The sequence below is a fragment of the Nicotiana tabacum genome, chromosome 7 (genome assembly GCF_000715075.1).
Source record: "Nicotiana tabacum cultivar K326 chromosome 7, ASM71507v2, whole genome shotgun sequence".
NCBI lineage: Eukaryota > Viridiplantae > Streptophyta > Magnoliopsida > Solanales > Solanaceae > Nicotiana > Nicotiana tabacum.
In genome coordinates, this window is record NC_134086.1 from 147658191 (window position 1) to 147730279 (window position 72089).

The 72089-nt window shown below is 38.5% G+C and overlaps 2 protein-coding genes across 3 annotated transcripts; one reads left to right on the top strand and one right to left on the bottom strand.

Moving 5' to 3' along the window:
- The first annotated feature begins 14174 nt into the window (after positions 1–14174).
- LOC107760326 (uncharacterized) lies at positions 14175–24396 on the top strand. Of its 2 annotated transcripts, none has more exons than XM_016578360.2 (9): positions 14175–15138; positions 15973–16161; positions 18289–18381; positions 18545–18727; positions 18826–18928; positions 19021–19206; positions 19800–22252; positions 22837–23432; positions 23811–24396. In XM_016578360.2, exons 1-9 carry the CDS (start codon positions 14911–14913, stop codon positions 23818–23820), a joined length of 4041 nt encoding a protein of 1346 aa, XP_016433846.1. In that variant the 5' UTR covers positions 14175–14910; the 3' UTR covers positions 23821–24396. The 2 variants fall into 2 exon arrangements, with proteins under 2 accessions (XP_016433846.1, XP_016433847.1); XM_016578361.2 differs by having other exon boundaries at positions 14216–15138; positions 22840–23432.
- Positions 24397–26825: 2429 nt separating this feature from the next.
- On the bottom strand, positions 26826–34796 carry LOC107760327 (DEAD-box ATP-dependent RNA helicase 31). Its single transcript, XM_016578362.2, has 10 exons — positions 33461–34796; positions 32674–32780; positions 32369–32424; positions 29957–30181; positions 28958–29164; positions 28798–28884; positions 28615–28710; positions 28010–28225; positions 27460–27642; positions 26826–27278 (listed from the first exon to the last, which is right to left on the bottom strand). Exons 1-10 carry the CDS (start codon positions 34675–34677, stop codon positions 27051–27053), a joined length of 2622 nt encoding a protein of 873 aa, XP_016433848.1. The 5' UTR covers positions 34678–34796; the 3' UTR covers positions 26826–27050.
- Positions 34797–72089: the final 37293 nt, after the last annotated feature.

Consider the following 72089-nt stretch of genomic DNA (forward strand, 5'->3'; position numbering starts at 1 on the left):
TGCAGAGTGTAGTATCAGCACAACCGACCCCATGTGCTGGTAAGTGTCGAGCCTAACCTCGGCGAAGTAATGATGAGGCTAAGACACAACAAACCAATAACCTGCAACTAAACAGTATCTAACAGAATAATAGTAATAAAAGTAATTCAAAGTAACATGGGAAGGGTAATATGCTGTGGGGAAATACCAAAATAAAGAATCACAGTAATAGAGGAATAAAACAATTAAGATATTTGAATCGAAAACAGCAAGAAGTCATAACAGACATGCAATAAGTGCATGTTATCACCCTTCGAGCTTTTACTCTCGATCCTCACCAATGCAATCAAGTAATGAAAATGTGCACAGCATCACCCTTCGTGTTTTATCTCTCTTCCTCACCATGTAATTATTAGAAATGTGCACGACATCACCCTTCGTGCTTTATCTCTTTTCCTCACCATATGCCTCAATATCAATAAAAATGTATACGGTATCACCCTTAGTGCTTTATCACTCTTTCCTCACCAAATGCATAAATATGAATGTGCATGGCATCACCCTTCGTGCTTTATCTCTCTTTCCTCACCCAAACAATAGCAACACCAATATCCCGGCAAGGGAATCATCAACAAGAATAAACACATCCCAGCAAGGGAACCAACAGTAAGAAATAAATACGTTCCGGTAAGGGAATCAACTATAACCAAACTTGTACCAACAATTAACTTCACAAATGAAATCTCAACTGGAGCCAATGCTTAATAATAAACAAATACCATGAAAAATAATCATAAGGCTTGCCTAACATAGAGAATCAACAATTTAGGCATTTGTAGTACTTAGTAAGAAACACCACAATTACAATTTAAGACTCGCGAGCATGCTTGACAATGACGTATAGATACTCGTCACCACATATATACGTCGTACACTATACTAGCAAATAGCAAATAAAGCACAATACATATTCCCCCAAGCTAAGGTTAGGCCAAACACTTACCTCGAACTTCCACGGCCAACTCAAGCTTCAAACACCGCTTTTCCTTTAGAATTCGCCTCCAATTTACTTGTCTCTAGCCCAAATTAATTTAACAACATCAATAAATGCCAAAGAATTCATACGTTATGCTTAATTATATGTTTTCTATCATTTTTTCCAAAAAGTTAAAAATTGACCCCGGGCCCGCTTGGTCAAAACTTGAGATTCAGACCAAAACCCGATCACACATTCATCCACGAGCCAGAATAAGCAATTAGTTTCGAAATCCGACCCCAAAACGAGGTCTAAATTCCAATTATTGAAAAAACCCTAACTCTATCCAAATCCTTAATTTCTACCATGGAAGAACAATATTTAAGCCTATAAATCTAATGGGTGTTGATGGAAAGGGAATGAGATGAGTTTAGGAATACATACCTATGATTTGGGATTGAATTTGCCCTTCAAAAATCGCCTAAGGTCGGATTTTATTGAAGGAGATATGAAAATATGGCTTATTCCCATTTTTGGTTCTCTTTTTAATTCACCGGACAGGTCTTCTTCGCGTCCGCGAAGGGTTAACCCCTTTGACCTTCGCGTTCGCGAGACCTACGTCGTGTTCGCGTAGGGTAAAATCCCTTCCCCCAGTTCCTGGCCAAATGGCCTTCGCGTTCGCGATAGCCAGGTCGCGTTCGCGAAGGGTAACACCCCCAATGCTTCGCGTTCACGTAGAGAAAAAATTCCCGCAGACTGACTTACTCCTTCGCGAACGCGAAGAACAATACACCAGCACACCAGAAGCAGCAAAACAACAGAAAATCCTAAGTCCAAAACACCCCAAAACCTATCCGAAAATCCCCCGAGCCCTCGGGGCTCCAGACAAAACATGCATACTAACTAAAAAACATCATATGGACTTACTCATGCTATCAAATTGCCAAATTAACATCTCGAACTACGAGTTTAGCATCAAAATCAAAAAAAATCTCCATAACTCTTAAGTTAAAATTTTAACAACCGAGGGTCCGATTCACGTATCAAGTCCGTTTCTTACCTAATTTTACAGGCTCAACCTAAATACCGTATAAGACCTGTACCGGGCTCCGGAACCAAAATATGAGCCCGATACCATCAATTTCAAACACATTTAAATTTCTAAAAACTATTAAAATTTAAGTTAAACAATTTTCTTCAATAATTCATTTCTCGATCTTGGGACCACGGAATTCGATTCCGGGCATACGCCCAAGTCCCATATTTTCCCACGGACCTTCCGGGATCATCAAATCACGGGTCCAAGTCCGTTTACCCAAAATATTGACCAAAGTCAACTTAAATTCAATTTTTAAGGCAAAATTAGCATTTTTATCGAATTTCCACATAAAAGCGTTGTGGATATACGTTTGGACCGCGCACGCAAATTGAGGTGAGATAAAAAGAGGTTTTTAAGGCCTCGAAATGCAGAATTGACCCGAAAATCAAGTGATGACCCTAAGGCCATCACATTCTTAAACATAGAGGACTGAAATGTAAAAACAGAGTGGACTAAAGTTCTGAAATTAGAAGTGCTAATGGCTAGTCCTAACTTATGAAAATCTCCATTAATCTTCAGTGCTTCCATTGCTATAAAACACCCGAACATGGTTATTTCTTCACTCTATTATACTAGGAGTTCATTACTCATATAGTTATTCAATTATTTAAAATTGTCTAATAAAGTTATGTTTCTTTAGTTGAAAAAGAGAAGTTATTTAAATTATGCTTATAGTACTCAAAAGGTCACTCAATCATATTTTAAAAATTTTCGGCGGTTAATTACCCCTTTTACTCTTTAAAATACTAAATTTTTGTCTCTTTTTTTGAATACTTTTTAATAATATGATATTTTTTACTTTTTTAAATCTATATTATGGATTTACATTTAGAACAAATAAATCTTATTTTTAAAGTAACTAATTAAAAAATATTTTTTTAGTTATGTATAATATTAAAATAATAAAATAATTGAGGGCGAAAACAATATGACAACTATTTTACCCTCTCAGATTTGAACCTTCTTCTCCATTCTTCACCCGTTTTTATTTGTTTTAATGCTTGGAATGCGGAAAAGCAAAATTTATCAATCCCAAAATGTCAAAAAATATTAAATTTAATATAGTCGAATTCTGTTACTTAATCAAAATTAAATGGGAAAAGGCCAAAATTGTCCATATACTATCAAAAATTAGTCACGTTCATACCCGTTTCTACTCTCGGTCCAAATATACGCCTACCGTTAAGAAAGCAGACGAAATCGTCCCTAACCCTAACAGTTGTCCATGACTCAGCAACTAAAATGACACGGTGGACTCCGTGTCACTATTTATTTTTCATCTGTAATAATAAATAACTAAACTCACTAAAATTAGTCTTCTCCTTCTCTAACTTTCCAGATTTAAGGTACAAATATTTACCAATTCTAATTTAAATAACAAGTTGCAGCTTTGAATGATTTCAGCATTCCAATGTTAGATTTTTTGTTCTATTCAGTCCAAAACAGATCAAAAATTCTGAAATGATTTTCACCCGATTGATTCTTCTTTGTTTGCGAAAAAGATTGTTCCGTCAATATTTTACTGGTTCTGATATGTTCAAATAGTAAAGAATTGTTTTAGCAAAGAAAGATTTTTCCGTTGGGTGGAATCTTAAAGAGAAGCAGGAGGTTACTGGTAAATGGGCTTTTATAGAGGATTTCTTTCTTATGGATCTAGCTCTACTTCTTTTTTGTGGAAAAGGAGTGTTATTGGCCAGTTATGACCAGTAAAGAGGAGCGAGAGATGGAAGAAAAGAGAGGTGATTTTCTAATGAGTGATTGGTAGTGTTTAAAGATATGGTTTCTAGCGAAACTTTTTGGTGGGTATTTTCGATGAGTGATTGCTGATGATTTCTAGATGGAGAAAGGGTAGGGAATTTTCTTGGTGGAAGACGACTGAAGTGGTGGTTCGAACACTAATTGGTAATGATGGAAATTTATGAAATAAATTTGTGGAACAGGACAAGAACCTTGAATTTGCAGCAATGGTGGTATGTTGTTAGAGAAGGAGAAGATTAATTTTAGTGGGTTTAGTTATTTATTACTATTACAGATGGAGATAAATAGTGACATGGAGTCCACCGTGTCATTTTAATTGCTGAGTCATGGACAACCGTTAGAGTTAGGGATGATTTTGTCTACTTTCTTAATGATAGACATATATTTGGACCGAAAGTAAAAACGGGTATAAACATGACTAGTTTTTGATAGTATAGAGACAACTATGATCTTTTTCCGAAATTAAATGGATCATTCTTTTCATGGAGGCAACTCATTGCCTTCTAGGTAGAAGAATAGTAATTTTTTTTGGTCACACAAGCACACACATGTCATAAGCAACACAACTGCGAGTATCTTGATTTGCCCACTAACACTAATTTTTAACTAAAAACAATTACTTTAATCGTGTTATCCACAACAGATCAAAAATTTAAATTTAATGGGTTCAAATTTTAACATTTTCAGTATTAAGCTCACTATACTATTAAAATTCTAGGTTAGTTATAAGATTTATTGAGATTTTAGTAGATTTTTACATATATATCTAGACTCTGTATCGAAGTTGTTGATACCCAATTTTTTTCTATATATTTTTAATATATAAAATAACTTCAAAATAGAATATATATGCATATATAAGCATGTCCAAGTGTTTTATTATTTTTCCATAATTTTTAAAAGTTTAAATTGATTTATTTTCTCTCTTTTTATACATAAAATTCCAATAATATTTTTAAAATTATTATTTTTGATAATTCATCTATTGAATTTTTATATTTATGCCAAAATATGATTAAATTAATTTTTACATATTTTAATATTTTTATTTATTATTTTTAAAGCTAAATTGCACATAATTGCAATATTAGCCCTTTTAAGGTTTAATTAGGTTTTATATTCATAAAATAGGGTATGATATTTTTAAATTGTTAATTATGTGTTATAAATCATTTTAGCCCTTTCAATTTAGTTTTCAGAAACTATTTACTATTTTTATAAATTAAAAGGGAAAAACTTGCTATTTAAATAACAGCCCCTTTTGTATTTCAATTCTAGCCCAAATTGGACCCCAATTCCCCCAGCCCAATTTTAATTTAACTCGACCCTAACCCTTTTTAACCCTACCCAAACCCAAATCCCTACCTACCCCATTTAATCTAAGCCGTTAATTATTTAGATCAACCGCCACCGTTCACCCATACCTTTTTTAACCCAAACGACCACCCTAACCTAAATTTTTCTCACCAAACCGCTGATCTTGAATCCCCTTACTCTCCAAGTCTCTCTGCAACTTCACTCAAACCCTAGCCGCCGCCACCCAAATCCACCCTAATTCCCTTCAACCCCACTAAATTCATGGACTCTCATGGTTGTTTGAGACGTGTACTTGTCTCCTACATCCCCTGGTGGCCCACTTATGTGATTTCATGGACAGATCTCAAAGATATCTGATCCAATCCTTGCTCAACTCCTATCCATGGCCTTTTTCTGGCCATCCATGGCTGTTCGAGTCAGATCCTTGACTTTTCCGGCTAGATCGGCAACTTTTCGAAGATTTTCTCATCTTTCTGGGTTCTCCGAAACCCTAACTTCAAAGGCTTTCCAATTTTCTTTCAGATCTATCTTAGGTCTGTGTAAGTTATGAACCTCTCAAGTGTTTTCCTTAAAGGTTTTCCGATATTTTCAAAAAACGACACTTCGTCTTTAACGATTAGGGTTTCTCAACCTCTTTTAAAAGATCTCTTCTTCAATTTTCAGTGTTGTTTTATGATTTTACTATGTTCAAACGATTTGTTTATGCTTTTCTTCTACCTGACTCAGCATGTTGAAATCCTAAATATCTTTGGTTTTATCTAAGGTTCTGAAACCGTCTTTTATTTTGTATATGTGTTTCGACTGAGTTCTTTATGTTTAAACCTTTTTCTTTTGTTTAAATTGACTGATTCTGAGTTCTTACCCTTTTAACTCAGCTCTGTTAAAACCCTAATTTTTTAAAAAGATTTTCCTCACTCATTACTGTGAGGTTGAAGGGTTCTTTACTTGTTTCTGACCTTCTTACATGTTGGTTTGGTTTTTCACTCTGGTTTTATGAGACTACTTGACTTTGTTAACTACCATGCTTCGAGTAGGTTCTTTTACTACTGAGTCCTAGCCTACTCCTACTGCTACTGTATGTTTGTGTTGCTTCTTTTGTCAATATGGTTGGCCTTGCATGTCTGATACTCTTGTGCATTCTTCTCTATTTATATGGTAAAGTGTAGAATCATGATTCTTTCTTGATTGATCTTGATTTCCTCAAATTACGACTGATTGCAAAGGTTTTCTTATAAACCCCTAATTCTACCCGTTTGTTTGAGTTGATTGATTCCTTTCCTTTATTTGCTGTGATGTTGTACTCCTGCTGAATCCTTTCCCCAATTAAGTATATTTTGTACTTAGACTCAATTATTTACTCTATACTTTTAACATCCCCAATATGGTCAGAAATCAATCTTTCTCAAATTGGTTTTCTTTCCTTAATTATTCCTGTCAGTATCCGTTTGAACAATAATTCCTTGATTAAAGGAAAGTACTTGTATTAATTAATTCTGATTGTGATTATTTCCATGTTTGTGTTAAAACTTTACTTGTTACCTTATTTTCTACTCATTTTCAAAACTATAAATACACTACCCTCTCTTCTCTAAAGACGAACAATTTAGTTTAAAACACACACTTAAATACTCAAACTCTCTCTTCTTTCTCTGCTACTGCTTGTCTAGTCGGCTGAAAGCCAAGGCTAGACTGTGGGATTCTACTCGCTTCTGCATTTTGCTTCTTTGACTGGTATGTCCTACTTTAATTTTAAAGCTCCAACAACAACATGCTTCCTTATTTATTTCAGCTTCTTTCAATTTTGGTCTACTTCTGCTTGTGGTTATGCTAAGTTACATTACCTGCATGCTGTAATATTTCCCCTTCCCCTTTAAATTAATGCACCCCCCTGTGTGTATTTAAGGCATACTTTGTCAATCACTTATTGTGTACTTGCTATCTTATGAATCCCAAACCCCTATCCTTCCATGTGTTTATGTTCTTTTGGTTGGTTTGTGATTATGCCAGTATCAGCTATTGTTGTGCATGTCCAAACCAGACCCCTGTTGGCGTCATGTGCTTAAAGACAAGTGTTTATGTTTCCCCTTCCCCTTTAGATTAATGCACCCCCTGTGGGGCTACTGATTCTGTATGTGATTCCACCTTAAGGGGGTTTGAGTTTTGTTTACTACTACTATTGCTTTCAATCATCTTTTGCTTTACAAAAAATGGATTTGACAGTCCAATTTTTTACACAAACTCTTTTGCAAACTATGTCAAACACTCTCACATTTACTCTTAGAATACTAGGTTCTGCCCCTCTTGTGTGAGCCTTGCCTTGGGACCCTTGAGCTCCCTCTGAACTTGGAAACATAAGAGGTGGCCCTTCCATACTGCACTTACTCTTGGTTATGCAATCTGGGTGTGAGCACTGCCCGGGATCCCTTGAGGTCTTTCGGGAACTCTGACACACCCAGACATGAGAAAGGTTTTTTTGGAACAACATTGGAATTGAAGTGGTTTATTACATAACTCAGAGAGGAAGTCAGAATCAGGCTCCCTATAGTTGTAACTTCTTATTTTTGCATTTCTTATGTGTCACACCTCCTTTTTCCGCACCCGCGGGGGCGCGAGGGAGTTTTTTCCAATTAAAGGACAATCGAAACGGGATTTGTTTCTTTATTTCAGAGTCGCCACTTGGGAGATTTAGGGTGTCCCAAGTCACCAATTTTAATCCCGAATCGAGGAAAATAATGACTCTATATTATAGTCTGCGTACCAGAAATCCGGATAAGGAATTCTGTTAACCCGGGAGAAGGTGTTAGGCATTCCCGAGTTCCGTGGTTCTAGCACGGTCGCTCAATTGTTATATTCGGCTTGATTATCTGATTTTATACAAGTATGAACTTATGTGCAAATTGTAACTTTTGACCGCTTTATTATTATTATTGTTTTTACAAGAATGTGAACATCGCTTAAAACACATCTTTGGACTGCGTCACATGAAATGCACCCACAATCCGGAACGCATTTTATTTGATGTTTTGAGATTTGGATTTGGGTCGCATGAAATGCACACCCGAGCTTAAGAAAGTAAATTATTAAACACGCGCCTAAAGAGACTATCGCGTTATTATTTTGCGGAGGCCGTGAAATTCGCTGAGCGGCCCTCCTGTAGTCTAAGTAAATTTAAAACAAGTATTTACTGAGGGCCCCGCAATTTGCATTTTTGTTTGTCGAGGCTCGTCTCATTCTATTTATTTAAAGGAATTTGCAACGTCATGGAAATGCATCTCAAACCACGTCACAATCAATGCACCCGTGATTAGAGACATATTTCGATTTCGTTGAGATTTGGATTTGGGTCACATAAATGTGCACCCGAGTTTAGGGGGATAACATTATTAAAGGCGCGCCTAAAGCAACTAGCGCATTATTATTTTTGGGGAGGGCCGTGAAATTTGTTAAACGGCCCATCCCGGAATCTAAGTATTTAATACATATATTTTGTGAGGGCCCCGCAATTTGTCCCTTTTTATTTTTTTGCGAAGCTAGTCTCGTTTTTTTTGTTTATTTATTTATTTGTTTTTGTTTACCCTTTTTATTTTTTTATCTTTTATTTTTTTAAAAAGGATGTCATTTTTACGCCTTTAACATTACTAAACCTTACGACTTTTTACAACTAAAATCTCATAACTTGTCAAAAATTAACAAAATGAGTTTAGTGAACGAGTGTTTCGGGCGTAGTAACAACAGGTACTAATACTGATCTTGTCCAAACAAACTAAGACAATGAAGGGACGAGCGAATCAACGTCAAACTGTGTCCTAGGACTACTAATACAACTAAATCAAATGACGTCAAGTAAACAATAATAACATAACACAAAAATGAACTAAAATGCATACGGCGAAACATAAGCATAAAATTATCATATCAATTGATATATTGCAACTTCAAACATTGAACGTAAAATTTCTTTAATCCAATACATCGAGGCTTACTAACCTGAATAAACAGAAATGCATAGAGCCATGGACCAAACCTCAACATCGACTTCAATGAACAAACTCGACGCGCCGGACCTCGACGAACAAAGACGACCTCGACGGAAACAGGCAACTCGGACCAAGTCTGACCTGAGATTGTTGGTTGCTGCTGTATATTTTGACGCAACAACTGGTTCGACAAATGCAACAAAAGGGGTCGTTTGGATGTGAGGAAGGAGGAGGCTATGGAGGGTCGTTTGGCTGGTGGTTTGGGCAGTGGTGCAGCAGCAATGGTGGACTACGGGTTGCGACGAAGCAACAACAGTTGCTGCTTGGATGGAAGCTGGGTCGTGCTGGTTGTGTTGTGACGGAGAGGAAGTGGGTGTTCGGACGAGATGGTGGTGCGAGGAGGACGACGAGCGAAGCAGCGACGGGGCTGGATGGGTCGTTCGGTGAGTTGAAGAAGAAGACGATGGCTAGGGGTCCGGTGATGGTGTCGATGGAGGAGTTGGTCCGTGAGGGTGTCGGAAGGGATGGAGGGAACTCGTTTGGTCCCGTTTTTTGTTGGTTTTACAGTAGGGTTTGTTAGGCGTTGAGGAGGATGACGGGGTGGTGTTTGGTGATGGTTTTGTGGTGGTCGTGAGGTCGTTAATGGTGTTTGGGCGATGGTCCTTGGACGGTGGTGAGACAGAGGGTTTGGACTGGTTTTTCCGTAGGGTTTTTTCGCTGGGTATTTGCTTCTTCTTCTTCTTTTTGAAGAAGAAAGAGGAACAGTGGTCCCCGTCCAAATTTTTCCCAAATCCTTTAAAAATGTGTTTTCCGTGTTTTTGTAATACAATGCCCATCAAAATGAGCCCCACGCGTGGTGGGGTTCGAGGCATATGTCCCCCACGCGTGATGGGGTTCCCCACGTGTCCTGGACACGGTTTATTATGGGCTAGGTCCGAAAATTAGGCCTAAAACCGGGTAGTTTGAACCCGAATATTATTCTTTTGCCCGGACCCGAGAAATAGGAAAACGTTGCTTAACTAGTCATATGTAAACAAAATAACTACCAAAAATAAGACTAGTATTTAAACAAAACTATATCTTTTTTAAATATTTTTTCAAGATTTAAAGTAGCTACAAAATATTAATAAAACTATTTTTTGTAATTTTCGTTTTTAAATATTAAGATAAAATATGAAGTAATATTTTTTTTGTATTTTTCAAAGTTAAAATGACTATAGAATATTAATAAAACTATCTTTTTTGTAATTTTCGTTTTTTAATAAAGACAAAAATGTAAAGTAATATTTTTTTTTATTTTTCCAAAATTAAATACGACTACAAAACATTAATAGAATTATATTTTTTTGTAATTTTCGAATTTATATAAAGTACCAAAATAAAGTACAATTTTTGTATTTTTCAAGTTTATGAGAAATACATAAACTAAAATTTATATATATATTTTGAAATTTTCTTTTTGCACCGAAATAAAGTAAAAATAGTTAAAATGGCTATATTAGACCCAATTTCACATATTCACGCTAAAAATGTGAAAATTCTCGGGGAGGGTCAAAAATCACGTGCTTACATTATGTAGTTCAATCATTCGGTCTTTAATAATTTGTAAATAATTATGAGGATGGATAGTGGAAAGGGAAGGGGTGACTATCCATGCTCTAGCTATCAAAAAGGGTAGAAAATATGTTATTAGGTTTATATTCCTACTTGCGCAACCATGCTTAGGACTCATTTCATGCATTAGAGATCATGTTCCCTAGGACTTACGCTTAGTGTTTTCAGCATGTCCATTTTACTATCATATCACTTATAAAATCCTGCGTTAATTGTGTTAATAACCGGTGTTTCTGTGATCATGTTCTTACTGCTATGCACACTTAGAAATCCTGTTTTAGGCTTAAACAACACTAACAAACATATCATTTCTGCATATCCTGGAAATCATGTTTAAATGCTGTAGTATTTGTGCATATAGAAATCCTGCTTAGGATTCTGTATCATTCTGCATCTCTGTACATTAGATATCATGTCTTTAGGATTTCATTTTATATTCGCTTAAGCATGCTTAGGCTAAATATGAATGCACAAAAAGGAATAAAATAATTTTACTCAATTTTTACAATCAACTGGCAATAATGCTATGTGCTGAACACCTAGAATATCATGTTTTTTAGGTAATAAAAAACCGTCTTAATGATTCGGAACAACTACTGCATTGTTTTACGCCTAGGCAAGCCCTAGGTAATAACCTGAATAAAACTGGAACTGCCTTTGTTTAATTATTAACTGCTACAACCAGCAGGCAGGCCTGATTCAGACTTCTTTTCTGAGTTATATAATGAATCTGGTTCTGACTTAAACACCATGCTTAGGATTTTAAATTCAGACCTTAACTCTGTATAAGTCGTGCTGTCTATGTGCATTCTTTGTGGAGGTATAACTGAGCCTTCTACTTGCTTATATGCCCCCCCCCCTTAATTGCAGTCTTATATGTTTTTGTATGTCACCTTAGTATTTTGCCTTTAAACCTGAGGGTCTGTCTAGAACCCCCTCCTTATAGGAATAGTAGTCCTAAATTCCTCCGGGACTGATAAGAAGGGACGGGTAACGACATGCAATAAGAGTCGAGACCAACCCTTGCTTTAACTACCTTAACGGGGCAGGAAAGGGTAGATATGAATATGATGACCGATGCGCTAATACCACGTGTATCCCCTCTTTTGAGGAGTGTCATGTCGAGTATTGTATTGATGTGATCCATATTACAAACAAACCTAGGACACCCCTTTTATTTTTATAAGTATGCTTAGACTATAACTCTTTCAAAATCCAGCCTTTCAATAATTGTTTCCAAACACTTGTGCATTTAAACTTAAATCCTTTCTTATTTGAGCCTTACTTGTTTATTTGCTAATTGCACAAATTCACAAAAAACTGTCTGGTCGGGAACCACACTAGTGGATCCTGAGGGGTGCCTAATACCTTCCCCTTAGGATAATTTCAAGCCCTTACCCTATCTCTAGTTATCAAACATAGCTGTAGTTGAACCTTACAGGTGTCGTAACTCACCTTAAAAATCGTTAGGTGGCGACTCTTCAAACACCCAATTCCCAAAAGGAAATGAGTCATCACACCCCATGAGTATCGAAACCCGAACTCCTCTCCGCTGGAAGGGGAAAAAGGGGGGCGCGGCAGAAGTTATGGGTTCAAACAATCCCTAACCGATGGACTACGTCCGTCCCCTATGATAACTTGTTGTTTACCACCTACCTCTATATATGGTCCTTTCTTCTAATGTTGATAACCCTGAAATGTAAATTAATTTTTTTAAACAATTACAAGAAAACCATTTGGCGTTCAACATGCTAGCATTTATCATATTAACCATCATCCATCGATAATAACTAGTTTTTCTTCTTTTCGCGTCATATGTCAACTCTGTGTTACCAAGCATACTTAGCCTACACATAGATTAAAACAGGTGGAACGCGTAATGATTCAATGGTAGGAAAAATGCACAACAATGCATAGCACTACCAAGGACAATTTTAATAGATATCCACCGCTAGAATCGATTCTGAACTTTTAATAATATTGACTTAATATACAAGGCTACTTATTTTCAAATACATGTGTGAATAAAGTCTCACATGAAAAGAAGAAAACAAAAAAAAAGCTACTTATAAGAAGTTGGATACTTTTAATAGTGGGAGGCCTTTTAGGAAAAACCGAGTGGGTTTGGCCCAAACGGACAATATCACACCATGTTATAAGAGTATCTTTGGGCCGTTTTACTCCAATAACTGGTACTGAGCCAATGGTTTGACGTGACTATGGAGATGACGGAGTGTGGCGTGGGTCCGGCTTAGTGCCTTTGCCCGTCTACGACATTTACCCGTACTTCGGTGACCGTAAATACTCAAGAGATGTGTGAACAAAGTTCCACATGGAAAGTAGAAAACAAAAAGATTCTACTTATAAGGAGTTGGATACTCTTAATGGTGTGAGGTCTTTTGGGAAAAATCAAGTAGGCTTGGCCCAAGACGGACAATATTACACCATGTTAAAAGTATCTTTGCACCGTTTTAGTCCAATAATACACGCACATAAAATTTTAAATAGACAGAACACATGATATCAATTGATGTAAACACATTAATAGATTTAAAAGTCAATATTTTAATATAAAATTAACATATTAATTAAATAAGAAAAAACACTTGACAATTTAGATGTCCATAATTTTAAACATAATAAAGAGAAAAGGGGATAACACAATAAGAGATGAAGGCAAAAGATGTCATGAAAATGTACATCAGAAAGTAGTGATAAGGAGTTAAAAATTAACAACACATCAATGAACACACATTATATTTTATGAAGAGAAAGGAAATACACAAAGATATTAAGGCAAAAGACATATCATAAAGCGTATGCTAATACAAGGGAGCGATAAAATCAAGAAAATGGAAGAAACTGCACCTTCATAAAATAAAGTAATATTATTAAATTTAAATAAATAGTTAAAAGAACAGAAAACAATATTAAAAGAAATTGATCAGGGTTTGGTTAGGCCTAAGGCCCAACGCCAAGACCTACAGCTAGGGCACACTGCTTAGATGGTTGGCCCAAAATGCATAGCGTGTACATGCACTTTTGATATTTTCCTTCCCACAATAATAAGTACTAGTATAATTTTTTTGTATTATTATTAATAAGATACCAAAAGAGAGAAGATTCACAAGATTCAAATTGTGATATATCATTGAAATTGAAAAGGTAATAAATTAATAAAACTCATGTCTGCCCCCATACCTCATTCTCTTAAATTTTTTTTTACGAAAAGTGCGAATATTATTTATCTAAAATTTTATGTGTTAAGTTCTTTGGAGCGAAACTTATAAGAGGGCTAATTATACCAACAAATGTTTTTTGTGATTTTTAAAATAATCAAAGTTTAAAGACCCATCCCTTTCATTTGATTATAAGATAGTATTAGATTAGAATTAGAACATCCCCAAATAACAGAGAAGAAGGATAAAAAGGGGCCAAAAAAGGACCAACAAAAAAGAAAAGAAAAACAAATCTCTCTTCCTCCTATTTTTCTACGAGGCCAACATCCTCAAAACTCAAAGCGTCAAAACCAATTCCTCTCTCTTTCCTGAATTCCAATTTTCTCTCTCACACATAGACACACACTTTAATCTGTGCTTCCCATTCCCACACACACACACACCTCTCTACGCTTCCCTTTCTCCTTTCCAGAAAAACACATTTTCCTTTTTTCCCTATTTTCTTTTCTTTTCTATTTTTCTATTTTGGGATTGAAAAATTCCATCTTTATCTGTTAGAAAATCAAGAAAAGTTGTGGATTCGTCATTTTTGTTGTATCTCAGGGCTTATTTGATTTTCTATTTTAGGGTTTCCTTTTCCAGTTTAATCCCTTGATCAATTATTCCTCTCAGACCTTCCCTTTAGGGTTCTTTTTGTTTTAATTTTTTTTTAAATTGTTGAGCAAAGGTGTTTTTTTTTGGGGGGTTGATATATAGGAGTATATAAAAACTACCAAGTGCTATTAACACCCTTTTTGGTCATTTTATGGTTGTGCAATTGAAGAATTAGCCTTGCTTTTATTAATCTATTAACCATATTGTTGACTGCTTTCTTGGGGGTTTTATTTGTAATTCAGATTTAGCTTTTGTATGAGATACTTGATAGAGGGGTTGCTAGTTTAGCTTTGTGGGGAGAAAAGGTTGGATTTTTGTTGGAACAATTTGTAGTGAGGTTAAACAAGTAGTTCTTGTATGGGAGAACATGAGGAATGGGCAGAGCCAAGTGGGCTATTGCCGAATGGGCTAGTGCCCGATGCAGGACCGGTGATCGGAGTCCTTGACTCTGAGAGATGGTCAAAGGCTGAGGAAAGAACTGCTGAGCTCATTGCCTGCATTCAGCCTAACCAACCATCTGAGGAGCGCAGAAATGCTGTTGCTGATTACGTGCAGCGCCTCATCATGAAATGTTTCCCATGTCAGGTTGTCTTGAATTATAGTTATTGTAACATTGTTGGATTTATCTGTTGTTATGGTATGTGAAGTTTTGCTACTCCCCTGTGATATGAGTTACTTACTTCTATGAAGAAGGACCAATGAATTTGCTTGTTCTAAATGCATTAGGAACTTTAGTTTGCACTGTAAACTTTAGTGATCTTTATTCTGCATTCTGGAGCTCATTATTGAATATGAAACAGCAGAGTAAGTTAGAGATTTGGTTAAAAGTTTGGATTTTCGTGTAATAGGTAATATTACTATGAAGTGCAGATTTCTATTTTTCTTTTATTTCCAGAAGTAAAGGGAGCGGATTAGATACAATAGTTGGATAGAAATAGTTGAGGATAATGAAGGCCAGTGAGTTCTGAAGTGGGATGGAAGAGAATGTAGAGTGTGGGTATGTGGTGGAGGTGGGTGAAGAGAGTACAAGGTGGACTGGCGATATTCTTTGGTGGTTCAAACTATTGCCTCACAATCAATCTTTCCTTAAAGAGTGGAGTCGTCGTTCTCATACGCACATAGCGTTTGATATGTCAAAAAACTTTGTTCTATGTCAGATACCAGTAAAGATAATGAATTTACTGGGTGAAATGAGTCTTCAAGATATGCGTGCATGACTTCTACATTTTACTATTCTATTTTTTTTTTATCCGGTTGCAAGTCTTCCTTCACAATGGAAGTGGTTACTTGGAGTTGCCATATAGGACTTTGTTCTACCTTCTCATCTGAACACAAAAAAAGTTCCAGCCTTGTTTATGTTTTGTCTCATCTTTTGGCGTTTTGCTTGTAAATTTCTTTTAACCACTTCTGGTTTTCCAGGTTTTTACATTCGGCTCAGTACCTTTGAAGACTTATCTTCCTGATGGGGACATTGATTTAACTGCCTTCAGTAATAACCAGAGTTTAAAAGATACATGGGCTCATCAGGTTCGTGATATGCTGGAGAAAGAGGAGAAAAATGAAAATGCTGAATTTCACGTCAAGGAGGTCCAGTACATTCAGGCAGAAGTAAGTCCTTTTCATAAACCCCCTTTTCTTTGGGATTTGCATGCACATATTCTTAATCTTCTGCATTGATGCCTATTAGAGAGAGTAGGTAGTTTTCTGGCTAGCTTTCTTTAGGAGGTAATTGGAATTTGGCAACTTGTGGCATCTGATAGGATGGAGAATGTTTTAGGAATATCTTTTAGTTAAAAGGAGTGCTGTTCGGGTATTTTTTAATTCGGAAAACTAGATGGTACCATGAGCATCTTTTGCTGGTTATATTTGGGACTTGAATTTCACTTGTCCCTTGTTTTTGGGATTCTAATCTAGGATGGTATAAAGTTATGGAGCTTCCCTACTGAAACAAATTAAACTTTTGTGACTATTTTTTGGATCAATTTTTTGAAACTTCTCTTTCCATTTGGCTTTTCAGAGAATTTCTTTTCTTTTCATTTGGATGCAAGAAAGCATGCACTGTCTAGTTTCTTATTTTTATGGTTGATGCAATGGTTTTGTCTTGTTGTTATGGTCACTTTAGCAGAAGATTTCTCTGTGCAACTATCAAGATTTGTGGTTCTTCTTTGATAATTGTGTAACGAAAAACTCTTCATCAAAAATTGTGTAACGAAAAATTCTTCATCAAAAATTGTGTAATGAAAAATTGTGTTACCATATCTATTTGAGATTACTTACCATCTGTTGTTTTGTTTTTAATTAATATGGTAGGAACTATTCCAGCCTTGTAAAAAAATAGAAGGAACTATTCCTATGAAAATATGTGACACTCATTTGAACCCTTTTTTGGAGTTGCAAAAGTAATGAAACATTTCTCTCATATTTGCTTGAGACTAGATCCTAATTAGCATTAAAGGAACATCTCATACGAACATTAAAAGTATGATTGTCTTTTACTGTAATTGTCAGAGCAGAATTGTAGTATTCTAGAAACTGTGTCAATGCTATATTAAGTTTCTTTCTCAATGCTTTTATACGAAGATATCATAGAATCAGATATTAACATTTGCTCTCGTTGATTTAGGACCCTTTGGGATTATGTGTTTCAATTTCAAGAGTAATTTATTTATGAGATTGCGTGCCAGTAAAAAAACTGAATCGACTTCTGTCTGATATTTCATGTTTGTTAAGCACCACAATAGCTTCTGCAAAATCATCCGTTTAAAGTGTTCTTCCCAATGCTCCTATTTATTGAATGAATCAATGTTGCATCTGGCATTTAATATGCATCCTTTCCGCTTAGTCTACCTTCTTCGGATATATAATTGGAGTTATATTGGTATCATGATATATCCTGTTTGCATTTTTCATTCCCCACACTAAGTATATTAAGAACTTAGGGAATTTCATCATCTATATAGTTTTACGTCTATAGTTAGATTTGTCGTAATGCCCGTTCCCAAGGTCAATAAATGTAATACTTTTTATGCGTTCTTAATTCTATTGTCCTTGCTTTTAGGAATGATTACAGTTGACTTCACAACAATGTAAAATTGTTTTAGTGCTTAGACACAGACATTTTTCTCTCCCCTTGTTCTGTCCGACTATCTATCAGGAACTGAGAAATGGGTGTATAAGTTCTCTGTAGAAACCCTCTTTGGTCTTTTTCTGCAGTTACTTGACCCTTCCGGTGTGGATCTTATCAATCAGATGTAGTGATACTTAGCTATGTTATTATCAGAGCTCCTGAAGCTACATATAGAATCTTTTAAGACTTATCTAGTTGGAGTATGTTCATTGCATAGACTTTTCACAAGTTGTGAGGTACATCCTCCAGTTCCACTAGTATTTGGGACAATCATGGGCACTAAGAGATTATAGTGTTGAGTGGAGTTGGGAGATGAAGGGGATGTAATTTAAGTTTGTAACTTGTCAAAAATAAATAAATTGTAATTTAAGTTTGTAGCTAATATATCTGTTTCAGAAAAAAGGAAAGAAAGAACGCTGATACTTCAAGATGAATAATCAATCATCTTTTTCTACTTGGATAGCTTAGTAAGGATAGCAGATGCTAATTGTGCTTACTTGGTTATGTAGTTGAATTTTCTGTAGTTACTCTTTATTTGCACCGGCGCCTTGGTGATTCTGTTGTCAATGAATCCCTCTCATTGTTCTTTTTTTTTTTTTTGACTGCAGGTGAAATTAATAAAATGCTTAGTTGAAAATATCGTGGTTGACATATCTTTCAATCAGCTAGGGGGTCTATGTACCCTTTGCTTCCTGGAGGAGGTGTGTAGTTTCTTATGCTATTACAAAATCTGCTGTTTGATGATACAACCATAGAGTTTACATGCTGTGCTAAGTAATTACTTTTCCTAAAACGGAACTAGTGAAGAAATAAAGAGTTCTAAAGGAGCATGAACTCTTTACTGTACTTGTTTGTTATTTGTAGGTTGATCACCTGATAAACCAGAATCATTTATTCAAGCGCAGCATTATCTTGATTAAGGCATGGTGTTATTATGAGAGCCGTATACTGGGTGCTCATCATGGTCTCATTTCAACTTATGCCTTGGAAACCTTAGTTCTTTACATATTTCATGTGTTCAACAATTCCTTTTCCGGGCCACTTGAGGTGACTAACTTTTAACTGATGTTTATTTTTTCCTCTTTATTTTTTTGTTTTACGGATTTTATTTCTTGCTCTTTAATGTTTACAATTCATACTGATAGGTCCTTTTCCGCTTCTTGGAGTTCTTCAGCAACTTTGATTGGGACAACTTTTGTGTTAGTTTATGGGGTCCTGTGGCTATTAGTTCACTTCCTGATGTTGCTGGTAATGCACATGTGTAGGGTCATCTAGTATTTTTGATTTCCTGTAGTTTGGCTTGAGTTAATTTGATGGCTTAATTTTGCGTCATGTTACAGCGGAACCTCCTCGCAAAGATGGTGGAGAATTGCTTCTCAGCAAATTGTTTCTTGATGCCTGTAGCTCCGTGTATGCTGTTTTTCCTGGTGGGCAGGAAAATCAAGGGCTACCTTTTGTCTCTAAACATTTTAATGTGATTGATCCTTTACGAGTAAACAACAACCTTGGTCGTAGTGTGAGTAAAGGTACTTGAAATTTGGATCTGTTCACTAATTACGTCAATATAAGCTTTGATGTCGTTTTTTTAATTAACTTCTGTTCACTCTTGGCCATATTTATGAGGGTATTTGAACATGAGCCGTCACTTACAATTAGTTGCTTCTTAATATTTTCCGTAATTTCTTTACTTGTTTGAAGGTTCTGACGTTTAATTTCTGCCACCACGGACGAGTGAGGGATAACCTAGAGAACACCTACAACCTTGAGGTTGGGGGTTTCAGTCACCTAGGGTGCAAAATGGGGAAGGGCTGGTGACTCCTCGGCCAGTGGGTTTTGGAGGGTGGGTTTAACCATCAGAAAAAGGGGTCTGCCATCACTGCTTTTTACATGATGTGTGATTGGTGTCCTAGAAGAACAGAAAGTAATTCAATTGTTTAGTATCTTACCTATAATTTCTTTGACTAGCAAAAGCCTGAGTAAGGGAAATTCATAAGGCACAGCCTTGAATGACAACTGCTTAATAGAAAATAACTCCATGGTTTTAAAAGGTCTAGTTATGGCATGTTCTTCACATCATTTCTTCTTAGTACTTCATTTCGTCTGATTATTACTCTGGCAGGTAACTTTTATAGGATACGGAGTGCGTTTGCATTTGGTGCCAAAAGGCTGGCAAGATTGCTGGATTGCCCCAAAGAAAATCTAATTTATGAAGTAAATCAGTTTTTTATGAATACCTGGGACAGGCATGGCAGTGGCCAAAGGCCTGATGCCCCAGAGGCTGAATTGTCACACGTAAGATTGTCAACACCAGATGACGTACCGGAGTCTCAGAATTTTAGGGTTAAACCCAGTGGAAAAAAGGTGAGTAAGGTGGAGGGAGCCAATCCACGGAATGCTTCTTCTCAATATGTTAGCCATTCTTCTGGATCCTTCTCTAGAACGAATGATTTTTCTGTGTCCTCTTGTACTGAAAACCGAAAGAGCCACAACAATTTGAGCAATTCAAGGGTTTCTGATCAATTGCAGAAGGAAACCGCTACCCCTCAGGTTTCACATGCTGACAAAATTCAGAGAGATTCAAATTCTGATCAAATACTGAATGATATCCAGGGTAGGTTTGTTTTTGCCAGGACGCGGTCTAGTCCTGAGCTTACAGACACCTATGGTGATAATAACAATCAAGAAAGGCGTGGAAGAGCTCCAGAGACTGCAAAAATGCAAGCCACTCCGATGAGGCAGGACAGCAGTTATAAGAGGAGGAATCAAGGATCTGCAAATATTGCAGGTCAGAGTGGTCAAACTCTAAATGATAACACGCCATCTGTCGGACACATTCCATCCCATCAGAGTCATGATCTTGGGACCGAATCCAATGGTGGATCAAATAGCTTTCACCGAGAATCAGGCATCGATGTTCTGAATGAAGAGCTCTCGTCGACTGGTGGGGGAACACAGGGGATGCATCAGGAAGAGCAAGATCTTGTGAATATGATGGCATCTACTTCAATCCATGGATTTAATGGTCAAGTTCATTTTCCTTTTAATTGGGCTTCAGCTCAGTTACCTTTTCCTATCTCTCCTTCATTTCTGACTTCTATGGGCTATAATCAACGAAATATGCCAGGAGTTCCCACTAATATTCCGTTTATGGATCCTGCATTTTCGAACATGCAATTTCCACATGGTTTGATTTCACCCCATTTCAACCAGTACTTCCCAGGCCTCGGGTTGAATCCGACTTCTGAAGATCCAATTGACCGCAATAATGAGAATTTTAGTTCTATGGAGATGAACTCAGGCGAGGCAGAAAATGATTTCTGGCAAGAGCCAGATGCTGGCTCCAGTGTTGGATTTGACCCAGAGAATGGAAATTACGAAACACTTCAATCTGATCTTAAGCCACAATCTGCACATTCAGGTTTTAACTTTGTTCCTTCATCTTGGGTTAGTGGCTCTGGTAACTCTCTGGGAGCTCAGCAGAAGTATATGAAGGAAAAACGTGGGCCAATTAGGGAAGAACATTCTGATAATATTCAGTTTCAGGATAGCAGAGCGAATGACACTTATGCTGAAGAAAGGATGGCAAGTTCCAGGTTCTCGTCCAGTGCTCATAGTAGTTCAATGAGAAGTAAAACCTCTTCTGAGAGTTCTTGGGATGGGTCATCCGCTAAAAGCACAAAGTCAACAAGGGAAAGGTGGGGAAAGAAAGCAGCTGCCACAGAGCCAACTACTGGTTATGGAAAAGGTAAAATGATGTCTGACCACGTGTCAGATCAAGCTGAGGAGGATGATCAGGATTGGAATTCTGTGTCAAATGTGGGTACTGAAATGGCTGAGAGAAGTCAAGGACCTCAATCTGTTATTCCCATGCACCTTGCAAGGCATGTGCCTGAACATGAAGTTGCTCAGACAAGTGGATCAGACCCAATGATACCCATCGCACCAATGCTTATTGGGCCTGGTTCTCGGCAAAGAATGGGTGATAATTCTGGGGTTATTGCATTTTATCCCACTGGGCCACCAGTTCCATTTCTCACTATGCTTCCAATATATAATATTCCACCTGAGGCAGGAACTCCTGATTCTTCAACAAGCCATTTAGGAGGAGAAGAATGCCTAGATCATAGTGATTCAGGTCAGAACTTTGATACATCTGAGGGACTTGACCACTCCGAAGATTTAACTCCATCCAGCTCTTTTAGGGGCCCCACTTCTATGGAGGGGCCTGGTGAACACAAGTCCGATATACTTAACAGTGACTTTGCTAGTCATTTTCAAAATTTGCAATATGGAAGGTTTTGCCAAAACCCTAGACATCCTGGACCACTTGTTTACCCTTCTCCAGTAATGGTACCCCCTGTATATTTACAAGGTCGTTTCCCGTGGGATGGTCCTGGAAGACCTCATTCAGCCAACATGAACCTCTTTACTCAGTTGATGAGCTATGGTCCTCGCATATTGCCCGTTGCACCACTTCAGTCTGTTTCTAACAGACCTCCTAATATGTTTCAACGGTATGTTGATGAGATACCAAGATTCCGTAGCGGGACTGGGACGTACCTGCCAAATCCTGTAAGTAGTAGTTGACTCATCAAACTGTGCATCATTAAATTTTATATCTCTGCCTCTTTTTATCTATCTTTAATAGATAGTATTAGGTGGATATTGTAGAGAATCTTTTGTTTTCAAATTAAAATATTCATGCACATCTCTCTTCTTGTTTCTTAACTAATCGTCATGTTCTCATCGTGCTGAATGTGATTAATAGATTTGTTGATGCAATCCGATGTTTTCATTCTGCCCTTTTCACATAAATGTTCGACCATTAGGATAAAAAATGGTTGCTCAGATACCTCTTTTTTTAGTGGGAGACAGCATTATCCTCTTCACTAGTTCCACTAGAGATGTTTGTGAAAAGTAGAATTACTATTCTGCTTTGCTTTTCCATGCTTTTAAATTGATGCTGAGGATGGTTAAGTAAGATCTTACCTATATTATGTCCATGAAGCTCACATACTGATTGTCTTGCCTGTCTTTCCATTAGGAAGCTTGATTTCGTGTAAAACTCTTCTATTCTGTACAAAGTGTTTTGTGATTGAGACTTGGTACTATCATTTCAAATTGATATTTTACCTTGCAATTTGATGTTGCTTCAGAAGGTGTCAGCTAGGGATCGGCACTCATCTAGTACAAGAAGGGGCAATTACAGCTATGAGAGAAACGATAGCCATGTGGACAGAGAGGGGAATTGGAATATGAATTCAAAATCTCGTGCTGCTGGGCGCAATTATAACCGCAGCCAATCTGAGAAATCAAACTCAAGAGTGGATCGGTTGGCATCCGGTGATAGCCGGGCAGACAGATCATGGAGCTCACATAGACATGACTCCATTCCTTCTTATCTGTCCCAAAATGGTCCATTGCCTGGAAACTCAAGCCACAGTGGCCCTCCTAATGCAGCATACGGCATGTATCCTTTAACAGCAATGAACCCAAGTGGAGTGACTTCAAATGGACCTGGTGGATCCCCTTTTGTAATGCTTTATCCATTTGACGACAATGCCAGTTATGGTTCACATGGAGAACAGCTTGAGTTTGGGTCTCTGGGTCCAGTAGGATTCTCAGGTGTAAATGAACAACCTCAGCCAGGTGAGGTAAGTCGACAACGGGGAGCATTCGAGGAACAGAGATTTCATGCAGTTTCTGGGCAACGCTCTTCTCCAGATCAGCCATCTTCACCTCATCATCAAAGGTAATATTTATGTTTACTTTCAGGGGAATTTTCGAAATCATGACTCTGGTGCATTTGTTCAATTCACAGTTACTTGTGAAACTGAGCTGGTGTTGCAGTCTAGTCTCTAATTGGCATATCACTCTCTTGAAGAGTCTAACTTACATCCTTTCCATATGGAACTTTTTTCAAAGTCCTGAAATGAAACATATCCGAATAAATCCTGTTTTGGGGGGTGGGGGCGGAGTACTTTGTACTGGAGCATGTGAGAAGTATTAAGTAGAGTTTTCTGAATAGATTATTTCATATTATGGCTGTATCTATCATTCATTGCCAATTTCTTTTCATTTTCTTTTTGGTGATGGCAATTTCTGACTTTCCAATTCATATTCTGAACAGGAGGATTTAAGTAATTTGCCAGATAAGTGGCTGGAAGAAATTATCGTTTATCGGTACAAATTCTTCAATCCTTTAATATTAAGGTGGAGGAAGACAGTGATTTGGTGATGGAAGAAACAATGGTGAGGGACTGGCCCGTTACCAGTCAGTCACATCCTCGCTTTAGTTTTGCAATGAAGACCAGACCTTGAGAAATTACTCTTCAGATTTTGCTAGAAAGTGGTCACGTCTGGTCCTTCAGTTCCTAGTTTTGTATGTTAGTTCTGGAATCTTTGTTTAGCTGCAGCAACCCTCTTCAAAACATAAGGTGCAGGTGGTTGGATGGAGAAGAGATATAGGTTTGGTTCTGTTCTTGTAGAGATTAGCATATTGTAATCTCATTGAAGTAGAAACTCTTCCAAGAATTTAGAGTTTTTAAACTTGTTATAGTAGTGTTACCATTTAAAAAAATTCATTTTCAATAGAATGTAGTAAGATTTTGTCGAAAACTGAACTTGTACTAGCTTCAGCTTAAGCAGAATATTTACAGTGTAGTGATGTGACTGTGGGTCACAAAGAATTTAGAATCCTTTACAAACATGATGTTTCATCTGCTGTGCTACTACTCAAGGCGCTTCTGCGCATCAGTAAATTTTCTTTTGGTTCATGCAATGGTGGAAGGATCATGTCATATTATTGCTTCTACAAAGCACACAGCTAACATCAATGAAACTGGAATATACCACGCGTTTAAATTTCAGCAGAGGCAAAGCCTTGTTACAGAATTAGAAATAAATTCTAAGATAACTAAAACTTTTAATTTCTATGTTAAATCAAAATACATAAAGTAAATTTTATTGTGAATATTATTAAGACGCAAGGCAGCTTAATTGTGCATATAACAGGAAGGGATAAATTTTGGAGGTTACTGCTCTCTTTTTATCCACGTTGATTCATTTTTTTGTCATGCCTTCATGGAAATCATTCAAATATTCTATATATTATGTTGGTGTTCTTTCTTGTGTGATGTTTCTTGGTTTCATTTGCTATATATTTAAACGTCAAGCATTTGTAATGAGTTTTATATTACCGTATAATAATGAAACTTGAATTTGACACGTTTTTTTTATCAAGAAATAACAACCCTGTTGGGTCATGAATAAGAGTTCTGAGTCAATTCCTGGATGGTCATTCATGTTATGTAAATTACTCAAGAAAGTCACTTCTGTTTTTAGGACTACAAAATCACTCATGTTTGCCTATATATCTCAAAAGGTCACTACTCACTCTCTCACAAAAATAATTTGCCATGTCATTTAATATACTTATTTATACAAGAATAACCTATTTTTTAATCCACAACCATTCGATCCAAGATCTAAAATATATATTAAATGACTGTTTTTTAAGGACCACTTTTCAAAAGCTTATTATGATAATAAGGCAATATAAGATATAGTAGTAATTATGAGAGGTAATTACCGTAGCGGGAGGTTTTATCAGTTGGGACAAGCCATTAATCAAAGTCATAGTGACACATACTTTGAATAAAGACAAGTTTGGCTAGGTTGGAATGATAATATAGTGAGAAGATTCTAAATTTCTTTTATATCTTAAAATAAATATCGAATATCGTAAAAAAACTGTCTCAAAACACTAACAAAAAATAGGACTGTAAGTCACCAGAATCAATGAAAAAGTTGTCAGTTGTCACAAAAGACTTTTTCTAACGACATTAAAGTCCCTAAAACTAGTACTGTAATTGAAAATTATTTGTGACGATCCTTAAAAAGTGGTCACAATTAAAAAGTAAAACTACCACAAGAGTAGCAGAGATCATCACTAGAAAAAAAAATGCGCATGAGTGATTTCATTATCTTACAAAAATGATTACAAAATGGGGTATTCTTGTATAAATAGGCATTTTAAATGATATGACAAATGATTTTACTGAGAGTGTCAGTAATGACCTTTTGAGATATATAAGCAAACATGAGTAATTTTATTGTCCTGAAAAAACAAAAGTGACTTTCTTAAGTCATTTCTACAACATGAATGACCATTCAGGGAATTAACTCTAAGAGTTCCCTCTCACATACCATGCACAGATTCCTATTTATTTTATCCAATAAATGTTCGTAGTCATATGTCAATTACGCATCAAATTTATTGCCGTATTTAGACAATGTAATCACCTTATCCAGAACTCAGGAAAAAAAAAAGAAATTACTGAGACTTTGAAATTTATAGTTTGAAGTTCATCCATATGGTGCAGGTACTTTTCAAAACATATATTACGATTTAGATCCAATTATTTGAAAAAAAATTGTTGAGCCAATTCCATCCATCCTTGTGAACAATTTTCCAAAGATTACTTTAGTGCCTGCTGAATCAAATCTGGGGTTGGGCAGCATTTGCTCTACCTTTTACATTAGTACAACCTTGATTTCTATATGGAAACTCCCTTTATTGGGACCGCAATGATTTTCTTGTTGTGACAGTTGGGGTCAAATCATAACTGGTCTCAATACACAGGAAAATACTAATTTTTCTGTTTAGAACATACCCATAACTGATAGATACAAGCATGAATCCTCTTGACCGTTGTAATTGTGATAGTCAATTTGGGCTTGAAGGGGTCAGTCATATGTTCTAGAACTTGATGTTGTCAATAGCAATAGGTGCATTAAACCAATTTCTCAAGAAAAGAATAAACCTAAAAAAGAAATAACTAAAATAATTCACGAAGTGGCACACACATACATGCGCGCACGCACACATATATATCAGCTACACCTTCATTCCCACTGTGTTCATGTTTATTTCATTTCAATATCGCAAAAGTTAGATAACAACAAATTCAAGAATTTCTGAAAATAACTTCAAGATGTCCTCCCACAAGTTAGATGCACATCATTAACTTGTTGCACCATTTGGGGTTTTGACTTCACATTATGAAAAGTTAGATAACAAACTACGATTCTAGAATTGCCGATATCTGAGAACTACAGGTATTTGTAATTCCGGCACACTGAATGAAGAATCAATATAGTATAACTAAAAAGAGGAAAGGCCAATTGCCTGTTAGCAAAAAGGAACTCCAAAATTATGTTTCTGTAGGCTCTCAATTCTCCCTAGTAGCGAGATTACAAACATTGCGAAATCAGCACTAAGCTAAAAATAATAATTGTTGCATTGTGTGACCTGCACTATGTATATATACACTTGTATGCATATATGAAGAAGCAAGGGTATCTCAACTTACTTGGAACGTAGTCCGGGAATATTTTTCAAGCCCATTTTCCCAAGAACAAGCTTTGGAATCGCTGGAGGGTTGTCAAGCCCCATTGTCCGACTAAACTCATTTGCAAGTTCAACAAGTCTGTACTTGTCCTTACCGATAGCTCTGTTGGAGTTATAGTAACCAAGCCATGCCTGGTATGCAGTTTCTTTGCTTTTCATATCTATATGGGATAATGCACGTTCCACCTACACAAGCATATATGTTGGCTTAAGCTTGCTATTATCAAAAACATATTATTTATAAAATAGAAAAAGAAAAACGAGGAATTAAACAAGTGCAAGAACAAAGTACTCCAGATTCAGCTTCGCGCTTCAGATTGTGCCACTAGCTAGAAAGAAACATGCTTCACATAAAGTTGATACCAACCTTTTTCTTGGTCTCTGGATCAATCAAAGGTACGGGTGCCTTTGATATGGGCAAATCTTTAATTGTAGACAAGAAGTATTCTTCCCATGGAGCCAACAATAAAATGCCTTGTCCTTCTTTACCTTTCCGTCCAGTTCTACCTAGACGATGGATATACTGCTGTCTATCAGCTGGCACACCAATCTGCAAAAGTAAAGAGCCGACATAAGCCTACAGACGCATGATATCCATTAATAAGCAGTTGAAAAGACGATATATATAAAGCTTGATTTCTAAGAAATCAGTCCAGATGAAAAGCAAAAAAACTCTGGTAAGAAAACACTTCCAACTGAACAACGAATGTATGACTTAGACTTTCGGATGATAGAATCAAAGTTGATTAAGTTTTTGGTATCACTAGTGCCAGGTAAGAGGGTTTAGACACAACTTATGTTTACAAAAACAAATATCAGCCTTGGCTTGGTAGAGAAATTTTGAACATTAGACTGAAATAAGGACATTTCAGATTGAGCAGGTGACATCACATATAATCCAAGTTGAAAAGACATACCTGTATAACAAAGGTGACATCTGGATAATCTACTCCACGGGCAGAGACATCCGAGGTAACTAGAATAAGACCTGTTGACTTGCGAAATTCATCTGAAACTCTTGTTCTATAGCTTTGTGGCTTACGGGAATGAATCTCCCGGACATTTAGGTTAAGTTCACTAAGAAGTTCGGCGACGAGTCTTGTTACCATTGCAGTTGTGCAAAATACAAGAACCTGCAGTCAAGCATCAGAGTCTAAGAAATTTGGAAGCACTTGCAAGTAATTGTTATTTGAACTTCCCATTCAAATATAGAATATATGACGAGTACTTACCATTCAAAAAAACAAATATAGCATATATGACAAGTAAGCTGTGATGGCAGACTTAAACCTACTAAGGATTCAAATGTCTTTTTTTGGGGTACTTTGGGATAAAAAGAGCAGATCATTAACATTAACCAGTGAGCGGTATCTTCAAGTACCAGAAGAGCATCATAATAGATGTGACTTACCAAGACCATTTTGACTTTCCAAGCTACCGAAATTGACCTACTTTTCCTTTTTCCCCTTGAGAAACCGAAGAAACAAATGTGTATAAATATAGTAATTTCCAAGTATAGTACCTTATAGTTAACGTCATCAGCAATGTGCTCTTTTAGTAGAGCATAAAGGAGCGAAAAGTGTGTTTCTAGAGGAGCAACCAGCTGCATCTGCTGAACCTGAAGATTTCAGAAACAATTAAAAAGTCAAGTCATATCCAACAAAGGTATCAGTTCTAGGAACTCTAAGAAATAATCAAGACCTACTTGTGCGTGCGTCTCTTCACTGCCTTCCTCAACAGTATTGATAAATTCATGATCTCTTTTTAAAGCAATATGGCAAATTTGACGGACCTGCAAAGTTAAAGGTTAATTCAGTTCCATCTCTTCATACTACTTACTCCAAGAGAGTAATTAAAGTAAATACCTCTGGCGGAACTGTTGCAGAGAAGAGAAGTGTTTGGCGCTGTTTTGGAATAGCAGAGATGATTTTCTCAATTTCTTTACGGAATCCCATATCCAACAAATGATCAGCTTCGTCAAGCACCAACACTTTAACACCCATCAACCGTGTAGCAAATCCTGCTGTATTCTCCACGTGATCTCTGAGCCTCCCAGGTGTCGCCACAAGTATCTGAGTCACATATTGGAAACATTAGTAATTATTTCTTTTTTGATAAGTGACATTAGTAGTTATTTCTGGAGTGAAATTCAATCAGTATCCATGATATAAGGACAAAACAGAACAAAACAAAGAAAGCAGATTTGGAAGCATAGAAGCAACCAAGATGCTCTAGTTTCTAATTAATTGATCATTAGTTAAACGCTGACTTGCGACTACGCCCATTCTTGCTTGTGATGAGAGAGGCAATCATGACTATAAATAATAAATTTATTCATTCTCAATGATAGGATGCACTGAGATGGTTCAAAAATTGGCCTCTTACACACCCATCTGTACCTTCTCAAAGATTTGTCTGCCACTTTATCACACAGAAAGTTCATAAGCATGCCTTACTCAGCCTGAAGAATGCATAAAAAAGATGACTACAACTAAACCAAGGGGTCAGTGACTATTGATATAAAAAGGTGCTTTGTGAGATCAATAAGGAATCACAAGTCGAGAAGCACTTTTCAAATCATCTAGGGCCTAATTTACCCTTATTGTGAGTTGTGACCCCATGCCTGAAACATTACATCCAATACACAAGCATATCATTATCGTTGTAGAAATATAGAAGTTCTACTAGATTCTGGTCATCCAAACCTCCTTTTCTGAGACACCAAAAACTTAAGATGTTTTTACCAATGTATCAGAATTTTCTTCTAATTAAATTCTTCTTCTCGGATAGAGAGCTGCTGCTTTATTTATCAAAAGAGCCAACGTATATTTTATAAAGCAGGAACTTCACAATGAATTAAGTACCTGGCATGGATTTGCTTGCATCCTTTTCTGCTCAAGTGCAAGCCGTGTTCCTCCTATAACAACTTGAACCCCAATTGAAGGGTGATATTTCAACAAGGTGTTGGCCTCGGTAGCTGCTTGAGTTGCAAGCTCCCTGGTAGGGCATATCACAAGCACCAGAACTGGTGGCCTCTTTTGATCACGAGTGTTGGGGGGTGAGTTTACCACAACTTCAATTGAAGGAAGCTGAAATTCAGATATTGGAATGATTAGGCTGACATGATCGCAGAGATGCCAGCTGTTTTCTCAGAGAATTTTAAAATGACTATGCAAACTCTATCAATTTTTGGAGAAACTTCAAAATAGCTGTTGAATCTCTCCTTTCCGGTTTGCTTAAAAGGAAAGAAATTTACTAGTAAAAAGCAGCTATTAACAAATGAGACATGTTGACTACCAGAAAATCTGATAATTACTGAAAGTTGCTTATATGCAATATGCAAAAGATCCAAAAGCTAATAATATCAGAAGGCAAAGTACATGACCCAAAATACATGCAACTTTGTCCTTAAGTATTATTACTAAAATGTCTTAGCTTCCCTAGTTTGTCCACTTCTTGTTGTATATAATGCTTTTTCTGAAGTGTGAGGCGGTGTTTGAAGACAGCATATAGTTTTACCAAAGAACAATAATCAACCAGCATATTGAGAATTGTAAGGTCATATATAATCATAGTACAATTTGGCACTCAAAATTAGCAGGCTATCATCACCTTTTTGTTCACCAAAAGAAAATCCATGTTTAAAAATTTATTTAACTCGTTAAAAATTGGATCAAATAGTTTTAACTAGTAAAGTCAAAACTGTATACAATTTGTTGTTTCGTGACATACAGGGTAACTTCATGAATTTCTATGAAATAAAAAAAATTGAAAAACTTTTATTCAAAACTTCAAACAGGTCCAATTAACTATCTTGTGATATCTTTTGGTAAATATTTTATTAATCATTTTCATGAAATAAGAGCTAACAACGAAAGAAAGGTGAATGTTAATTTCTTTTTATGCTAGACATAGGAAAATTGTCTGTTGGTGTTACCGATATTGTCTCTTTTCGTCTTCTTAAGCCGAGGGTCTTTCGGAAACAGCCTCTCTACCTCCTCGGGTAGGGGTAAGGTCTGCATACACACTACCCTTCCCAGACCCTACTAGTGGGATTTTACTGGATTGTTGTTGTTGCTAGACATAGGAAAATTTATATGGATACTTAACTATGAAAATCCCCTAATATAGAAGTACTATTGTTTATACCAAAGGTTTTTACTCTCAAACTATGACAACATGTCATGTAGTTTGTTCTAGAAAATATCTTCCCAGTGTTATCAAAGGCGAAAAGCGCAAAAAAGCTCTAAGGTATGTTGGGGCTTTAAGCACAAAGCACAAATAAAGCGTGGCTTTAATGAAGAAAGGCGCAAATGAAAAAATATGTATGTGTAGTCCAAGACTAATATCAACAAGCATGAAAATCAAATATATAGACAAAGAAATTGAAGAAAATTTACGATAAAGTGAAATATCGATTGTTTAGTATCGCTTCTAGATTACGCTCATTAGCAAAGAAAAGTATGTCTTAGAGCCTTGGTAGCAACACTGAAGCGCCCGCTAAGCGAAGTGCTCAACATGTTTTGAGCCTCGCTCAGGGCTTAATCGGGCTTTAAGCGCGCCTTTGATAACACTGTATCTTCCTTGACCTTCTCAAGCTATATCCAATCTGATATTGATGAAGTGCAGTTCTTTGGAAAGTTTTTTTTTTAATATGTAGTTCTTAGGAAAATCCACTAATGCAATTGTTTAAAGACAAGGTGGGGAATTCTCACGGTGATGTTTAGTACAGGAGTTTTCACGTTTAAACAAAGACAAAGAATGGCAAACTACATTTTTCTTTCCATTCAACAATGAAAAGAATCCACATGTTAGTCATAGAACAAAACAAAGATACTCATCATCCATTGCACAAGTCACCAAGGAAGTTATAGGAAATGGAACACCAAAAGTGACAAACTAAACCAGTGAAAAGTTATTTTTTTGTTCTAACGGGACAAAGGTTTGGAGTTCTCACTCAAATCTTTAAGTAGAGCAATTCCATTTTCTAAGAGAGCTTACACATTCGACAAACCAAAAGAATACACATATTGGTAACATTACAACATGAAGATACTCATCCTACAGTTAGAATAATGGTGAATCTGTCAGCCCTGTTCCACGAAATCCAGGATGTAGAGATGTGTAATTACGCAGGTCACCAAGGAAGTTATAAACATTTTAGAAGACGGAACACCAACGATAACAGGTGAAACCTGTGAGTATACATTCATTTGTAAATGGGATTGCATGCAACATTTTAGGTACTCTCTGATGGAAAAGATATAGTGTTTTACCAAAAATGCTACAGTCTTGCCAGTGCCAGTCTTTGCCTTGGCCAGAACGTCCTTGCCTACCAAATAAAATTGATTACAACAGGCACTGTCATCATTAACACATATAATAGTACTTAAGACCAAAAATTCTTAGCAACAGACTAGGCAAGAATAGCAGTCTAATACATAATATGTTTCTGCATGTAGAGCCAGACTGGTTGAAGTGTGAACTTATGATTTACAAAGCCTCAACCTCTATATATATTAAGTGATGAATGTCATCTCAACACACTATGCTTCAAGCTTCAAAAGATGAAGAGGCTAACCTTTCAGAATAGCAGGAAGGGTTGCCTCCTGCACTACGGTCATCGTCTCATATCCAGCATCTTTAACTCCTTTCAGAGACAAGGGAGAGAGTGGAAATTTATCAAATCTGCAGCGAAAAGGATAAAAATATTATCTAATAGAATAAAAGATATTTAAATTGACAGAAGACAATTACTTTTCCTTGAGGTTACTTAGAGCATGGACAAAAATATTACAGTATAACTGTCTTAAGAATTAAAGGTTCTATAGAAGATCCATCTAAAACTGGACAATGTACCACATCCTTGGGCAAAATTCCTCAGTTCATACAGAGACAAGCAAAAGAGCAACTCTGCACATTCATGCGCTCAGCGCCTTCATCTATGTTTCTTTATTAGTCCCCTTCGTTTATGTTTTCCTACACTATTATTAAGCATATACATTGTCTCTCTTCTTCCCATAATATTTGATGATATAGTATCCACTAAATTGTCATTAATCCAATGGCACACACAACAACAATCCAGTCCTTCCCGCACTATCTCTTTCTATTTTCTTTAAGAGTATTCCCCCCTCACGACTATCAGAGATCTAAATCTTAAGTGAGTTCGAAGTACTGAATAACAACAACCACCAAAATCCACATTGCTTTTCTAGCAACAGATTCAGCAACTTTTGGCACATAATTCCGAGTGCTATTATTTATTCATTATGCATGCTTCTATAACAGCTCCAGACAGCTACTCAAAAGATTCTAACAATCAGCATGCTGCATAATACATGGTTAGTCATGTGTTTATGAGTTACCTGGTGTCAGTGAGGTGGGAATCACTTTTTCCAGTTGTGCGCGGGTGTGATGCCCTTGGAATGTCCTCCTTTTCCGAAGAGAACATTTTTCCATCCTCAACCTCATCATCTTCATCAGATTCTTCACTTTCTTCCTCACTATCAATCAAATCTCGAAACCCCTTATAACCACTTTCCTCTTCCTCCTCTCCCTCATCCTCATTATCTGTATCATCTTCATCTAACAATGTCGAACTCCCTCGCCCCATACTCGTCCCTTCTTTTCTCCCTAACCTATCACTACCACCTTGTCCTCCCATATCTCTACCATATCCACTACCAACCCTGCCCGTACCCCTCTTACTGTCACGGGGACCTGCCATTTCACCTCCAAACCTCCCTCCCTTCCTCGGAGAGGACTCCATCCGATCTCGGCCTCCACTTCTTCTAACCTCACTTCCACTCCCTATATCACTTCCAAACCTCCCTCCCTTCCTCGGAGATGACTCCATCCGATCACGACCTCCACTTCTCCTACCCTCACTTCCAGTACCTATATCATTTCCAAACCTTCCACCCCTCGGGGACGACACCATCCTATCTCGACCTCCACTTCCTCTACCCTCATTTCTACTCCCTCGATCATTTCCAAACCTCCCTCCATTCCTCGAATTCAACTGCATTTGACCTCTTCCCCCACTTCTTCCACCGTCCAATTCACTTCCAAACCTCCCTCCATTTCTCGAATTTGACTGCATTGGGCCTCCACTTCTCCTACCAGGCCCATTAAAATCATCAAAATCTACATCTCTCCTTCTCTTTTCACCTCTTTCTTCTCCACCACCACGCCTATTACCAAATTTACCCCTACCGCCATCATTATCATCACTATCACTATACACCTGAGTTTTCTTAAACGAATCGGACCTCAACCCACTTACCCAATCACTGAGTTCAGCTTCATCTTCAATCAAGCTCTTCGAAACCCGTACCTCATGACCCGAACCCGACCCGGGTCTTGGTCTCCCTGAGCGGGACGAGAACCTACGGAGCTCCTGTTGTTGGGTGGGTAAAATTGGAAATCCAATTGACCGATACTTGAGCTTGTGAGGGAACATTCTAGAAAAAGCAGGTACTGTTTTAGGCTTTAACGTTGAATTGCATTTCATGGTGGGAAAATGGGTAACTGGGAATGTAGAATTGAAAAAACGAAGCTGTGGTAAAAGCTTGAACGGCATGGAAAATGGAGATAAATATATGGGGGGAAATTAGGGTTCGAAGAAGGAGAAGAATGAGGATAGGGTTTTTCAGGGTTTAAGCCTTATTTGCCCTCCTTCGGAGGGTTTAAGGGTAAACGTTTGAGATTGAGAGGGGGATATTTGTATGTCAGGCTACGACGACGTTCTATGACTGTGAATATGAAACAAGAAGGATAAATTCCGTCATGAGTGCTTGGTGTTTGGTGTTATATTCAATTTGATCCCAACAGTTTTAATCTTTTTCGTTTATCCACACACTCTTCATTTTCTACACAATCGTGTCAAAAAATTTGGTGTCTGTTATAAATATATTATATTATGGATGTTCATTTAGTACTCCGTTGTAAATAAGCTTCCTGAAGAAGCTTATCCATATGGGACTCCACCGTAAATATGTTTATCTATTTAGTACTATATTGGAAATAAGCTTCCTGAAGAAGCTTATCAACTTCGGTACCCGGTTATGGATAAACATTACCCCCAGTATAAGTTTATCCATACCGGGTATAATAGGCTTATCTTTTCAGTACCCAGTTATGGATAAACATTACCCCCGGTAAAAGATTATCCATACCGGGTATAATAAGCTTATCCATTCAGTACTCCGTTATGGATAAATATTGCTCTCAGTAGAAGATTATCCATATCTGGTATAGCAGCAGCTTACACAGCAGCTTGTAGTAGCAGCTTACGGAGCAGCTTCCTTTCTTCTATAAATAGAAGAGATTTCAGTTCATTATGTACATCAGTTTGAATTCGAATAATATATCAGTTTATGTATACTTGTCTTTACTTTATAGTCTTTGTTTCATAACACGTTATCAGCACGAAGCTCTACCATCTCGAGCAAATATTTTGAAAGTATCTGAGGTAAGAACTTTCTTTTCCTAAATAATGTCAAATCTTTCTAAACTTGAATTTGTAGCCCTGGATATATCGGGCAAAAGCTACATGTCTTGGGTGCTTGATGCTGAAATTCATCTTGATGCGATGGGTCTGGCAGACACCATCAAAGATAAAAACCAGGCATCAAACCAAGACCGTGCCAAAGCAATGATATTCCTACGCCATCACCTTGATGAGGGCCTGAAAATGGAATATCTCACTATTAAAGATCCAGTCATATTGTGGAATAATTTGAAAGATAGATATGACCACCTGAAGATGGTCGTTCTTCCACAGGCACGTTATGATTGGACTCATCTAAGGCTACAAGATTTTAAATCTATCAGTGAGTATAATTCTGCTATGTTCAGAATTATTTCCCAATTAAAATTATGTGGTGATAATATTACTGATCATGATATGTTGGAGAAAACTTTCACCACTTTTCATGCCTCGAATATGCTCCTGCAGCAGCAATATCGAGAGATGGGATTTAAAAAGTATTCTGAACTTATCTCACATCTTCTTATAGCAGAGCAACATAATGGGCTATTAATGAAAAATCATGAAAGCCGACCTATTGGTTCTTGTCCATTCCCTGAAGTGAATGAGACGAACTTCCACCAAGCTAAACGTGGAAGAGGTCATGGCCCCAGTCGTGGTCATGGCCGTGGTCGGGGAAGAAACCCCAATCATGGTAATAATAATGCACCAAAGAAGCCTCCTCACCACCAGCAGTGGAAAAGGAAGGAACAAAAGCATGAAGCGGTGCAAGCGCCAAATGCAGAAAATGCATGCTATAGATGTGGAGGAAAAGGGCACTGGTCACGTACTTGTCGTACGCCAAAGCATCTGGTTGAGCTTTATCAAGCCTCCCTGAAGAAGACAGAGAAAAATGCTGAAGCAAATTTTATTTCTGAAGATAATTTAGACTTCATGCATTTGGATGTAGCTGATTACTTTGCACTCCCAGACGGAGAAATAAGTCATGTAATCGGTAGTGAATCTGTAGAAATGTAAATATTTTAATTTGTGTTGTTTGTAATAAATAGTATGGTTATGTAATTATTGTACATAAATAAAAGTTATGTTTTGATAATGATATTTACTATAATATATTTTATTTATGTTATTTTGAAGAATATGGATAACCCTCAAATTATGTTTGGATCAAAGACAAATCATGAAGATATGTGTGTTATTGATAGTGGAACAACACATGCCATATTCAACGATCAGAAATACTTTTCTTATTTGCATAAGGAAAAAGCAAATGTTTCAACAATTTCTGGTAATATAAGTTTGATTGAAGGCTCCGGAAGAGCCATAATATTTCTGTCTAAGGGAACAAAACTTATTATAAACAATGCATTGTTCTCCTCCAAGTCCCGAAGAAACTTGTTGAGTTTTATAGATATCCGCCGAAATGGGTATCATGTAGAGACAATAGATGAAATGAACAGGGAATATCTTTGTATTACAAAGAATATTTCTGGCCAGAAATGCATTGTAGAAAAGTTACCAACTTTATCTTCTGGCTTATACTATTCAAAAATTAGTACAATTGAAGCACACTCTATCGTAAACCAGAAGTTTACGGATTCAAATACTTTTGTGCTTTGGCATGGCCGTTTGGGCCATCCCGGATCAATAATGATGAGACGGATTACTGAAAATTCGAGTGGGCATCCATTAAAGAACCTGAAGATTCTTACAAATGACGAATTTTCTTGTGATGCTTGTTATCGAGGAAAAATGATCACTAGACCATCACCAATGAAGGTTGATATTGAATCCCCTGCCTTTTTAGAGCGTATACATGGGGATATATGTGGACCTATTCACCCACCAAGTGGGTTGTTTAGATATTTTATGGTCCTAATATATGCATCTTCAAGATGGTCTCATGTGTGTCTACTATCATCTCGCAACCTGGCGTTTGCAAAGCTATTAGCCCAAATAATTCGATTAAGGGCACAATTCCCAGATTATCCTATAAAGGCTATTCGCCTTGATAATGCTGGAGAATTCTCATCTCAAGCTTTTGATGATTATTGTTTATCCGTTGGGATAAAAGTTGAACATCCTGTAGCTTATGTTCATACTCAAAATGGCCTTGCAGAGTCATTTATTAAACGCTTGCAATTGATAGCAAGACCACTACTTATGAAAACAAAATTGCCCACTACTGTTTGGGGCCATGCTATCTTGCATGCAGCATCACTTATCCGTCTTAGACCGACACATTATAATAAATATTCTCCGTCACAATTAGTGTCTCCACTTTTCTTTCTTAAATATGTAAATTCTTCATTGAGTACCAGCAAGAGACTCCTTGTGTAGAGGATTCTTTTCCTTTTATGGTAGTAGAATATTTTCTCTTTATTTGAAAGCAATATATTAACTGATCTTCTTTAGAAAACTTTGCATTTCATAACTGCATCTCTACGTGCATCTTCTTCAACGTTCCATATTCTTGATTCAATATTCATGATTTTCCATAAGAGCAATCGTCATTCTTTATATGGAACTCAAACTTATCTCCATATATTATTCTCTTTCCACACCAAAGGAGAAATGTAGTAAGAATATTTTTTCATAAATAATAGCATCTTTGAACTCCTATTGAAAATACTCCTTTCTTGATCTTGGAAAATAATCTTCCATAATATAGATATTTTCTTTCCATAGAAAATATATTCTTCTCCTATTATATTGAAAATATTCCTTTATTGATCTTGGAAAATAATCTCTTTCCATAGTATAAATTGTACTACATTCATAATATATTTTCTTTCCATTTAATATATATTCTTCCTAGGTCTTGTAGTATATTTTTCATGTATTATTTTTCTTCCACAAAATAATAGATCTTCTCCATGATTCTAGCAAACTTCCTTCCATAATATTGAAAAATCTTTCCTTTAGTAGAGATTCTAGTAGAAGTGCAGTAAGTCATTTCATATTTGAAATCCAATTTAAATGTTTGAATCTGAAAGGTAATCATGGAATATTTTCCTTTTTGAACTTTCTGAATCCTTGCCCTTTATAGCTAGAAGATTCTTCTTTCCATACAATAAGTAAATCATCCCAATATATCTTCAATTGTATTCTCTATATAAATATCATCCGTAATAAATGCTTTCTTCTCCAATTTCATAGTAACTTAAACACTTTTCCTTCGTATCTTCTTCCATAATTTCATATTTATTTGGATCTCCACCAAATCCTTTTTCCTAAATAAACCTGTATAAAAAAAATAAGATTACCACAAGTAAATGTTCTTTGATTAATAATTATGTTGGTTTGTTATCATCAAAATTAATATGTGAAACCTTGAAGCTAAAATCTCCCTATTTTTGATGATTGCAAACCATTGAGTACAAAATAAGAAAATTTAATCAAAGACTTAATTAAAAGCAGTAGATAAACTGGTTATTTTCCTGAGGTCATCTTCTCAAAATGTACGTAACATCAAGTGTGAACTCCCCCTCACTCTATGCATTCCTCAGTTATACTCCCCCTGTCTCCATACATTCTATATGAGTTTTCAAACTTTTGTACATATTATTTTCTCCCCCATTTGTCATCATCAAAATGGTATACTTTTTAAGCAAGAGAACAAAATAACATATAATCAAATCTTAATATTTTCGATATTACCATCAAATAGCATGAGACTACATAATCATTTCAATTATCAAAACTAGTACACAACTGAGAACTATTATCCGTACGCATCTAAGATTTATATAAGTAATTAGAGAAATTAGATACCTTTAAAAAAAATCAAGTTGACAAGTTTGAGGTGCAAGGCATTAGTAATCACTTGAGAGCATATATGAAACATAATAGATTACACATGCACTTTAGGTGGACCAAAAGGTAATTTTAAATGATTAAGGGATAAATAGTGGTAGAGAATATTTTGAGTCACTACACCATATTAACAAGAAAAAGTTTTAACAACCATTTAAGTAAAACTTTTCAAATAGTAGGTATAGTAAAACAAATTAGCAGGCTAAAAATATTTGTAGATGATCAGAATCTTAGGCAAACTTCAACCTATGCTTTGAAACATATAAATGATAATAATCACAAAAGAGGTAAGATGATAATAAATCATTTTTACTACAAAAGGATACATGGGAATGATACCAATTTCTTTCCTGAAATGAGAAAGTGTCTCAATATCCTTAAGACATGCTTCCATGTTACCTTACCTTTGGCACATTTCTCTTTGGTTAGAGAAGGGCTTACAGGGTTACTCATGTGTAGACATGTGATTTTTGACCCTCCCCAAGATTTTTTATATATTAGCGCAAAATATTTAATTTAGGCATAATATAGATATTTTAAGTAATTTTGACTCTTTTACTCTATTTTATTACAAGAAAACAAAATTTACAAAAATAGGTTCATTAAGGTTTTGTAGTCATTTTTAATCCAAAAAATATACAAAAAAAAGGTATCGTATTTTTAATTTAATATGATATTTGAAAATACCAAAAATAGATTTGTTTTAATGATTAGTTTTATTTTAATAATTGTTTGAATAGTAGGACTGATTAATAATTAAGATGGTATTTTTAATCTTGTTCGCGGTGAAAGGATAGAACTTGGGCTCAAGCAACCCGCTTTTAGGCCTAATTTTGGACATAACCCACAATTTTCAAGCCCATACCCCTTAACCTAAAAACCCTACCAAAAAAAACCTAAACTATATATAATGAATAAGAACGAAGAAGGCTGAGGAGAAAATACGCAGGGTTGCGCAGACAAAAACGACCCCCACCTCCCCGCATCGTCTTCTTCAAGCACCCCCACCCCTGGCTTTCCATCTCCTTCCACACACCCCATCCTCTCAAAGAACCAACCACAAATATCAACACATCCCTCCCCACCGTTCTGTTTCTCCGGGAACCAAACGACCTTCCCCATCGACGCCGGTTTTCTTCCTCGTTCTCAAGACCAAAACGAACAGACCCTTCCCTGTCGTCCTCATCTTCTTTCGAGTTCAATCTTGTGTGTGTGAGTTCCTTTTCACTTGACAAACAAAACAGAGAATGAAATAATAACATAGAGCTCTAATGGAGTTTCAACCGCAACAGCCATGAAAGAAGCTCCACCCCAACGTCACTGCCTCACCAAGCAAACGACCCTCACCAAGCCGGAAATCGAATCAGAGCCTCAGCCACTCATTGCTGCTTCTTCTTCTTGATCCATCACTGCTCAGCAACGCACACACATACATAAATACAGGGGATAAAGAAGAACGAAACAAAAAAAAACGCAAAAGAAACTGAAAAATATATGTGTACATATGTAAAAGAGCTTCTGTTTTTTTTCTTTTTCATTTGATTTCGGTTTTGGATTCAAAATCATGGTGTTTGTTTGAGATCCGGAAGTCTGTTGATTTTGGTTGCCGATGCGAGGTCCGTCGTTGAATGTTGTCACATTCCCGGCTAGCTTCAGGATATAGGTCGTAGTTCCGTCGAGGCTTCCGACCACTGTTTTGGTCATCAACGGCTCGTTCCATATCCTTCACCTTTGTGTTTTATACTGATGAATGCAAATATGTTATTGTTGAAATTTTGTTGAAATTTGACTTGATGCAAATGCAAGACCATTTTGTGTAAAAAAAATAAAAAATTCAATGAGTAGACCTAGAGGAGACTAAAAATAGATCAGCTGCCGTGGCTTCTTCTCTTCTTTGAAAAATCCCTTATTTTCTCCTTCCTCCTGTGCACATACATAAAACACGCACACACAAAGTTTTCTCGTGATAGTTGTTGAATTACAAGTTGTTAGTGAGTAAAAAAGCTAATCTCCGTTCGTGTAGTGCACCTTGCGAAAGAAGCTATTGCAAATTTCAAATTAAACCAATTTGATTCCCTGGAAAGGTTTGTGCGTTTTATTTACTGACTAATTGACATCATAACATTTTCTTCTTTTTCTAATCCCGTCTATGTGGTATTGTCTTTTCTTTGTTTTTTTTTCGTTTTTTTGTATATTAGATTTCAACTGTTCTACTAATTTGGATAGTTTTAGTGTACTTAAACGCTATGTGAATTTGCTATTTGTTATAGCCTATAAGATTTCTATTGTCATTATTTGTTAATTCAATTTGATTTGCTACACCTAGATTTAGATGCCCAAAATAAATTGAGGTATGTGTTCGTGCAACTTCGGCCAAACTTTCTTACTAATAACAAAGCGTTATTAATTGTGGACACGTTCGCGTGACAGAATTTTTGACACACCAAACAAATAGGTACACGTACGCGTGACCTGTTTCAAGACTTCCTAATTAAAAGCGGCTAATGCACGTAGGATCTAAAATTGAGTAATAAACAATTTGATTAAGCCAAGTATGATCAAAGAGACCGTGCTAGAACCACGGAACCCAGGAATGCCTAATACCTTCTCCCGGGTTAACAGAATTCCTTACCCGGATTTTTGTGTTCGCAGACCGATAATAGAGTCAACTTCCTCGATTCGGGATTTTAAACTGGTGACTTGGGACACCATAAATTATCCCAAGTGGCGACTCTGAATCTTTAAAAAAATCCCGTTTCGATTGTCCTTTAATTGGAAAAACTCCCTTATATTTATACCCTTCCAGGGGTGTAGGTAAAAAGGAGGTGTGACAGCTCTGGCGACTCTGCTGGGGATCGAACCCAGAATCTCTGGTTCAGGGTTCAAGAATTCGAGCTTGTTAATGATTTTTACTTGGCTTCATTTATTGTAAATATTACTGTATTCTGTGAATCGTTTGTGCTAAATGTTATTTTTTTACTGCTTTATTATTGTTTGAATTGTATATAAATGTTTTATTACGCCACCTCTCTGAGTCTTCTGAAAATGGTGCACACGTTCGCGTGACCCGCTTTTTCTGTAGAAATTTTACTAAATAGAATGGGGCTGGGCAAGCGACAAGGCCGGGTAGACTTCAGTGCTTCCAGTACGTCGCCCCCTCTTCGGCCCCAGTTCTCCGCTCGGGTACCCCAAGTCTAGACCAAAACCCCAGGATTTAAACCTAGAAAAACACAGCCTCATACCGGATCCCTAGTAGGAACGTGTGTTTGCATCATGTGTATTTGACTTAGGGGACTCAACACAGGGGTTGGGTCCATCTAGGACAGGTGTACCCAAAATAACAGACCATCTTGATGCATCCTATGTGCTACATATTGCATTTATTCAAGGGTAAAAGGATCATTTGGCAGACCAATGATAGTTGAGGGCAAATGAAAAAAGAAGAAAAAGAGGGTGAAGTGTGAAAATAAAGCGAGTAGGGCCCAATTATATTTTCTGTCACATTTTTGTTAAGAATTAAAAAAAGAGCTTGAAAATAAAAAAAAGAAGAGATTTTGCACTTTTCATCATTTTCCGAAAAATCAAAAATCAAAAAAAGAAGGAAAAAGAAAATCCAAAAAAAGATGTTGCATTTTTCATCATTTTCAAGGAAAAATCAAAAAAAATATTTTCTCTAAATTAGTTGTTCTTGTTTTAATTCTCGCCCGTATCCAATCTGCCCGAACTACACATAACTGATTCTCGTCTTTCGGGGCGGGATACGTAGGCAACCCACATAGGGTTCGGTCTTCCTAGTAAATCTTAAGTTCTTGGCTTTGCAGGGTCTTAGCCAAATTTTGCACTTCTATCCACCTTTTGGCCAAATAAGTCATTTTGCAAAAATAGTCCCAATTATGTCTTGCATGTGTTTAATAGGGAGTGTTATTATCTCACATTGTGCTGGTTAAAATTTTCTCATACAGGTGTGGATTTACACCCCGTGACCATCCGGTCAGGATCACTCAGTCAGGAGTTGCTTCAGGAGACTTATTTTATATTTATGTTTTGAGTCAGTTTTTCATTTTATGTCATCTTTTACTTTATAGTTTTGTACAGTAATGTCAAGTCTTTTGTTATTGTATTTTCTGCTTTATATTTGAAAAAATATGTTGTAACTCAAAATCAAAAAAAAAAGATGTTGCATTTATATTTCCGTTATAAGTTTTCTTTAGAATGCTAATTCTAGAAATGAAAAAAAAAATTGAGGTTGTTTTTCCTTTAGGCAATTAATATCTTGGACTTAAAATGAATTGTTTTTATGTTTCCTTTAGTATATTAGGACCAAAATTAAAAAAAAAAAGAGAATTTTATTTTAGTACTTCTTTAAAAGCTTTCTTTAAGGTGTTAATTCCAAAATCCAAAAAGATTTTCTTTTGAGGTGTTTCTTTGGGAAATTAGTGAAAAATAAAAAAAATTCTATTTATTTTCGTTAGAACTTTAGGATATTGTACATAGAAAAATACTTTATCTTTTGTTTATCATTAGAATTTCCCCTTTAGGTAATCAAAAACTGAAATCCAAAAATATCTTTTATCTTGTTCATTTCTCGTTTCGAAATCCTTCTTCAGGGATATCAAATGCAAGTTCAAAAAAGGATTCTCTTCTAGGGGTTGTTCCTTAATAATTTCCGTAGAGTATTTATTTCAAAAAGAAGAAAAATCTAAAAAAGGGGTTTGCTTCTTTTATTTCTCTTTTCTCATCAGATTGTCAAAAAAGGGGAAAAAGAGAACGTTGGTTTGTTTACTTTATTTCCGATCTTTCAGAACTATGCAAAAAGCTGATTCATGCGGCGTCATGATACGTAGGCAGCCTACATAGGGTTGGATCAAATCATTTTTTCTAAACTGTTAAAAGAACGGAAAAAGGGAAAAAGGAAAAAGAGAAAGAAAAAAAGAGATGAAATTATGGGATGTGAGAAATGAGAGAAAGAAAAGAGTGATGATTAAAAAAAATACAAGAGGAAGGAAAATGAGCAAGATAAGAAGTGCTAGAAAAATAAAGAAAAGAGAGGCAGAAATGAACGAATTGGGATGATGCTAACTGACCTTTGTACCCTCGAAGTCATTTTAGAATCGATAACTGTGGCTAGGTGCATTGCATATGAAGTGAGATTATCTTATGTTAAATGTCCTAACGCTAACGTGATGGTTTTATTTTGTTATATTCATAGCAGAAGGGTGGTTGGTTTGTGGTTTTAAAGTGGTAACTCTTCTCTACAACATAAGGTCAAAAGGCAATGACAGACAACAACAGAACTGATTTGGTTGATACCGGTGCTCGAAAGTAGTTGGTTGAACAGGACAATGGGTTGGTTGAAGAGGTAAAGATGTTAGAACAACACATGGCTGACATGTATCAGGCTTGGATGACTGGGAAGGTACCACCCCCGCCACCACCTAGCCTCCTAGATGCCATCCTTACCCAAGATCCGAACACAATGCCAGATGATCCTCCATACTCTCCAGATCTACCCACTTATCACAGCTTTCCCAACCGTCTTAGTATCTCCATCACTCATCCTCCAATTACCTCTCCCCAAAATCACCCTCCTGTCACATATATTATCCCCGACGATGAATACTCATTCAAAGCTCATGATGCCCAATATTATCCCTTAGAGGTTTCCCACAAGGTTCCCAACTCATACAAGCAGGGTCCGCGGGATGGGTCTCATATTGTAAATGAAGAGTGCCCGTCGCGGCCCTCTGATTCGGGTCGTGACAAACAGTCTTCAAAGAACAAGCAAGGAACGGGAGACCAGGGTAGCATGTCTTACAAAGAATTGTCTATGTCCCCCGACGTTCATCTGCCTGCGAGGTTTAAAGTGCCAAAGTTTAACTTGTATGATGGGTGTGGGGATCCGGTTGCCCATTTAAGGGATTACTGCAATAAAATGAGAAGTGTTGGCAAGAAGATGATTTGTTGATGGTGTACTTCAGTGAGAGCTTAACTAGGGCAGCCTTGGAATGGCATAATCGCCAAGATGTTGGTAAGCGACCTACATTGGGTGACATGACTCAAGATTTTGTTCGATACTTTCACTACAGATCAGGTGTTACCCCAGACCGCTCATCCCTATCTAAAATGGAAAAGAAGCCGAAAAAAAGCTTTAGGGAGTTTGGGCTCAGATGGAGGGAGCAAGCTGCTCGAGTCAATACCCCGATTGGTGAAGAAGAAATGGTTGAGCTTTTCCTACAAGACCAAAGGCCCACCTACTTCAGTCATTTGATCCTGGCCTTGGGAAAGCCTTTCAAAGATGTGTTAAAAATAGGGGAGCTAGTGGAAGAGGGAATCAAGTCAGGCAAAATCATGATTTGTTCGAAAGACATTCAGAACATCCCAGTAAGCTTGGGTGGAAGAAAGAGAAACAAAAAAGATGATCTGATGGGCTTTCCCGATCAACACTTCCAGCCTCTACATCGTCCCCATGGATATCCTGATGCCCCAGATGATCCTCCCCAATGCCACTTCTCTCCATAGAACTCCCAAAATCGTACATCACTCTCCCAGTACCTAGCTCCACAAAATGCCTATCCACCCCCACGAGCCTACCGAAAACCCCCTGGATCAGGTTTCCGGCCCAATCAAGCATTTAAGAATGAGAGGTTGCTGAAAAAAGAAAAGGCTTTCACCCCATTGGGAGTGTCATACGCCAGTTTGTTCCAAAAGTTGAAGCAATTGTACATGTTGAAGCCGATCCAGATAAAAATGCCAAATCCTCTTCCAAAGAAGTTTGATTTTTTTCAAAGGTGCGCATATTGCTCAGATGCCCCGGGGCATGACATAGAGAAGTGTTGGAATCTGAAGAAAGAAATTTAGAAGCTTATTGATGCAGGTGACATTGTCGTGCAAAATCCAGATGCAGCAGACACTAGCCAAAGTCCATCACCTGCTCGCAATGAGACATATATGGTGAGTATGATTTGTTTTGAAATAGAATATGAAAATTCTTCTGAGATCCTCGAAGGTCCATGCGCTGCAAAGTTTTCAGTGCTATCAGAGGTTGATCTTAAGAACGAGCCAGCAAAGGGAACCCAAAAGCAATTTGTTAAGAACAATGTGATGGAAGTTTGTGAAGCTCCTAGTAATGTTGATGCAGAATTCAGTGGCTAAGATACCGAGCTTGGCAATTGGAAAGACGCTCATGTCTTGGTTAGCCAGAGGGAGTTTTGGTGGTTTATTTTGTTGTCATTTCTGTTGTCCGGGTTATTTTAGGGTTGTAATCCAGATATTGTGTTGTGACTCAAACCTTTCTGTCCTCTTATTTTGCATAGTTTGTTTAGTCTAGTAGCCTGCTTAGTGTTTTATAGGTTTGTAACCCCAATCTAGTTTGTCTATTTTGTTGTCCAAACCCTTTCACCATCTGTCTAATGCAAGTTTCTGTTTTCTGTTATTTCCAGTCATTTTTGTTTAGTTCTCTTTTCCTTTTATGGTCCTTTTCCCGTTGACTCTAGTGACGTGACATGCACGCGTAATTCTCAGCCTGGTTTTAAAAGTCAGTTTAATCACGAAGCAATGAAACAATGAAATAAGTAAAGGCATTTTGAGATCACTTCAGGCCCAAATTGTGTGAATCGGGGCAGGTAGAACATAAAAATACACTATTGAAATGCATCATACTGCATCAAGTGAAGATAATGACAAGTTTGCCCCAAATTTGTAGGGGGACCGTTCGCGGTAATGACAGTGAGAGTGTTGTCCAATGGTGCTTTGTATATAACAAATGTAGAAGGCGAATGTGTGGGTACGGTTATCAAGTTTGGCACAACCAAAGGATGTTACGAATGTTTTTCTTGATTTGTTTAATTGTGTTGTTTGTTCTTGGCAGGTTTTTAAGGTTGGAATGACAAAGGCATTTTGTTCTGCTATCTAAACACTTTATCCCTCGTCACTCCTTTTGAGCCTTATTTATTTTCTTTCATACCCCTCTTTCAAAATCAGTAGCGAATATCAGAAACACAAGCATGAAAGATAAGAAAAGGAAGAAAGAAAGAGAGAAAGAAAAGGAAAGAGAAAGAAAGAAAGAAAAAGAAAAAAAAAGAGAAAAGAAGGAAAGAGAAAAGAAAAAGAAAAAGAGAAAAGAAGAAAAAGAGAAAAGAAGAAAAAGAAAAAAGGAAAAGAAGAAAGAAAAAACAACAAAACAACAAACAGAGAAAAGGAAGAAAGAAAAGAAAATAAAAGAAGAAAAAGAAAAGAAAAATCACAATAACAGAGCAATTCCTATGTCATGAACTACGTTTGACCTGATTCCTTTTAAGGATACGTAGGCAGCCTCACGGTTCGGTCTCATCAAAATAATAATCCAAAAGTCCCCAAGCAAGAAACTGGGACAGAAGTTGTGGTTGTTGTAAGAAATCTGGTTCCGAAAGTTGTAATTTTGAACGCATGATGAGTTGTTTTGAGCCTTTTGATACCCTTTCTTTTTAACCCTATCCAAAAGCCCACATTACGGTCCAAAGAAAGACCTTCCGATCAGTCTTTGAGAAATGCCAAGTCAAGCAAGGAGAGGTAGTGAATATCGGGGGCAACACTCTGGTCCAAGCAGAAAAATGTAGATAATGAGAGAGTCTTATTGGTGAAAACCCTCACGGGCACCGTAAGGCGACAGGAGCTGAGAGAAGTCAAAATGAGAGAGTTTTTTTGGTGAAAACCCTCGCGGCCACAGTAAGACAACGGTAAGTTGAGAAAAAGAACAAAATGAGAGAGGCTTGATGGTGAAAACCCTTCCAACACTACAAGTCGAATAACGATTGTGAATCAGATTGGATAATCGGAGCATTGAAGCCCAGTTTCACGGTTTAGAGGTATAACATGAGTTGAACATCAGACTTGCTCAACATAATAGGCTATAGGTGCATGTCATGGTCATTAGAGTTGGTATCCACATCTGATAGGTTTCTACTTTGTAGTTTTCTTGTTAGGAATGACCTCTTTCCTTTGTCCTTTACTCTGTTCCTTTTGTCTTGTTTACTTCCTCTTCCTGAGTCTGTTTGGTCAAAACAAGGAGAAATGGCTTCAAAATCTGCCATCAGCTTTCCAATTGCACAAAATGGGATCTGGCCAGAACATCAGTATCATAAGTCAGGAAAACAATAAGCGCACCGAGTTGGTAGCAATCAACATGCTTTGGGGTCCATGAGAAATACAAAGGTTTGGTATATTTCAATTCGCGAACAGTGCAACAGATAGAGGATGTTGGGTGAACGGGTCAAAGGTATTCTATATGATGAGGTCAACAAAGAAAGTGTTTAACCAGTGACAAGCGAGGTCTTCCAAGCAGAAATCAAAGTTATCGTGACAAGTGAGGGAACAATAGACTTCAAGGCCAAGGCCAGTGATTTAAGTCAGGAAAGAACAGCATGCGCACTAAGTGGATGGAAATTAACGTGCTTTGGAATTCATGAGAAACACAAAGGTGCAGTACATGTCAACACAAGAGCACGATGCAACAGATGAAGGATATTAGGTGAACAAATCAAAGGTATTTTCGGTGAAACACAAAGGTTGGTAAATGTAAGTTCATGAGCAATGCAACGGACAAAGGGAATTGGGTCTGAACGGAGAAGGGGTATTTTCTGTGATAAGGATGATAGAGAAAGTGGTTAGTCCATAAGAAAGCAAGGTCCTCGAGTGGAAATCAGTTATTGTCACACCTCCTTTTTGCGCGCCCGGCCCCGAAGGGTTAAAATGCGCGAGGGGAGTTTTTTCAATTTAAGTGACAATATTCGAAATGAGATTATTTATTTAATTCAGAGTCGCCACTTGGGAAAGGTTTGGCTTTAGGTGTCCCAAGTCACCGGTTTATCTTGAATCCCAAATCGAGGAAATTTTCGACTTTTCCAAATGAAGTCTGCGAACCAGAAATTCTAAGTAAGGAATTCTGTTGACCCGAGGGAAGGTGTTAGGCACCCTCGAATCCCGTGGTTCTAGCACGGTCGCTTAAATTGTTATAATGGCTAAATATCTGATTTAAATACATGTTATGACTTTCGTGCTTTCATTAAGTTTAAACCGCTTTTATTATTATCATTTATTTTTATAGAATTGCAACGTCGTGAAAATGTATCTCGAACTACGTCGCAATCAATGCACCCGTAATTGTTAAACACACTTCGACTCCGTTGAGATTTGGATTCGGGTCACATCAATGCGCACCCAAATTTAAGAATATAATTTAATCGAGTCGCGCCTAAAGAGTTTAACGCATTATTATTTTTGGAGAAGGCCATGAAATTTGCTAAACGGCCTGTCCCGAATTCTAAATATTTATTATGGTTAATTATTGAGGGCCCCGCAATTTGCATTCTTACCTGGCAAGGCTCGTCTCATTATTTTAGAAAAGGATATCCTGAAGCGACTACATTTCTATTACATTTGTCTCTAAAAAATAAAAGAGAAAAAATACCAAACTTACTTGTTTAAGTATCTAACATACTAAATCTCTACTGTATATGACGAGTCCGAATTTTGCTTGATTGCCTAATTGATTGTTTATGAGGTGAGAATTATTTCATGCCTCGTCTTCAAGGAGTGAATAAGTTTTGTTAATTTGATAGGAGGGATTGCAAGCAACAGATAACTCATACTAAATTTACATTAAACAAACCTTAAGTTTGAACTTTATAATTAACTTATTTAGGCTTGATAAATGAAATCGGCTACTTATTAAGAAAAACTACTGTTAATTGGATTCGAGAATGCCTATTAGTTTTCCTCGAAAGTCATCGCATTATTCCGAAATGATGAATCTATATTGAAGCCCATATCGAAACTATGTAGAAACAAGTAGTCTAACAAAAGGGTTGGCGTACATTATTACCCTGTTAACGTAACGCTGCATGAGAATTAGTTTGGGGTACACTTATCTTGAAGTCAAATGGAACTGAATATAGCAGATTCGATAGTTCAGAGATCTAGGCAAAAATACATACATATGCTTGCTATGATTCTATGTTATGATGTCATAACTGAAACAAACTAACGGTTGTATGCATTAAAACACATCTGTTCTAACAAGCCAATGCTATCTAATTGTTCATCTCAACTTAGACTGTATGTTAGTTTATACAAAGTATTTGTAGTTTCCCGTTAAATAAATACAGGTCAAACTAACATTCAACCTATTTTTGAACACAAGTATTATAAAGTAAACAGACATTCGTTTCTTTATTTCTGCTTGAACTTCAAACTTTCAACAACATATGGTTTCAGAAATTGTGTACCTGGAAATGTTTGACAACTAAAGAAAAAGGGAAGTCAGCAGAGTAACAATGGCAACAAGTGCAGCAGCAGTAACAGCAGGTAACCAAAATCCCAGTGCAAGATGTAGTTAGAGCCGATGGAAAAATGGCAAAAATGAAACAATTTCCCAGTAGTGTGGAATCAGAATTTAGGCAGAACAAATCCAGAAGTGAACTAAAGCTACCACCCAACCAGTAACCTTAATCAAGACTCAGAAGAAAACAATATGGGACAAGGAAATCCAGACCAATGAGAATCAAGACAGATGAAAATGCAGTCCCTTTTTTTTGTGATATGCCTCTATCTATCTATTTCTGTCTGTGTGTGTATCTATTTCTCAGAACTTCAGCTCTCCTCCTTCTTAGTTCTCTCCCTCTCTCTATCTTTTATCTCTCTCTTATCTCTGTCCTCTGTCTTATCTCTTTTTTTTTTGTTCCCTTAAACTGATGGAAGTTCTTCCCTTTATAAGCCTAAAGTCTGCCCTTTAACAGCCTGTTCATCAATCACCCAAACACCCTTCCATGTGCTCCATCTTTTTCAGTTTCCACTCAAACTTTTAAGTATATAAACCCCCATGATATTCCCTGGTAGACTTACCTTTTAAGTGAGGGTTAATATTTCTAAACTAAAACAGGATATGGGCAGCAGAGTATAATCTGACAGCATATGCTGTCAAACTATTTTAAATGTAACAAAGGCCTTTATGCACATGCTGTGCACAAGTGCACATGCCCTCCAATTCTGACTGCAACTAAACAAAACCAATCCTTTTATATTTCTGATTCCGATTAACAACTATAAGTAGCTAAATTCAATTCCTAACTGATTCATACTTTGATTCAAACAAAGTTGCAGCAGGCAACAGGTTCAATTGTTAACATTTGAAATACTGAAATTAATTGACGACATTTGTCGACTCGACTATATTAGTTATAACACATACAACCAAAATCAGACATTTAACAGTATAGGACACATGATTCGAATTGTATTGACTAAGCAGAATTGTACCCGAGGAATCAGTTAATCAGTTCAATTTTGAAATTCAACCAATTGCACAACAAATACATACATACACATTATCAGAACAAGTAGAAGAAGAAACTCAATCAAACAACAAAGGTTCAGGCAAGGTGGACAGGACACAGTTGATAAAACTCAAAACACAGATTTCACGAAACATGAACAGCCTTTAGAACAATCACATGGACTAAAACAAATAAAGAGAAGAAAGCAAAACTCACCTTAAAATCCGAAAAATCAAAAGACCCTAGCTTGGACTCGAACAGACCTTTCTTAAGGCTGAACGGACTTTAATCGAAACACTTCGATTAAGGTCCATTAGACCTTAATCTCTTCGGCTTGAACAAGACACGGACCATCGACGAGGAACCCTATGGTTCCAAAAATCAGATCTGGGATTCATGCTTTCCTGGTCAGATTCGGACCAAACCAAGCATGGTTTGGTCACGAGGGGGTCTGGGGAGTGTCTGGTGTGAAACTGGGGTCAAACGGTGTAAGTCAGGTTCCGACTCGAATCTTCAAATGAAGATTCGAGAAGGTGGGAAGGGATTCGAGCTAGGTGGTTAGCAGATCCAAGTTCAGGATGGCAAGGGGGTTCTACGGTGTTAAGGGGAAGGTCACCGGCGTTCATGCCGCCGGGTTTCTGGTGAAGGGAGATGGGGGCGGCTAGGGTTTGAAGGGGAATGGTCTGTGAAGACGAAGGCCGGGGTATTGGATATGGGGGGCAGGGTATGGTTGGAAGATTATATATGGGATGGGTGGGTTGATCTCGGCCGTTGGATGAGGCAAGATGGAAGGCCCAGATCTTTCATCTGATGGGGAAACAGTGGCGTTTCATCCTAAAGGGGTTTGGGTCGGTCCGGGTGGAAACGGGTCGGGTTCCTCAGTGGGTTATGGGGAATTGATCTTGGTCGTTGATCAATTTGAGATCAACGGCCCAGATCAGACTGGATTAACACGGCGTCGTTTGGACGCTCTGGGTGTTAGCTGGTGTGGACCAGGTTTCACAGGGGTTTTGGGCTGAGTTTGTTTGGGCCAATTTGTTTAAAATTGGCCCAAGTCCGAAAAGATTTTTTTATTATTATTTTATTTTCTTCTTTATTTTAAAAACAAAACCTAAGTAAATCAAATTAAAATTAAATAAATACTTAATACAATTATTTGCACACACCTTAAAATATTTTAAAACAGGTAAAATCAAGCAAAAACAAAATCACGGACAAAGATGCCTATTTATGATTTTCTATTTAACAACCGGATTACGGTTCAAATTATGCATGACACATACATTTTTTGTATTTTGTTTTAATAAAATAAAATGGGCAAAAAATCATAAATAATTAACAAAGTGCCATGTAAAAATCCAAAAATTGTCCAGCAGGACCAATTGTTATTATTTTTTTTATTTCTTTTGGAGGGATTGTCGCGCGAAACAAAAATCACGTGCTCACAGCTGCCCCTCTTTGTTCGGAAACACGAAGAGTTTTCGTGCAAAGATAAAGTGAGCGTGTATGAGCGATTTTTGCCTATGGACTACTCCGTGTGAAGCATGTTTTTGAAAGATCTGACCGAATCTTGCTTCAAAGATTTCCTACATATCCTGGGCTAAACAGGAATCAGGTCAATGTAGTTCGGGAAAATTTTGGTAGCTGGGACTACCATGGGATTGCAATGCTTGCTGTTACTGCTGTTGCTGTTGTCACTGCTGCGTCACTGACCGCCTTATTACAACCAAAGGAAAATTGGAACTGAACTAACTACTTATATGCATGTCAACTGCGAGTTACAAGATTCCTATCTATGATTCTTTTGCGACTTGATCTTGGGTCTTAGCTGATTGTGCTTGGAGACTTTGATCCGAATCTTGATGCTTGCGAGTTGCGGCGACTTGTTCAATCTTTGGGATACTGAGTGAAACGCGACTGGCAGAGTTCAGGACCTTAGTCAAATGTTGGAGTCGATCCGCCTTCCATTTACTCTGATATTATCGGGACATCTTCTTTTTGTCTTTTTCCTTCTTTGATTCTGAGTTGAGACTCATCTCGTGGGTCATTTCGAATCGGGTGGCTCGAGGTTAGACCTGCGGGAGAAAACAAACAAACAAACGAAATTTTCTGCCCCAGTTTTACTAGGAAAATTTCGTGAATTATTCGTCAAGAAGTTCATAAAATTAATGAAGGAAGATAAAAAATGCTCAGTTCAGGGTTGGAGCCCTAATACCGACTAGCTGGGGAGAAGTTCAGTTTAGGGTTTAAAACCCTAATGCTGACTAAAGGAAAAATTCAGTTTGGGGTTTAAAACCCTAATGCTGATTGCATGGAAAAGCTCAGTTTAGGGTTTAAAACCCTAATGCTGGCTGAATGGGGAAAAAGTTCAGTTTAGGGTTTAAAACCCTAATGCTGACTAAAGGAAAAATTCAGTTTAGGGTTTAAAACCCTAATGCTGATTGCATGGAAAAGCTCAGTTTAGGGTTTAAAACCCTAATGCTGGCTGAATGGAAAAAAGTTCAGTTTAGGGTTTAAAACCCTAATGCTGACTAAAGGAAAAATTCAATTTAGGGTTTAAAACCCTAATGCTGATTGCATGGAAAAGCTCAGTTTAGGGTTTAAAACCCTAATGCTGGCTGAATGGAAAAAAGTTCAGTTTAGGGTTTAAAACCCTAATGCTGACTAAAGGAAAAGTTCAGTTTAGGGTTTAAAACCCTAATGCTGGCTAAATGGAAAAAGTTCAGTTTAGGGTTTAAAACCCTAATGCTGACTAAAGGAAAAATTCAGTTTAGGGTTTTAAAACCCTAATGCTGATTGCATGAAAAAGCTCAGTTTAGGGTTTAAAACCCTAATGCTGGCTGAATGGAAAATTCAGTTTAGGGTTTAAAACCCTAATGCTGACTAAAGGAAAAAGTTCAGTTTAGGGTTTAAAACCCTAATGCTGACTAAAGGAAAAATTCAGTTTAGGGTTTAAAACCCTAATGCTGATTGCATGGAAAAGCTCAGTTTAGGGTTTAAAACCCTAATGCTGGCTGAATGGGAAAAAGTTCAGTTTAGGGTTTAAAACCCTAATGCTGACTAAAGGAAAAATTCAGTTTAGGGTTTAAAACCCTAATGCTGATTGCACGGAAAAGCTCAGTTTAGGGTTTAAAACCCTAATGCTGGCTGAATGGGAAAAAAGTTCAGTTTAGGGTTTAAAACCCTAATGCTGACTAAAGGAAAAATTCAGTTTAGGGTTTAAAACCCTAATGCTGATTGCATGGAAAAGCTCAGTTTAGGGTTTAAAACCCTAATGCTGGCTGAAAGGAAAAGCTCAGTTTAGGGTTTAAAACCCTAATGCTGGCTGAATGGAAAAGCTCAGTTTAGGGTTTAAAACCCTAATGCTGGCTGAAAGGAAAAAATTCAGTTTAGGGTTTAAAACCCTAATGCTGACTAAAGGAAAAATTCAGTTTAGGGTTTTAAAACCCTAATGCTGATCGCTTGGAAAAGCTCAGTTTAGTGTTTAAAACCCTAATGCTGGCTGAATGGAAAAAGTTCAGTTTATGGTTTAAAACCCTAATGCTGGCTGAATGGAAAAAAAAATTCAGTTTAGGGTTTAAAACCCTAATGCTGATTGCATGGAAAAACTCAGTTTAGGGTTTAAAACCCTAATGCTGGCTGAATGGGAAAAAAGTTCAGTTTAGGGTTTAAAACCCTAATACTGACTAGAGGAAAAATTCAGTTTAGGGTTTAAAACCCTAATGCTGATTGCATGGCAAAGCTCAGTTTAGGGTTAAAAACCCTAATGCTGGCTGAAAGGGAAAAAAAAAGTTCAGTTTAGGGTTTAAAAACCCTAATGCTGACTAGCTGGGGACAAAATTCGAGAACAACAACTGACCTCTTCTTTTTTTTTTGAATTTTCTTGTTTTAGTAAAAGACAAAAGGGAGTTTCGTGGAAACTTACCTTTCGAGTGAATTCCTTATTGCCAAAATACTTCTTGTACCCGTGCACCTTCTTCTTTGGGCGACACCTGCTTCTTGCACGGTTGTCTTGGATTAGACCTGTTTCAACTTTTCAGACAAAGAACATTTGTTAGTTCGGAAATGACGGTCGGTTTGGTGACCTTGATCGTTCCCGGTTGCTTTGTTGCATCTTCATTTCTGTTGCGAAGTCCCTCCATTGATTTGATTCATATGTCGGAACCTTTTAGACTGCTCAGGCTTGTATTTCCAGATTCCGTAATGATTTGCCTCGCAAGGCTCTTTTTTTTTTTTTTTTTTTGTCTCGTTTTGATTGGAGGTTCTCAACGGGGATTTTATTGGAGGTATTCTGTGGGGATTTGTACAAAAGAAAGCTCTGTGGGGGGGGAATATTTACAAAGGGGATTCTTTGTGTGGAGTTTTGTACAACGGGGCATGCCGGATATTTGTTTCAAAGCGGGCTTTCTAGGATTTGTTGGGGTGAGCTTGCTGGGGAATTTTTACAAAGGGACTCGCTGGGGATGTGCTGGGGAAATTCCAACGGGAATTTTTTTTTCATATATATTGGGGAGACTCTGTGGGGGATTGTACAAGGGGACACTCTGTGGGGATTCGTCCGAAGGCGGACTTGCTGGGGGAAATTTCTCTTTTTCCTTTTTACTTCGAACGCCATCAAACATCATGATCCATCAAGTTTGGACAGACGTACCAACGAAACGGGGTGTTTTCCTTCATGAAACGGAACTCCGTGAAAACAAACCTGCCACCTGCCCTTTCCGGTGTATCCTGAACTTGGGGTTAAAACATAAAAGGGATTCGAAGAGGAATAAAGAAAGGAGAAAACAAATTTCAGAAAGGGAGTGTCCCTTTTGGGACGAGAATGACTTATCTGAGGAAGATAATGCTGGCTTTAAATGACATGACATGCTCTTTGGATTGGACGCCTGACCTTCCATGAACTTGCATTTCTCCGAACCAGAACGGATCTGTGATTCCAAACCGGTGGAACTTTGCCGAGACCTCCTTGGGGTGGAGTCATTCTTTTCGGCCAACAGCGCCCTTTGCGGGTTTTTGCCGGCTGACCTCTCTCATTTCTCTTCCTGTAATCGCTTGATAGCACTCTTTATGAGTTTTATTAAACAAGCTCTCTCATTTTCGTTTCTCTACTCCCGTCGCCTCGTGGTGCCCGAAGGTTTTCACCGACTAGACTCTCTCATTTTATCTCTCTCAATTCAGAGTGTGCCGGTCTCCATTTGTGACGCTTATTGGTTTCCCAATATCTTTGGTAATTGATTTGAAGACTTGTGCTTGGTAAAGAGAGGTAGATAATACTAACTTCTAAACTGCTCGACGTGCCCCAGTTTCAATTTCAGGGTGAATGGGATTTTATTGTTGGTGTGACTGAACCTCAGGGAGAGGCTGCCTACGTATCCTTTCGGAATCAAGTCAAACGTAGTTCAGGCCTCAATCAATGTTTTTTTTATAAGCGGCTCAAAGGTTTGTAGAGAGAATTGGGCAGTGTTTGGGGATTAGTGGGAATAAAACCTTCATCATTTCAAATGTGTCAAGACTACTGGAGTATAATTCAGACGTAGTATCTCTTGACTGCATCCGCATTTACTGCTGTGTCGGGGTCATTTCCTTCGATATCACCTAAATACAATGCTCCTCTCGGCAATATCTTCCTTATGATGTATGGGCCTTTCCAATTTGGAGCAAACTTCCCTTTTGCTTCCTCATGATGCGGCAGAACACGCCTCAGTACCAGCTGACCTACTTCGAAATTCCTGGGTCGGACTTTCTTGTTGTAAGCACGGGCCATTCTTCGTTGGTACAACTGTCCGTGACAAACCGCGGCCATTCGCTTTTCATCAATCAAAGTCAATTGCTCTAACCGAGTCTTGACCCACTCGCTGTCTTCGATTTCTGCTTCGACAATGATTCGAAGCGAAGGAATTTCTACCTCTGCCGGTATTACAGCCTCGATCCCATAAACCAAAAGATAAGGAGTCGCTCCTACTGATGTGCATACCGTAGTGCGATACCCCAACAATGCAAATAGTAACTGCTCATGCCACTGTCGGGAACTTTGGATCGTTTTCCTCAAAATCTTCTTATGTTTTTGTTCGCCACTTCCACAACACCATTGGCTTTCGGCCGATAAGGAGTAGAATTCCTATGCGTTATCTTGAATTGCTCGCATACATCTCCCATCAAGTGACTGTTCAAGTTTGCTGCGTTATCTGTAATGATAGTCTCAGGAATATCGAAACGACAGATAAGATTTGAGTGTACAAAATCCACTACAGCTTTTTTAGTGACCGACTTGAGAGTGACAGCTTCTACCCATTTTGTGAAGTAATCGATGGCAACCAGTATAAACCTGTGTCCATTCGAAGCCTTCGGTTCGATTGGTCCAATGACGTCCATGCCCCAGGCGACAAATGGCCAAGGTGCAGACATGGGATGCAGCTCCGTGGGAGGTGCATGAATCAAATCACCGTGCACCTGACACTGATGACACTTCCGAACGAAGCTAAAGCAATCCTTTTCCATGGTCATCCAGTAATAACCTACTCGAAGGATTTTCTTTGCTAAGACATAACCGTTCATGTGAGGTCCGCACACACCTGCGTGTACTTCGTGCATGATCTTTCTTGCCTCCTCGATATCGACACATCTTAGAAGATTGAGGTCCGGGGTCCTCTTATACAACAATTCACCGCTTAGAAAGAAACCACTTGCATGTCGCCTAATGGTCCTCTTTTGATCTCCAGTAGCGTGCTTGGGGTATTCTTGTGTCTTTAGGAACCTCTTGATGTCATGGTACCACGACTGCGTATTTGATCCTGCCTCGATTACATTGCAGTAACCGTGTCTTTCCTTGATTTGGATTTCCAAAGGATCGACGTGGGCATTGCCCGGGTAGGGTAGCATTGAAGCCAAAGTAGCAAGTGCATTTGCCAGTTCATTGTGACACCTCGGGATATACTTGAACTCTATTGAGGTAAAGCGCTTGCTGAGGTCCTCCACATGCTATCGGTAAGGGATAAGTTTGACATCCCGAGTTTCCCATTCGCCTTGGGCTTGCCGGATAATCAGGTCAGAATCTCCCATAATCAGTAAGTCTTTGACATCCTGATCGATTGCCATATGCATGCCCATGATGCAGGCTTCATATTCAGCTGTATTATTTGTGCAAAAGAAACGAAGTCTAGCTGTGGCGGGATAATGCTGACAAGAAGGAGAGATCAAAATTGCCCCAATCCCTACACCCTTGGCGTTCACGGCTCCATCAAAGAACATCTTCCAAACATGAGCTTCCTCCGAGACCACTTCTACGGTGTTTACTTCTTCATCTGGAAAGTAGGTATCCAATGGCTGGTATTCCTCATCGACCGGATTTTCGGCCAAATGATCTGCTAGCGCCTGGGCTTTCATTGTCGTGCGAGTGACATAGACTATGTCGAATTCCGTAAGCAAGATTTGCCACTTAGCCAGTCTCCCAGTAGGCATTGGTTTCTGAAATATATACTTCAAAGGATCCAACCTGCTTATGAGGAACGTAGTGTGGGCTTGGAGATAATGTCTCAGCTTTTGAGCAACCCACGTGAGAGCGCAGCATGTTCTCTCTAGCAGAGTGTATTTGGCCTCGTAGCCGGTGAATTTCTTGCTCAAGTAGTAGATTGCTTGCTCCTTCTTTCCGGTTACGTCGTATTGCCCAAGGACGCAACCGAAAGAGTTCTCCAAGACTGTCAGATACAAGAAAAGTGGCCTCCCCGGTTCTGGAGGGACCAAGACTGGGGGATTCGAAAGGTATTCTTTGACTTTATCGAAGGCTTCTTGACACTCAGTTGTCCATTTAATCGCCGCATCTTTCCTTAACAGCTTGAATATGGGCTCACACGTGCTTGTCAGCTGGGCAATAAACCGACTGATGTAGTTCAACCTGCCCAACAGACTCATCACATCTTTCTTTGTTCTCGGGGGAGGCAGATCTCTGATGGATTTTATCTTAGTTGGATCTAGCTCGATACCTCTCCTGCTTACGATGAAGCCCAAAAGTTTGCCCGACGGAACTCCGAAAGCGCATTTGGCTGGGTTCAGCTTCAAGTCATACTTCCTTAATCTCTCGAAGAATTTCCTCAAATCTTGGATGTGATTATCCTGCGTCCTGGACTTGACTATCACGTCGTCCACGTACACCTCTATTTCCTGATGCATCATGTCATGGAAAATGGCAGTCATGGCCCTCATGTAAGTAGCCCCAGCATTCTTCAAACCAAATGGCATGACCCGGTAACAGTAGGTGCCCCAAGGCGTGGTGAAGGCAGTTTTCTCGGCGTCCTCTTCATCCATCAATACCTGATGATACCCAGCGTAACAATCTACGAAATACTGTATCTCGTGTTTGGCGCAATTATCAACGAGGATGTGGATGTTGGGCAGCGGGAAATTATCTTTAGGACTTGCTCTGTTCAGATCTCGGTAATCGACACATACCCGAGTTTTCCCGTCCTTTTTTGGTACTGGAACCACATTCGCCAACCATGTTGTATATTGGACTACCCGAATCACTCCCGTTTTCAGTTGCTTGGTGATCTCCTCTTTAATCTTGTCACTGACCTCAGTTTTGAACTTTCGTTGCTTTTGTTGAACTGGAGGACAATCAGGCTGAATCAGCAATTTATGAACCACTAGATCAACACCTAGTCCCGGCATGTCATCATATGACCAAGCAAACACGTCTTTAAATTCAAAAAGAAGTTGAATTATCGCCTCTCGCGTTTTCTTGTCCGTATGAATGCTTATCTTGGTCTCCCAGATTTCTTCAGGAGTTCCTAAATTAACCGGTTCGGTGTCATTCAGATTTGGCTTAGGTTTATTCTCAAAATATTCCAACTCTCGGTTTATTTCCCTAAAAGCTTCTTCCGCATCGTATTCTAGTTTTGGGTTCATTAATTCGCAGTCAAATAGCTCATTGTGATCTGGGCGTAAAGTCCGCAAGCATGTCATATTTAAAGCCGCATTATTATAACTGAAAAGAAAGATAAAAGGAAAAATAACAAAAATCAGAACAAAAGAAAGAATGGGAAAGCAATGATGATTTTTTTTATTTCCTTTGGAAAGTTGGAAGACAACAACGTTTACAACTTAGGAATTCAAAACAACAATTGAAAGGGAGAAAACGTTCAAGTTATGTCCTGGAGATAACTTGTGACACAGGAAAGGTGGCAGGACAAGTCTACCCGGTCTTCCGTCTAGTCAGGAATGGCGTGGCCTCCCAGTTTTGAAGTTTGGCGTTCGGCCCCACGTACAGCATCTCAGTAGTGCTTGTGCCTTCCCCTGGTTGAACCATGTGGACCTCGTAGAGCATCTCTCTCATCGCCCCACATATCTCCTTGATTTCCTCAGCTGTGAAGACCTCATCATCTTCTTCTTCAGCGTAACTTGGCCTGATGAAAGTTGCATATAAATCCGGCAGTGGTCGAGGTAACTTCCAACCCTCATTTTTCCTTTTCTTTGCCCACTCTTCGTCTGCTGGAGTAGGTTTGAAACCTAGTCCAAAAGGTTTCTTGGTGACTGGAAAGGTAATGGGTTCGGTTATTCCCTGAAGGGTTCGTCCAAGCCCCTTCCCTGGCCTAAATCAGTGCCGGATCATCTCTTTGGCCACCATAACCGAGGCGTTCGACAAGAAAGGCTGGGGGCAGGGTATTCCTTCTTCGTGCTGCTCTGCCAGTACAATCTCAAAAGCTTGATAGACCGTATGTTCGCTCCCTTCTCTCGGTTCCAGATATGGGATGGATGGGTCCCGATAAATAGCATGCTCATCTTCCCCATGGACCACGATTTCTCGGTCTTCGTACTCGAACTTCACCATCTGGTGAAGAGTGGAAGGCACGGCTCCTGCCGCATGGATCCAAGGTCTGCCAAGGAGAAAATTGTAGGATGTATCCATGTCGAGCACCTGGAAGGTTACTTGAAATTCGACTGGTCCTATGACCAATAACAGGTCTATTTCTCCCATGGTATCTCTCTTGATGCCGTCGAAAGCCCTTACGCAGACATTGTTGGCTCGGATTCTTCCGGTCCCAATTTCCATTCTTTGTAGCGTGGAGAGCGGGTAAATGTCAACGCCTGAGCCCCCATCCAACATTACCCGCTTGACATAATAGTCTTCGCATTTAACTGTTAGATGCAAAGCCTTGTTGTACGCCGCTCCTTCCGGGGGTAGATCGTTCTTGCTGAAAGAGATTTGGTTGACGGCGAAGAATCTTTCTGTCATCCGCTCTAATTGTTCTACCGAGGTTTCAACTGGCACATATGCTTCATTCAGAGTCTTCAGTAAGATCTTTTGATGCTCGGTCGACCTCATTAACAATGACAGCATGGACACTTGCTCGGGGTACTTGCGCAGTTGATCTATCACTTCGTAATCCGGCATTTTCATTTGTTGGAAGAACACTTCCGCTTCTTCAACACTTACGGGCTTCTTTGGAGGGAAGCGCCTTTGTGTGGCGTTGTTCAGTTCTTGGGTATTTGAATACCTTCCAATGAAAGTATTTTCTGGAAGTTCTCCCATGACTTCTTTACCTTTGTACATTACCAAAGTCATTTGATAATTCCACGGCACTGTGGACGGGTTGGTCATTGGCTTTTGTGGCACGCGTCCAATAACCACTGGCTCATTCAGCCGAGGTGGTGAATCGTCCCCCGGACCACATAGGCCCCTTTCGGCACGTACATAGGTTTTGTCTTTTTGATTGCGAAGTTCTGCGTCTTCTCAGTTCGACCTCGTGGTATGTAAAGAACTCCATCCTCTACCGGTACCACTTTCTTCTCCACCTTCTTTTCAAGCTCTTTCTTTATAGCCTTGGCCTCCTCCCCCTTTCCTGGTTTCTGGTCTGTTTCGGGCCTCTTCCCCGTGTCGACAATGGCAATTATGGCTTTCAGAGCAGGGTTGAATTCTTTGTCTTCGCAAATCATTCCGATCAGCGGCCCATTATTGTGAGCAGGCAATGGATTGTTAGTCACATTTGGGATCTCTTCGTCCCTTAGCACTATTTTCCCTTGCTCTATCAAATTCTCGACCACTCTTTTCAACGACCAGCAGTCATTTGTATCATGTCCCTCGGCCCCTGAATGATAGGCGCATCTGACTCCAGCTTTGTAAGAAGGTGACGTCGGGTTTTGCCTTGTTTGAGGGATTGGTTGCAAGAAACCCAATTGTACTAGCTTTGGGAACAAAGTAGAGTATTGTTCACCGATGGGCGTGAAAGTCCGCCGTCGAGGTGGCTCTTGAGGGCGGAAGTTATTCTGCGGGGGTTGTGGGTTATAGTGGTTGCGGTAAGGAGGCTGATTTCTGGGAGGTGGAGCTGGGCCTCGGTTGGCTTGTTGTGGTGGATGGGCATAAGGTTGGGCATTCATGACCATATAAGGTTGATGAGCATATGCCAAATTGGAGTGGGGGTAGTAGTGTTGTGGGGTTCTTTCCGGGAAACGGGGCCTGGGATGACGATACTCCCTTGCTTCCGAGGCTGCCATAGTCGTTTCTTCTTTCTTCTTCCCTCTTGTCATTCCTCCGGACCCGCTTTGGACGGCCTGGGAGTTTGCCCTTATGGCTGCTTGACTTAGAATCCTACCTGTCTTCAGACCATTTTCTACCATCTCTCCAATCTTGATCGCTTCCGCGAATGGCTTGCCCATGGCTGACATCATGTTTTGGAAATAGTCAGACTCTTGAGCCTGGAGAAAGGTAGTGACCATTTCCACTTCATCCATGGGAGGCTTCACTCTTGACGCCTGTTCACGCCACTTAATAGCATATTCTCTGAAGCTTTCTGACGGTTTCTTCTTCAAATTCGACAGAGAATTTTGGTCTGGCGCAATGTCGATGTTATACTGGAATTGTTTCACAAAATCTCTGGCGAGATCATCCCATATATGCCATCGGGACATTTCCTGGTCCATATACCATTCCGAGGCTATCCCTACTAGACTTTCCCCAAAATATGCCATTAGCAGTTCTTCTTTTCCGCCGGCTCCCCGCAATTGGTTGCAGTATTTCTTAAGATGTGCAATGGGGTCATCGTGCCCATCGTATTTCTCGAACTTCGGGGTCTTGAAACCCGCTGGCAGGTGCACGTGAGGGAACATGCATAGGTCGGCGTAAGAGACGCTCTTCTGTCCTCTCAATCCTTGCATATTCTTCAAACTTTGTTCAAGGCTTCTCATTCTCTTGGCAATCTCATTTTGTTCTGCAATTCTGGGGTTCTGATCTTTCCCGGGTGCAAGCTCGCACTGAGGCGGTAGAGGATTAGTGCTGGTAGCGAACCTAGTTGGTTCCATTGAGAACGATGGTGCTTGGAATGTAAAAGAGGATGAGTCAAAGCTTGGTTTGCACGTGGCAGGCTGTGCCGTAATCGGGCAAGGCGATGCAGTAAAGATGTTCATGCTTGCATCCGTGGCTGACATTCGGGGATGAGGCTCAGAAGGCGATCTAGCAGAGAAGGCTGAGGTGGCTGGGTACCCGAATGGGGTAGCAGGATAATTTATGGGGACATTAGAAGTCCCACTTGACCTGGAGAATAATTCAGGGAATCCGGGGACGACACTAGGCGGCTTTTTCCCATTATTCCAATCGTCCAGCATTTCCAACATGCGGAGCCGTAGGATTCTATTTTCCTCCGCAGTTGCGGATTCAGGTGTGAGGACGACTGAGATCGAGCTCTCCTCGGAAACAGGGATTGTTTGCAATGGAATTTCTGAAGACATTTCCACACTTCCTTTTGACCCGGTGAAGTAAGTGTGAGTACTGCTTCTGGTCCTAACAACAGGTAGTTGAACACTTCTCCTTGACCTCGTGAAGTATGAGTGTGAGGCCAGACTTTCACCAAACCAACCGTCTTTCCAAAAAACCACCCTGGAATACTCAACGACAAACGCACGGTTAATTTGCAGCAAATAACAGATAGTTAATCTCACGTTGGACATGATGCACCTATACAGTTAAATGGATTACTATATGTTTGCTACGAGAGCATGCGTCATTCCGGCATTTTTCCTCTTATTAGTTTTTCCCCCCTTTTTTTATTTTCTTTTATTATTATTATTTTTCTTTATTTTGCAGTAAAAGAAATGCGACCGGATCTGATGAGGATTGCCTACGTATCACGATGCCTACGTGAATCAGATCATTACGTAGTTCGAAAAACACAAATGAGCGTAAAAGAAGCAACCTCTTTATTGTTGAAATGGTCTATTACAAACTACATTTTGCAAAAGAAAGAGCAAACTTTGAAAATAAACCTAGACTCAAAATAGACTAAAAATCACCCTGATGGAAAAACAGGCAGAAGATGCTAAGATACAGGCTTGACTTATGAGTACATTATGGTTTTGAAAATTGGTGTCCGCGGGGCATCGTTCGGCCTCGCCGCGGTCCTAGGCGTGATATCCCTCTCAAGTTGCTCCAGCTCATGCATAGTCTGCTTGACATAACCCATCACTGCCGAGAGGACGGTAACGCTGGACATGTTCTCACATCGTAGACATCGTCTGGTGATGGCATGGGCAATGGCCTTGATCCTATCTTTGGTTTGCTTCTTCTCTACGAGTAGGCGTTTTATCTGATCGCTACATATCTTGAATACTTGAGTATCCTGTATATGCTGATGCTTCAGTCGCCGTACTTCCAACTTCATCTGGGCTATTGAGTCGTACCAGTATCTGCTCTCAATTTGGAAATCCTTGGCCTGATTAACTGTTTTGATCTCAAGTGCAGCCATTTCTCTCTTTATTTTAGCAACAGTTTTCTCGTGGTCGCCTTCCAATTGATTCAGGTATCGGCGATGCTTATCTACTCTTGTATCCCACTGTGCCCTGAGCTCGGCTATGACGTTTTCAGATTTCTCTAAACCATCTTGCCATTCCCTGATTTCACTTTTTAGCCTTTTTATCAGCTGCTCGTCTGATCGACGCCTTGGCTGTTTACCCGCATCCACCCTTATCTGTTTGATCTGGGCTCTGAGCATTTCGTTTTCCTGAACTAATCTGTTCCGCTCTCCCAGATCGGTAGCAACTTGCACGTTGTGCTCATATTTCAAACTTTCCACTTGTTGCTTTAACCTGCTGATTTCGGCGCAATAGCCTCTTTCTTTCGCTAACCAATCCCACTGCCTTTGCGATGATTCGGTGAAATTCCGGATGTGGGGTCTCTTAGCCGGCCTTTCATGCTCCAGTTCCCTTCTATACCATGCAAGGTAGCCTGGCGCCGTCTCTCCTTTGGCTCGATCCCGCACGGAAGTATCTGATTTCAAATATTGACACTCACTCCAGATTTGGCGAATCTTCGCTTCTGGGAATTGTCCGTTAGGACTTATCTCAACTACTTGAGTGCTAAGATCTTCCTCATGAGGTACTGTCTGGCATCTTCCGAACTGTCTCAAAACTCGGCAGGGTGCGTAAGGTTGAATGCTCTTAAGCCCCATCAGTAAGAAATGAGTTTTAGCTGCCGACATATATAGGATCTCATCAACAGGCAACCATCCTAGCGTCCATTGTATTTGGATGACAGTAAGAGCTTGAAAGAACGAGGTCCATGCCAGGACTCCTTTGGGCAAACTGATCTCTTTGGTTCTCGTGTAAAATTCTTCTATGCAAGTCTTTTCCGGGGAACCATGGCTCGAAATCTCGGAATGATGGTAGAGGTGCTCGGTCATCCATATTTGTAGGAGCAAGTTACAACCTTCGAAGAAATTTCCCCCAGCTTTACAAGCTGTAAGAGCTCGAAAGATGTCAGACACCACCATAGGTGCGAGAGTACTGTCATTTTGTGTGAGTAAAGTGCTGACGACCCCGGATATCTTCAAATCAATGTTTCCGTCTTTCCTTGGAAACACCAGAAGGCCCAGGAACATCATCATGAAAGCTACCCGTCTGTGTTTGTCCCACTTCTGACAAACACCTTTGCTGCACAGTTTGTTGATTGGATTATTGAATCCCCCCTCATGACCGTACCTATCATATATGAAGCATGGAGTACAAAATACGGCTGCCAGATCTGGGTTGTGGACCGTTCTAGGTATCTTCAATGAATCTAGGAACCGATGTACCGTGACAACTCTTGGGGCGACCAAGTATTTTTGCCTCAACGGATGTTCCGCATTCCCGATGTACCCGGCCATTTCTTCCAAAGTTGGGGTGAGTTCAAAATCAGAGAAATGGAAAATATTGTGCGCCGGGTCCCAGTAGGTAACCAAAGCTCTTATGATATCTCCCCGAGGCTGGATTTCTAACAAACCCACAAGACCTTTCAGATATTTCTTGACCTCATTTTGTCCTTCAACACCTAGATCATTCCACCATAGCCGTAACTTGACAGGGATTTTGGTCATTATTGAACAATGTTCATTTTGCATCGTGCTCATCCTGCACATTTATTAAGGTGATTTTAACAAAAATGGCTTGACTCCAAAATATTTTACAAAGGGGATCAAGTTTTGAACACGACCTTTAAACACTTTGGGGACGAAGATTTTAAGGCTGTGTGGGTCAACTGGACAAAAATGCTAAACAAGACCCAAAGGTGGTTGTTCATGCAAAGTCAGCCTTCCGGTGTCCCTTTTCGGGAACATTCGGCTATTCATGACAAAACAACATCACCTGACTTATTTATGACTCTTTTAAAAATTGACACAACTTCTTTTTTTTATTTATTGATTTTGGCTATTTTAGCAAAATGGGGTTGAACCCGACGAGGGTTGCCTACGTATCTCACATCCGGTGAGAATCAAACCGGCGTAGTTCGGGCTATCGTGAATAGAGAAAATCAAATAAACCTAGAAAACAAGAATGTATATTTTTATACTATTTTTGAAAAGAGATAAAGACTAAAGAAAATATTTATTATTATTTTTTTTAGGAAATATTTGGACTATTAGTCTGAATTTATAAAAGGGGTACTACAAAAGAAACAACATTTTTTTTTTGAATTATGAATTTTCCGTTTTTTTACTTTTAAATCAATACCTTCTCTTTTTTTTTGATTTTGAAAATGATAAAAAGAAAATTTTTATATTTTTTTTAAAATCAAACTAGAAGACAATCTCTTTTATTTATATATATTTTAGAAGAAATTCCGGCGAGGTTTCGACACTACTCGGACATTGGTTTTTCCAAAAGAAGTAATTATCTCCCTACGCTGCTATTTTTCCCTTTTACTTTTTTTTAAAAACCGATCAGCATGCGGAACTGAAGCAAATAAATGCGCAAAACAAATAGGATGCAGCAGGATGGTCTTTTCATTTTAGGTTGCCTGTCCTAGACGGACCCAACCCCTGTGTTGAGTCCCCTAAGTCAAATGCAACATGATGCAAATAAGCGTTCCTACTAGGGATCCGGCATGAAGTCAAGTTATTCTAGGTTCGTAACCTGGGTATTTGTTCTAGACTGTGTACCCGAGCGGACAACTCGAGTCGAGGAGGGGATACGTACCGGGGACCTGCGAGATCGTCCGGCTTTGTAACTTGTCCGACCTCTTTCTTATTTCAGGTATTGACACTAACAGAATAGGGAGTCTCGACCAGCGAGCTTCTCCCCGGAGGTAAGAAGAGAAGGGTTTCGGCACAGTTTATATACAGTTCAGATAATATCAAAGCGGTAGAAGACAACATTTAGCACGTTATGCAAAAACATGTAATAAAGATCAGATAATAAAGCCAAATATAACAATTATTCTAAACTCGAATTCTTGAACCCTGAACCAGAGATTCTGGGTTCGTTCCCCAGCAGAGTCGCCAGAGCTGTCACACCTCCTTTTTGCGTGCCCGGCCCCGAAGGGTTAAAATGCGCGAGGGGAGTTTTTCCAATTTAAGTGACAATATTCGAAATGGGATTATTTATTTAATTCAGAGTCGCCACTTGGGAAATGTTTGGCTTTAGGTGTCCCAAGTCACCGGTTTATCTTGAATCCCAAATCGAGGAAATTTTCGACTTTTCCAAATGAAGTCTGCGAACCAGAAATTCTAAGTAAGGAATTCTGTTGACCCGAGGGAAGGTGTTAGGCACCCTCGAATCCCGTGGTTTTAGCACGGTCGCTTAAATTGTTATAATGGCTAAATATCTGATTTAAATACATGTTATGACTTTCGTGCTTTCATTAAGTTTAAACCGCTTTTATTATTATCATTTATTTTTATAGAATTGCAACGTCGTGAAAATGTATCTCGAACTACGTCGCAATCAATGCACCCGTAATTGTTAAACACACTTCGACTCCGTTGAGATTTGGATTCGGGTCACATCAATGCGCACCCAAATTTAAGAATATAATTTAATCGAGTCGCGCCTAAAGAGTTTAACGCATTATTATTTTTGGAGAAGGCCATGAAATTTGCTAAACGGCCTGTCCCGAATTCTAAATATTTATTATGGTTAGTTATTGAGGGCCCCACAATTTGCATTCTTACCTGGCAAGGCTCGTCTCATTATTTTAGAAAAGGATATCCTGAAGCGACTACATTTCTATTACGTTTGTCTCTAAAAAATAAAAGAGAAAAAATACCAAACTTACTTGTTTAAGTATCTAACATACTAAATCTCTACTGTATATGACGAGTCCGAATTTTGCTTGATTGCCTAATTGATTGTTTATGAGGTGAGAATTATTTCATGCCTCGTCTTCAAGGAGTGAATAAGTTTTGTTAATTTGATAGGAGGGATTGCAAGCAACAGATAACTCATACTAAATTTACATTAAACAAACCTTAAGTTTGAACTTTATAATTAACTTATTTAGGCTTGATAAATGAAATCGACTACTTATTAAGAAAAACTACTGTTAATTGGATTCGAGAATGCCTATTAGTTTTCCTCGAAAGTCATCGCATTATTCCGAAACGATGAATCTATATTGAAGCCCATATCGAAACTATGTAGAAACAAGTAGTCTAACAAAAGGGTTGGCATACATTATTACCCTGTTAACGTAACGCTGCATGAGAATTAGTTTGGGGTACACTTAACTTGAAGTCAAATGGAACCGAATATAGCAGATTCGATAGTTCAGAGATCTAGGCAAAAATACATACATATGCTTGCTATGATTCTATGTTATGATGTCATAACTGAAACAAACTAACGGTTGTATGCATTAAAACACATCTGTTCTAACAAGCCAATGCTATCTAATTGTTCATCTCAACTTAGACTGTATGTTAGTTTATACAGAGTATTTGCAGTTTCCAGTTAAATAAATACAGGTCAAACTAACATTCAACCTATTTTTGAACACAAGTATTATAAAGTAAACAGACATTCGTTTCTTTATTTCTGCTTCAACTTCAAACTTTCAACAACATATGGTTTCAGAAGTTGTGTACCTGGAAATGTTTGACAACTGAAGAAAAAGGGAAGTCAGCAGAGTAACAATGGCAACAAGTGCAGCAGCAGTAACAGCAGGTAACCAAAATCCCAGTGCAAGATGCAGTTAGAGCCGATGGAAAAATGGCAAAAATGAAACAATTTCCCAGTAGTGTGGAATCAGAATTTAGGCAGAACAAATCCAGAAGTGAACTAAAGCTACCACCCAACCAGTAACCTTAATCAAGACTCAGAAGAAAACAATATGGGACAAGGAAATCCAGACCAATGAGAATCAAGACAGATGAAAATGCAGTCCCTTTTACTGTGATATGCCTCTATCTATCTATTTTTGTCTGTGTGTGTATCTATTTCTCAGAACTTCAGCTCTCCTCCTTCTTAGTTCTCTCCCTCTCTCTATCTTTTATCTCTCTCTTATCTCTGTCCTCTGTCTTATCTCTTTTTTTTTGTTCCCTTAAACTGATGGAAGTTCTTCCCTTTATAAGCCTAAAGTCTGCCCTTTAATAGCCTGTTCATCAATCACCCAAACACCCTCCCATGTGCTCCCTCTTTTTCAGTTTCCACTCAAACTTTTAAGTATATAAACCCCCATGATATTCCCTGGCAGACTTACCTTTTAAGTGAGGGTTAATATTTCTAAACTAAAACAGGATATGGGCAGCAAAGTATAATCTGACAGCATATGCTGTCAAACTATTTTAAATGTAACAAAGGCCTTTATGCACATGCTGTGCACAAGTGCACATGCCCTCCAATTCTGACTGCAACTAAACAAAACCAATCCTTTTATATTTCTGATTCAGATTAACAACTATAAGTAGCTAAATTCAATTCCTAACTGATTCATACTTTGATTCAAACAAAGTTGCAGCAGGCAACAGGTTCAATTGTTAACATTTGAAATACTGAAATTAATTGACGACATTTGTCGACTCGACTATATTAGTTATAACACATACAACCAAAATCAGACATTTAACAGTATAGGACACATGATTCGAATTGTATTGACTAAGCAGAATTGTACCCGAGGAATCAGTTAATCAGTTCAATTTTGAAATTCAACCAATTGCACAACAAATACATACATACACATTATCAGAACAAGTAGAAGAAGAAACTCAATCAAACAACAAAGGTTCAGGCAAGGTGGACAGGACACAGTTGATAAAACTCAAAACACAGATTTCACGAAACATGAACAGCCTTTAGAACAATCACATGGACTAAAACAAATAAAGAAAAGAAAGCAAAACTCACCTTAAAATCCGAAAAATCAAAAGACCCTAGCTTGGACTCGAACAGACCTTTCTTAAGGCTGAACGGACTTTAATCGAAGTGTTTCTCAGATGAGAAACACTTCGATTAAGGTCCATTAGACCTTAATCTCTTCGGCTTGAACAAGACACGGACCATCGACGAGGAACCCTATGGTTCCAAAAATCAGATCTGGGATTCATGCTTTCCTGGTCAGATTCGGACCAAACCAAGCATGGTTTGGTCACGAGGGGGGTCTGGGGAGTGTCTGGTGTGAAACTGGGGTCAAACGGTGTAAGTCAGGTTCCGACTCGAATCTTCAAATGAAGATTCGAGAAGGTGGGAAGGGATTCGAGCTAGGTGGTTAACAGATCCAAGTTCAGGATGGCAAGGGGGTTCTATGGTGTTAAGGGGAAGGTCACCAGCGTTCATGCCGCCGGGTTTCTGGTGAAGGGAGATGGGGGCGGCTAGGGTTTGAAGGGGAATGGTCTGTGAAGACGAAGGCCGGGGTATTGGATAGGGGGCAGGGTATGGTTGGAAGATTATATATGGGATGAGTGGGTTGATCTCGGCCGTTGGATGAGGCAAGATGGAAGGCCCAGATCTTTCATCTGATGGGGAAACGGTGTCGTTTCATCCTAAAGGGGTTTGGGTCGGTCCGGGTGGAAATGGGTCGGGTTCCTCAGTGGGTTATGGGGAATTGATCTTGGCCGTTGATCAATTTGAGATCAACGGCCCAGATCAGACTGGATTAACACGGCGTCGTTTGGACGCTCTGGGTGTTAGTTGGTGTGGACC

Coding starts and splice junctions, on each gene's coding strand:
- LOC107760326 (XM_016578360.2), top strand. CDS start 14,911: ATGGGAGAACATGAGGAATGGGCAGAGCCAAGTGGGCTATTGCCGAAT. Junction 18,929..19,020: donor TTCACTTCCTGATGTTGCTG/GTAATGCACATG, acceptor GTCATGTTACAG/CGGAACCTCCTCGCAAAGAT. Junction 19,207..19,799: donor TGGTCGTAGTGTGAGTAAAG/GTACTTGAAATT, acceptor TTACTCTGGCAG/GTAACTTTTATAGGATACGG.
- LOC107760327 (XM_016578362.2), bottom strand. CDS start 34,677: ATGCCGTTCAAGCTTTTACCACAGCTTCGTTTTTTCAATTCTACATTC. Junction 28,711..28,797: donor GTGAAGAGACGCACGCACAA/GTAGGTCTTGAT, acceptor TGAAATCTTCAG/GTTCAGCAGATGCAGCTGGT. Junction 27,279..27,459: donor ATCCAGAGACCAAGAAAAAG/GTTGGTATCAAC, acceptor ATGCTTGTGTAG/GTGGAACGTGCATTATCCCA.